The sequence below is a fragment of the Nicotiana tabacum genome, chromosome 5 (assembly GCF_000715075.1).
Source record: "Nicotiana tabacum cultivar K326 chromosome 5, ASM71507v2, whole genome shotgun sequence".
Classification (NCBI taxonomy): Eukaryota; Viridiplantae; Streptophyta; class Magnoliopsida; order Solanales; family Solanaceae; genus Nicotiana; species Nicotiana tabacum.
The window spans coordinates 74,486,064-74,558,152 of NC_134084.1; the positions used below are offsets into that span (position 1 = coordinate 74,486,064).

The 72,089-nt window shown below is 38.8% G+C and overlaps 1 protein-coding gene across 1 annotated transcript; it reads right to left on the bottom strand.

The window, feature by feature from the left end:
• Positions 1 to 26,068: 26,068 nt before the first annotated feature.
• LOC107815179 (T-complex protein 1 subunit epsilon) lies at positions 26,069 to 34,539 on the bottom strand. Its single transcript, XM_016640704.2, has 9 exons — positions 34,177 to 34,539; positions 32,242 to 32,560; positions 31,670 to 32,015; positions 30,611 to 30,743; positions 30,454 to 30,506; positions 29,957 to 30,059; positions 27,089 to 27,255; positions 26,886 to 26,999; positions 26,069 to 26,450 (listed from the first exon to the last, which is right to left on the bottom strand). Exons 1-9 carry the CDS (start codon positions 34,373 to 34,375, stop codon positions 26,280 to 26,282), a joined length of 1,605 nt encoding a protein of 534 aa, XP_016496190.2. The 5' UTR covers positions 34,376 to 34,539; the 3' UTR covers positions 26,069 to 26,279.
• Positions 34,540 to 72,089: the final 37,550 nt, after the last annotated feature.

A 72,089-nucleotide genomic window follows, 5' to 3' on the forward strand; every position in this document is an offset into this window, starting at 1 on the left:
AAGAGTGCACTTCAAGGGTCCAAAATAAGCTTCCTCAAAAGCTAAAAGACTCTGGCAGCTTTACTATCCCTGTAAGAATAGGCAATGTTGATGTAGGTCATGCACTTTGTGATTTGGGAGCAAGCATAAATTTGATGCCATTGTCTTTGTACAAACAATTGGGTTTGGGAGCTCCAAAACCCACCACTGTGATGTTGCAACTAGCAGACATGTCCATAGCTTACCCGGAGGGGGTGATAGAGGATGTACTACTGAAAATTGGGAAATTTATTTTCCCGGCTGATTTCATTATCTTGGATTTTCAGGCCGATGAAAAAGTTCCTATTATACTGAGAAGACCTCTCTTGGCTACATGTGATGCTATAATTAAAGTAAGAGAAGGAAAAATGATCATGAGAGTTGACAACGAGGAAGCTGTTTTCAATGTATATAAAGCAATTCAACTTTCGCGGCGGTATGAAGAATTATCTATGATATCTGTTATGGATATTGATGAACAACTTGTCACCTCAAGTGTATATTTGCAGGATTCTTTAGAAAAAGCAATTTTGTTGATTGAAAGTTTGGAGATTAATGATGAGGTTGAGGAGATGAAACATACTTTGCATGCAACATGTGAATATATAAAAGGTTTTAATCCCTTTGAACCTTTGAACAGGCCAGATGGTCCTCCTCTGAAGCACTCAGTTGAAGAAGCTCCCAAATTGGAATTAAAACCTTTACCTTCTCATCTTCATTATGCTTATTTGGGTAGTTCTGAAACGTTACCTGTTATTATTTCTGCTGACTTGTCTGAATTGCAGGAGGAGAAATTGTTAAGAGTACTTCGTGAGCATAAAAGAACAATTGGGTGGACAATGTCCGACATAAGAGGTATTAGTCCAGCTTTTTGCATGCATAAAATTTTTATGGAGGAAGGGCACAAGCCAAGCATAGAACAACAACGCCGCCTAAATCCGAACATAAAAGAGGTGGTTAGAAAAGAAGTGATCAAATGGCTTGATGCAGGTATTGTATTTCCAATATCTGATAGCAAATGGGTAAGTCCAGTCCAATGTGTTCCAAAAAAAGGAGGAATGATTGTAGTAACAAATGAAAATAATGATTTGATTACCATTAGAACTGTTACTGGGTGGAGGATTTGTATAGATTATAGAAAATTGAATAATGCCACCCGAAAAGACCATTTTCCCCTTCTATTCATTGACCAAATGCTCGATAGGTTAGCCGGGCAGGAATACTACTGTTTTTTAGATGGATACTCTAGATATAACCAAATTGTTATAGCCTCAGAAGATCAAGAAAAGACCACCTTTACATGTCCCTATGGGACATATGCATTTAAAATAATGCCATTTGGTCTTTGCAATGCACCTCCGACTTTTCAAAGGTGTATGATGGCTATTTTCACTGATATGGTTGAAGGATTTGTGGAAGTATTCATGGATGATTTTTCTGTATTTGGATGTTCTTTTGATGAATGTTTAATGAATCTTGATAAAGTCCTTGCTAGGTGCGAAGAAACAAATTTGGTACTAAATTGGGAAAAATATCATTTCATGGTACGAGAAGGCATAGTCTTAGGGCATAAAGTGTCCAAGAATGGATTGCAGGTGGATAAAGCAAAGGTGGAAGCAATTGAAAAATTACCTCCACCAACATCAGTTAGAGGCATTCGCAGTTTCTTAGGCCATGCGGGTTTTTACCGTCGTTTCATCAAGGATTTTTCAAAAATCTCTTCTCCTTTGTGTAGGCTTCTTGAGAAAGATACATCTTTTAAGTTTGATGATGCTTGTCTGAAAGCATTTGATGAGCTGAAACGACGATTGGTTACTGCACCGATTATCATTTCTCCAGATTGGAAACTTCCATTTGAATTGATGTGTGACGCAAGTGATACATCCATTGGAGTTGTTCTGGGGCAGCAGAAAGAGAAAATATTTTGCTTGATTCACTATGCGAGTAGAACTCTTAATTCATCTCAAATGAATTACACTGTTACTGAAAAAGAGTTGCTCGCAGTAGTATGGGCATTTGATAAGTTTAGATCCTATCTAGTGGGGACAAAAGTCATAGTTTACACATATCACTCCGCTATAAGGTATTTATTTGCAAAGAAAGATGCCAAGCCAAGGTTAATTCGATGGGTTCTTCTTTTGCAGGAATTTGACTTGGAGATTCGAGATCGAAAGGGAACAGAGAATCAGGTTGCAGATCATTTATCCAGGCTGGAAAATAGAGGTCATGTCACTGAAGGAGAATTAATCAAAGAAACATTCCCTGACGAACATTTGCTAGCCATCACTTCGAATGAAGCCCCGTGGTATGCTGATTATGTGAATTTCATTGCAAGCGGAGTGACTCCACCAGAATTCACAGCTGACCATAGAAGAAGGTTCTTACATGATGTGGGACGAGCCTTTTCTATACAAGCAATGTGCAGATCAATTGGTAAGAAGGTGTGTCCCTGAGGAGGAGATGAATGCAATATTGCATGACTGTCATTCTTCTCTTTATGGAGGTCATCATGGGGGAGACAGAACTGCACAAAAGGTTTTGCAATCAGGTTTTTACTGGCCAAAATTATTTAAAGATGCACATGCTTTTGTTAAAAATTGTGACAGGTGCCAAAGAACCGGAACAATCACGAAGAAGCATGAGATGCCTTTACAAAATATTTTCGCAGTAGAACTCTTTGACGTCTGGGGAATAGATTTCATGGGACCATTTCCATATTCTAATGGGCACAAATATATTTTGGTTTCAGTTGATTATGTGTCTAAGTGGGTTGAGGCCATTGCTCTTCCTACTAATGATGCGAAGGTAGTGGTGAGTTTCGTAAAGAAGCACATTTTCACACGCTTTGGAACTCCAAGAGTGTTGATAAGTGATGGAGGAACACACTTTTGCAACAAATTGTTGAAAAATGTCCTAGCAAAATATGGTGTGAGACACAAGGTTGCTACTGCATATCATCCTCAAACGAGTGGTCAAGTTGAAGTGTCAAACAAGGAGATAAAACAGATTTTGGAGAAAACTGTGAGCGCAAATAGGAAGGACTGGTCCGGTAAGTTAGAAGATCCATTGTGGGCTTACCGAACTACATACAAGACTCCAATAGGTACTTTTCCATACAGGTTGGTTTATGGAAAGGCATGTCATTTGCCTGTTAAGCTAGAACACAAAGCTTATTGGGCAATCAAAAAGCTAAATATGGATATGGATTTAGCTGGTGAAAAAAGACTGCTACAACTCAATGAACTTGATGAGTTTCGGTTGCATGCTTATGAAAATGTCAAGTTATATAAAGAAAGAACCAAGAGGTGGCATGATAAGCACATCCAACATCGTGAGTTTGTGCCGGGTCAAGAAGTTTTTCTGTTTAATTCAAGGTTAAAGCTTTTTCCAGGAAAGCTCAAGTCTCGTTGGGCAGGCCCTTTCGTTGTAGTAAGCGTGACTCCTCATGGAACAGTTGAATTACGAGACACAAATTCAAGTGGTACTTTCTTGGTAAATGGGCAACGAATTAAACATTATTGGGGTGGTGACATTCAACGTCACAAAACCTCAGTAGATTTAATTGATGTATAATGCAATATGACGTCGTGCCGCGACGTAAAACAGGGCGCTGGTTGGGAGGCAACCCAACGATTGTGGTATTTGTGAATATATAATTTTTTTTATGTACTAATAAATGCAGGTGAACAAGGGCAGATGCTATGGGTTAAAAAAACGGGGGTAACTGAAACGCGCGAAGTATCGCGCGAACTATATAGTTCGCGCGATAGTTCGTGCACCATTCTGCCTGAGAGCGCTAAAACGCGCGAAACTTCGCGCGCCTGGACGATATTATAAGACTTGAACTTTCAGGTGTTTTATTTTCTGTTTTGTGTTTGTTTTATTTTGTTGTTTCTTTTATTTTAGTGAGATAAATAGATAATACCCCTTCCCCTTCCATTAAAACCAAACCCAAAACCCCCAAAACACAATCATCTCTTCAAGCACTCATCTCATATCTCAAAATACTTAGGGTTTCTTCACTAAAATCATTAGCAGCTTCACCCCACCTCACGAATTCTAACAAGGTATGAACACTAGTTTTAGTTTCTTTAGTTTTATGATTTCCTTTGGCTATTTTCAGATTTTAAGTTTCTTGTTGAATGTTAAGCTATTAATATAGTTGTATCTTGTTATTTGGGTTTCAAACTTGGTAAAATATATTGTGGGGTTAGTTTGTTGTAAATGTGGGGTGCGTAGTACTTGAATTGGGTGATGAAGGAACTTTTGTGGGAAGCCATTGTTGCAAGACCATTAGAAAAAAAGCTGTGAGAACCTACTGCCCACAAGGTGTTTGTGGAAAAGCCTCAATGAACATGATTATGTAGTTAAGACCAATTTTGCGTGTGAAGTCTGAGTAACCGCAGCAAGTCATAATTGTTTTGTTGGGCTGAGTTAATATGTCCACATTTTGCAGGTATTATGGCACCAACGAAAAAGCGCCAAGCCACAGGTCCATCATCAAGCCGCCAAAGGGCTGCTCCAGCGTGCTCTTATGACAGCACCAAATTTGTCTCCCTTGAGGCTCATAACCGTTTTATAGCAAAGGCAGTTAAGAAGGCAATTGCTAAAAGTGGCATCAACATCAAAAAGTTCAAGGAACGATGCCCCCACATGTTCAATGAGTTGATGGAGCGGGGGTTACAAGCTTTCATTGACGAGCCAGGGAAGGCTAATGAAATGGTGGTACGAGAATTCTATGCCAATCTACCCAAGCACGTCCACCAGGCGGTCACAGTGCGCCAGAAGGAGGTAGATGCCTCCATTGAGGCGATACGTGCAGCTTATCAACTGCCCGGACCTTTGCCTGAGAACTCGGACTTCTATGAATATGGGCGTCATCCAACCGATGCCAAGTGGGAGCGCTTCTTTGATGAAATTTGTGAACCAGGGAAAACGGTAGAATGGCTAGAATTTGGAGAGAAGTTCCATTCAGCCGTCTTAACTCAAGAGGCGAAGTGCTGGTTGTATGTGATCAACAATCGACTTATTCCCTCCACAAATACTACAGAGGTGAATGAACCCCGGGCTGCATTGATTTGGTGTTTCATCAAGGGCCTTCCCTTCGACATGGCCAAAGTGATACTTGACGAGATGTTCATCAGATGTCCCCAATGCCAGTATGGTTTCTTTTTCCCTTCTTTGGTGACTAGACTTTGCAGGAATGTGCAGGTGCCTGAAAACATTCGTGTGTGGATGGGCTGGTAAGAAAAAGCCACAAGATAAGACCTGGCCCGAACACCATAGAGGCAGCTCCAGCAGCAGAGATAAGTAGAGAGAATGAAAGTGGTTCGAACGCTTCGGAGGAGGAAGAGCATATGGATGTGGAGGGAGAAGTACTGGCTCAAGCACCCAGAAGATCAGCTGCAGCACTATCACGTGCAGCATCCTCTTCAAGAAGTGCCAGAGTATCCCGATCCACCACATTGGAACAAGAGGTGGCTGATATACGCACTTCTATGCATGATTTGACTACTCGTGTGGACAAAATAGTTGACCGACAAGTCAAGTCGGAAAAGAAGTTCATGGGTTGGCTGCGAGCTTTGGGGCGTGCATGCAACGTGAATCCCGAAACTGTGTCTGATCAAGAGTGACTCCTCAGGGAAGTACTTCTGTTTCATCTCTTGTTTATAACGAAAGACATGGGGACATGTCTCGCTTTAAGTGTGGGGTGGAAAGGATGGTAGTAATTATTAGTAATAATTACTATTTTTTTTTAAGTTGTTTAAATTGTTTTGGATTATTGGAATGTTTTGGTGGTGTGGTACAATATATAATATTTTGGGATTGCGTGATTATTTCACTTTTCTTTGAAAAATGTTTTGGTGATTTAGTATTGTTAGTAATTGTAGTATTGTTGGAGTAATTGTTCTTAAACATATAAAAAAATTTAGAAAAAAAAAATTAGACTTTTCCCTACGACGGATCTTTTAGACGAATTTTCTTGAGGGAACTGAGTCTAAAGAAAATGACAAAATCATTTTTTTTTATTATTATTTTTAGGTAAGTATAACAAATCCTCCTTGGTTTTTCTTTAAGCAGCGGTTCTTTTCCAAGGGTTTATATTGAACCGGGCATATGTAGTTTTAAATTTCTGTTTTTATTTTTTTTATAGGTAGACTAAAATAAGGAGTTATAAGCTATAGAAAAGTGAACCCATAACATTGACACACCTGAACACAATAGACCCTAGAGTGTAACGCGCTTAGTCTTAACTGTTGAATCTCACTGAAAGTGCCTTAATTTGTATGTTTGTACTGAATTGAATGCTCGTAATGGAGTGTCTTGATGAGCTGATCTGGAATGAGTCATATGCCATGTGTGGTGAGTATTTGTGTAGTCCATGTATTGTACTTGTGTCTAGAACTTGCCCGGTATGTGAGTTGAAGCGAAATTTGAGGTGATGCTTGGTTTGAAAAATGATGTTAGGCTTTCTTTGACTTTTTTTTTTGAGCTTAATTGCTTATCACAAATAAAATTTGTCCCTAGTTAACCCTTTTGAGCCTTTAGACTGTTGTTTGGCAACCGTATTACAAGTCTATACCCTTTTGTTCTTAATTGACATTGTCTTGATCCTTTTACCTCTTAAAGCACGTTAATTATGAGAGGAGATCTAAAAGAAGTAAGAAGGAAATAAGTGTGGGGTGGCTTTTGAGTGGAACCAATAGAAGGATAAAAGGGGCACTTATGTTGTAAACGAATATACATCACTAGCAGAAATTGAGTGACAAGAAAAATTACATTGTGTTTTGCTCTAGCTAGTGGGAATGAATTAATAGAGTGCTTAAAGAAGAAGGGCGTATTTTTGGGATGATATTGTGTATAAATGAAAAGTGGGTTGAAGAATTTATGCTGAAAATTCCTCGTGTGATGTGTTAAAGTGCTTAGGGGTTGAATCACTATTCCTAAATACATCCTACCCGTCCCTTGGCCCACATTACAACCATGAAAAAGTCCTAATTGATTTTGGATCGAGCTAGCCTACATTAGTAGAGATTTACATTAAGGGCAAGCTTATGGTACCAACTGCATGCATGTGACTTCTTTTGTGAGATTGAGTGATTTCCTTGATATATGCGGGCATATGAATTGAATGTGATGGATTGAACTCAGTTTTTGTTGATATAATTGTGAGGGCATTTGATTCGTGACAGAAAAGCAAGTCTTGACTTCTATCTAGAGTACTTTAAGGAAGTGTGAATATTGCATGGCACTTGAGAGTCGACTTTGAGGCTAGGATTGTTCACTGCTAAGCGTAATACATGTACATTGTTCTAGGTGTAAGGCGTTAAGGGAAAGAGTTGAGTAAAGAATTCTCTAGTTGATTGCTCGAGGACTAGCAATGAATTAAGTGTGGGGTATTGATAATAGGCGAAATCTGGGTGATTTAGCTATTGTTTATGCTTCTGCTTGATTATATTCCAATGTCATATTATGGATAATTGATGGGAAAACAGGCTCTACTTAAAATATGTATACCTTGCAGGATGAGAAGCCTAATGATGCTTTCAAGAGGAGATTGGAATGATTTATGAGCAAGAATAACCCCTAGGAGTCGAGTGTGTTCAAGGACGAGACAGAAACAAATCACAAAAATAGAGCTACTGAAGCGTGAACTATCGCGCGAAGTTTGAAACTTCGCGCAATAGTTCGCGAAGGTTTCTGCCTGGAAGCTACTAAATCGCGCGAACTATCGCGCTAACTTTGAAACTTCGCGCGATAGTTCGTGCGGGTCTTATCCGGAGAAGACTTTGTTTAGGGGTAAAATCAGAATTCTTTCTTAAATCCCACTCAACTTACATAAAGCAAGAACTCAATTATGGACAAGATCAGATTTTGGAGGGGAGTAAGTGCAAAAATATTATTCATCCTTGAGAGAGAAAGTGAAGGAGGAGTTTCATCTTTGAGCTAAGGGAGGAGAAGAAGAACAACATCTTGGAGAAGGATTTAAAGAGTTCTTTCAAACTTTCTTCTTGTTGATTGTTAATATTATGTTTAAAACTTTTATAGTTGATTTTTGTATGATTATGAGTAGCTAAATACTCTAGTATTCTTGGGTCATGGATGTTAGATGATCTTGTTGTTTGAAGCTTAGATTGAAGATCTTGAATCTATCGCTATGGGTTGTTTATTTGATTCTGCTTTTAATTATTTTACTGCGTAGCTAACAGTGAAATATTATTTACGAATCTTGAGTTAAACTTGAAAAAGGAAATTCTTGATTGCATATAGAATCAAATAGAGCAAGATCCGGATCCTGGTCATCGGGTGAAAGATTCGCAATTAAGATAGAACTATACTTAATTGCCTTGCTTGGTTGAGAAATAGGATTTGTAAATGCATTTGAGTTAATATTAATACCATAGACATATAGGTATTAATTTAACTTGAATAGATGCATAAGAACTCGAAAGATTCTTATGAATATTATTAACCCTATAATCAATAACCCGGATAATTCAATAAATCAATCTTAAGCTAAAATAGTAGCATGATCTCTAGCAAGTCCATGACCCTGGAATATCTTTACCCAAATTGTTATCAAAATATTGCGTGAGTTGGTGTAGTAATTTTGTATTGAATTATTGTTTAATTACTAAGTAAATTGTAAATTGGTTCTTTATATATTTTGTGATAATTTAGCTTGAATTGATAATTGTTTGAGTCTTCATCAGTCGAGAAGTTGATCACAATTCCTCGTGGGAACGATACTCTACTTACTACTATATTACTTGTCGATCGCGTACACTTGCGTGAGTGTTTTGGTCGCAACAGTTGGTCTTCACATTCGCATAGAGGGGTCGCATTCACGGAGTGGAGGCTGTTTGGCTTTCGCAATCATGGAGGATCAAAATTGATCGCGTAGGGTATTTTTGGACAACAGCGGATTTGTGCTTCGTCATCGCAAAGATTTGGACTACGATCACGAAGGATATGTTTGGCCAGACGACTTACGTGACTTATTTCGGAATTTTACCCAATTTCTCATATTTTGAACTCTGGACTTCAAGAGGTGGAGATTTTGAAGAGCAATTTCACTATATCATTGGAGGTATGAACTTTTCACTTGAATTTGATTTTATATTTGATTTTTCATGAATTTCTACACCTAAAATATAAGTTTAAAAAGTAAAATTTGGGATTTTTGTGTACAACTTAAGAGGATGTATTTTGGGATCTAATCACATATTTGGACTCATGGGATTATGGATAGTTCAGATCTACCCCTTGACTTAGATTTTAACTGTGTGGACCCGAGTTGACTTTTGTTGACTCTTAGGGATTGATTAAAGATTCGAGCTTTATTGTTTGGAATAAATTTCTATGGCTTTGTTTGATATTTTTGGGTTATATTTGACTAGATTCGAGCAGTTTAGAGTTGAATTACGATGATTTGGCGATTTTGGGTTGATTTTTAACTACCCGGTGAAGTAAGTCTCTTGGCTAACCTTATTAAGATGGAAACCACCTAGGATTGACTTGATTGCGATGTGTTTGAAGTATTAGGGGTGGGGTATATGCGGGGTGGCAAGCGTATATACACGTACCAAGTTTATATCATGTTCGGAATAATTGAGATACTTTGTGCCTTGTTTTTATTATATGCTCATTGATCGGCTCCAACCCTACACCATTATATAATGGCAAGGAGTGGTCGATGCAGCTTTTACCTGAAAGATCCTGATCCATTTCCACAGGGAGTTAATATTGGTTGGGAGTTGAGTTTCTATCTACTCTAGCTATGCGTGTTCATTTTAATTGCACTTCTAACCATGTTTGGATTTATTACTATTCTACTTTTAATGCTATTGAATGCTAAAAATGAACTAAGTACAATATTTTTGTAAAGTTTTCTCAAGTGATAAAAAGCACTAGGGAAGTGACTTACATCTAGGCGAGTATCTAATGGGATCTAAAATTTAGGACAAGCTTGTTATATTTGGGGTTGTGATATAACCTTTACACATAGTTACTCACTCTATACCTCTCGGTAGTTTGAGTGACTTTGCCCTAATTGGCTTTCTCAAGCCCAATTGGATGTTCAAACAATGCAAGTAAAATTAGCTCAAGTCGGGTATTACTATCTCTAGGTTTAACCCTTTACTTGAGGCTATCAATCTCTTGAATGCACCCTAATTCCTTGTTAGCCTAATTTTCCTAGATTTAGTCCCTCTTTCTCAAGAAGAGTCTAAGTCATAAAGGCATGAATCAGTGTTTGCAACCACCAATTCTACAATTAAAGCATGAATCAAGCTAAATATCACTAACCCATAAACAGTTAAGCCCTAAAATAGAAGACCCATTAAATACCCACACGACCCAACCCTAGCTAATGGGTTTAGCTACTCATAATCAAGGCAGAAATCAAAGATGAAGATGAAATATAAGCCATAAAAATTGATTACAAGAATAAAATCTAAAAATATAAGCTAAAGCTACTCTAAAATTACTCAAAGTAGTAAAGTACGGCTGTTCACGAGCTCCTTAATACAAAAGATAACCTAAAAGGGTAAAAAAGATGTATTTATACACAACTGAAATTACTGGACAAAAATACCCCTATGGAGGTTCCGCTGTCAGCGGAATACTGGGCGCCTCAGCACATAAACTTTCGTGGCCGCGCAAAAGCAAGTGCGGACCGCGGTTCTTCTCTTTTGTGCTTGGTCTGGATTGGATTCCGTGGGGAGCATAAAAATGACCGCCTCAGCATTAGCATCAACAACGGCCGCGCAGTTTGGATGCGGACTGCGCTCCTCAGTTAGTCTCACTTTGCAGGGTCTCTAAATCTCTATTTCGCCCTCAGCATAATTTGCACCGCGGCCGCGTCAAGTATTTCACTGTCGCGCTATTTCACCGCGGTCAGCGGTATCTGTTGTACCCCAAAATGCCTTCTTTGAATCTCAATTCCGATGTCAGCGTAATTGTGGCCACCCCAGCGGTGGACCTTCCGCGACCGCTCTTTTCCTTCGCGGTCAGCGCTTTTATCTCTGCTTTGAACTTGTACAATTTTAACTCCTTTAGGAGTTGGTTATGGCTTTCTTGCCTCATTTTGACCAAACCCTGCAAATAAGCACAATAAGTCAGTTATCGGGAATACTTTTTACACATTTTTTATCCAAAACTTAAGCAAAAGAGAGCATAAGATAGGTTAGAATTCATAGTTATCAACTCCCCCAAACTTAAGTTTTTGCTTGTCTTCAAGCAAATAAAGTAATTCCCACCTGCACAAGATAAAAGAAAGGAGAATTCCAGTTGTTCTAAGGTGACTTCAGCAAGCATCAATTGGGACTAACAATTACTCTCAACACAAATGCATTATCAATAACACACAAACTTTTTAGCACCATGGCTCTAGTGCGACACAAGAGCATCAAGAGTTGACCTAACATCAAGGAAGCTCGCTCTACTACGTAGGTCGTTGTGGAACCCAAACTCTTTCTCCTCCACTCTCCATAAGCAAAATCTCACTTAAGAATTGAAGCACTCAAAACAAGGATTATGAAGAAGCACACTTGTCTCTCACAAGGGAATGTCACAAGTCCGGCTCTAAGTACCATAAGCTTGCCCCTTATGTGAATCACCACTCTCACTCAACCCGAAATCATATATGGATTTTGCAGAAATGTAATGAAGGCTTTTGGTTCAAGGTAGGATGTATTGGTCTATGAAGGTTTCATCTTTCCTTAAGCACTTCATTTTCTCATTTCGGCTCACACTTTCTTGACTCTTTGAGTCATTTTCTTCTTCCTTAGGGGGCTAGAGAGACACACTGTCACTCTTTCTTGTTCATGACAATCATATTTTTTCCTTTATAATCATTCCAAGCCTTTCATCATTGCTTTTATTGAATCCCTTCATTTTTCTATATTGTTCACTTTCTTTTTGACTTTTTTTTTGGATTTTCTTTCTTTTTCTTTTGCCTTTCCTTTTCTTTATTTTGTACATTTTATCACTTTTGCCTTCCTCATATCTTCCCCCCAAACTTATTTTTTTGCCAATTGTGCTAAGGAAAGATCGGGTGCCAAGAGAGGGTCATTTTAGAACGGATAAAGGCTTGTATCATGGTTATTGAAAGAACAAGGGCTTCGGCTCAACGGGGTTGACTAGGAATATCATATTTGGTGGGCTATGGATGCTTTCAAGTTTCAATTTGGATCAAGGAGAGCCTATAATTATTTCTCAAGTCAAGCTACACTTAGAATTTTGCCTAGACAAACATTCAGGGCAAGTTCTAGAATTATTGGCACGGGACTTGGACTTGCAAATCAATATCTCACCTCACAAGCTATTGAATTGCTAAAGAGAATAGAGTCTAAGGACCACAACAACCTTAGATAATATTGAGCAACATAAGTGGCTCCTAAAAACCACTCGATGATTGTTTAGTCAACACAAGAGTCTAAAGGTCACAACTAGCACCATTCTTTGCAAATCAATCTGTTTCTAACCATAAGGTCAAAGGTAAATGTGCTAGGACCTAGTGAAGCTTTGCCTGAGACACTTTTATTCATTACTACTATTTACACAAAAACATAAAGAAAATGGACTCAAACCCTTAAGAAGGTTGTCATGACATCCATCATCGGAAAAAGCCACCCGGTTCAAACCGTGGCATTAAGAAAACTAAAGGCTTATTGATCATGAAAACTTGTAAAAGTAAGAAGCTACAAATAAAATAAACTACTGAATGAAATAAGAAGCTATGCTATTAAGGAAAATTTCAAAAGAAGTTATAAAGTAAAATACGAAAAGTAAACTGAATATGTACAATAAGGGATTGAGACGAATATACATAAAAGGGGAATGAATATATACATGGAAAGGTAACTTTATATACATACCAAAATTGAATAGCGAAAAGTAAAAAATAAACGGTAAAGTTATATACATACCAAAAGTGAAAAATAACTATAAAGAAAAATAAGTATCATAATTACATTCCAGTCATCAAATCAAAATAGGACCCCCCAAATAAAAACTAGCATTGTCCTCAATGCTAAAAGCAAAAATAAGATCAAAGAGGGGTTAGAGAGTAAAGAAAACTCCCTATGTTTTCTCTGTCTGCATGGGGTCACTGGCTGGGTCCTGTGGCTGGCCTGAGGCACCTCCTCGGGGTCCTCCAGCTCAATCTCCAAGTCATCAGTCTGGGGAATCACCCCTCTCCTCATGGGCTCTCTGTCAGCATCCTGCTCTGGTGCCTGTGATGCCTGAGCTGTTGGAGCTGGCTTCTCCAATAGTAGGTCCAATGGAATGTCTCCAACTGATCTAATCTTTTCCACCTCCTTCCTCAGCAGCTTTACCGACTCCTTTGACGCCCGAGTCTTCTTCATTTTCTTTGTTTGTTTGCTCAGGTCCGTGATTGCTTTTCCTTGTGCTTCCAAAGTGGCCATGATCAGCTTCTGGTTATCCAGGAGCTTCTTCTGGTTGTCCAGAAGCTCCTTTAGTGATTCCTCCACTGAAGTAGGCACTTGAGGCTGTGCCAGAGCTGACTGAGTTGCCATTGTGCTGGATAGGACAGACAGCTTTGATGTAGTTGCCTGCATCCAGTTGTTGATACTGGAAAGTGTCTGGTTAACCCTCAGTGCAGTTAGAGGGTATGCTGATGAAGAAGGAACCGAAAAGGGCATTGAAGTAGATGGGTCGGAGGGAGGATGTGGTATGGTAGTGGGAGGCTCGGAACTAGTGGCCAGCGCCCCTGGCTCTTCAGACTGGCCAGTGTAAGTGGAGGCTTTGCCCTTGGACTTGGGGTTGTCTGAACCCTGAAGATTGTACTAGGAGAATGGCCTCTTTAGTTTCACCTTGGTGTCAAAGTCCCTTCCTTTGACTTCCTGATCCTCCAGGTACATGGTGAGGAAGTTCGGGAAAGGGTATGAGCTCTCATTCTTGTTAACCACTCTGGTTATCACCCTGGACATAATATTCCCTATGTTGATCGGGTACCCCGCCATGATAGCCCCCACAATAATAGCCCGGGAGACCGTCATATCACTATCATGTGTAGTGGGGTCCAACCGGCTGCACACAAACATTTCCCAACTCTTCGCCTCGAAGCCCAAAGTGTTCCTGTAGATTGGGATCCCAGGTGTCAGCCAAGCTGGAGTAGTCCCCGGAAGAGCAATCACTAATGCCAGCCACGGGTGGGCTAACTCATATATAGCCACCTTCTCTAGATACAAGGACTCATCCTCGTCATTGAACCCAGCATAATCATTTAAAGTCTTGCCATCAAACTTAATTTTCTTGTTTCGGACTTTGGTAAAAAATGTGCCATTTTTTATGTGGGTGACATTGGCGTAAAACTCCTTGACCAAGTGTTCATTGGCATCTGGTAAGTTGCTGGTGAAGAACTGCCACCCCACTCTCTCATTGAATTGCCTCTTGATATTAGGGTTGTGCGGTATTAGATCCCGCTCAATAAAGACCCTTTCATATGTGAGTTACCTCTGAGGCCACCATTCTCGAAACTTGTGGTAGGCTTTTTCACTCACAAATGTTTCTTTCCATACCACCGGGTTCCTTGTTCTCTCCAACCCTCCTATCTGGGTGTCATCACCCCTCCCGTCATTAGGGATCTCAGCATCTACATCAATAGGGTCATGTCTAGGTGGAGAAGCTGATGTTGAAGACTCACTACTTTCCTCTAAGCCATCAAACAACTCAGAAGAAGCAGGGGAAGCTGGGGGTGTAGGCTCGTCTCTCAATTAAAATCTCCCTTGAAAGTCTGTGGGAATGTGCGTTGGCACCGAGTCTTCTTCTGAAACTTCCCCGGAAGGGACATACTCACTACCCTCAGAATGGGATGCGGTTTTGTTCGCATCTTTGATTATTTTCCACAGCTTCCCTATCGATTTCTGGGCCGCTAATGGTAATTTGGTCCTTCCTTGTCCTCCTTTTCCTCTTCCTCTACCTCGGGAGGATTTAGCCCTCCTTTTTTGTGTAGCAGCATTGTAGTTGAAATTAAAATAGTGCACATGGAAATAAAGCATAGCAGAGGAATGGCATTACTGCCTCTCGGAATCAGGATCCACTGACCGCGAAAAAAGAGGCGCGCCCGCGTATAGGCAACTGCGGACCACGGAAAAAGCACCGCATCCGCGAAATGTTGGGAATCATACTACCCAATCTCTGAATCTGAGGTACCACTGAGAACGGAATTTTGGGCGCGACGGTGAAAGTTGCACCGCTGTCCACAAAAAAACAAACGCGGTTGCGGACCCCATTTTGCAATTCTCTGAACTTAGAATCCGTTGTCCACGGAAAAGGAGGTGTTGCCGCATAAAGCAGGCCGCTGTTAGTGGAATTTCTATGGCTTTCCATGGAAAACCAATCATTTTTAACTCAGGATTTCACATGAACGATGATCGCGGAAAAATGGTCGCGGCCGCGGAATTCATAAAAAATAAACGGGCACTGTAGGGTTCTTACTAGCTTACAAATTAGGCAATAAATTTCTAAAATGAACAACCCTACCCATCATTACGCCTTCACAATAAGTACCCACATGAATTTTTTTAATATCAATGCCTAGTTTATGGGGATTAATCAAACCCTAATTAAAAAGAAGAATCTAAAATTAAGAGAAAAGGGAAACAAAAATATAGAAGCAAGGCTATGATTTGAACATACCAGTTGTGTGATGAGTGTTGGAAATTCACTTCTAATTAGTGTTATGCAGATTAGGGCTCGGAGTAGGAAGATGAACAGTAGGCTCTTTCTTTTGAGAGTGAAAATTGCGAAAAGGGTAAAAGGATGAGGGCCCTCCTATTTATACTAAAAACCCTAGGGCCCACACCAACCTACCTGGCGTGGCTGCGGAATTCCACCGCAGTCCGCACTTTGGCTATTCTGAAGAGCTACAGAATCATCACTACGCTGAGAGCGGAAAAGTGGTCGCAGCCTCGAAATAAGGTCCCTTGACCGTGAAAAGGGCACTGCGGATGCGGTTGAAACTTCAGAGAGGTCACATTTTGGACTTTTCAAGTCCGCGTACGCTACCAAATCATGCCCCCGCAAAAAAGCTTCCGCTGACCGCGGAATTTTGAGCGCGATCAACGGTCCAAATGCATACTTAGCCAAATTTTCCAGTATTAGTCTTGCACTACATCAAAAAATTCCTACACAAATCTCACAACCAGTTAGTCCAAAACAAATCCTACACTAAGAAGAAAATGAAAAATACATGGGTTGCCTCCCAAGAAGCGCCTGATTTAACGTCACGGCACGACGCATGTTACCATCATCATTTGAAATTGATCAAGGCCACCACGTGGCTGTTATCAAATTTTCCCAGGTATTGTTTGAATTGGTGCCCATTAACTCGGAAAACTTCACCATTTTTATTCTTCAAATCAAAAGCACCAAATAGAGTCACATGTACCACTTCAAAAGGGCCACTCCATTTTGACTTGCGCTTTCCGGAAATAGTCGTAACCGAGAGTTGAATAAGAGAACCAAATTACCCTCCTTGAATTCCTTGCTCCGGGCATATTTGTCATGTAAGTACTTCATCTTGTCCTTATACAAGGACGAGCTGGAATAGCCATGAAACCTAAACTCATCAAGTTCATTGAGTTGCTCTACCCAGAAATTTACTACAGCATCTCACTCAAGATTTTAACCTCTTCAGCGCCCACGTGGCCTTGTGCTCTAACTCAACCGGAAGATGGCATGTTTTCCCAAATACCAACTGATACGAATACATACCAATTGGAGTTTTATAAGCAGTTCTATAAGCCCACAAAGCATCATCCAGTTTCCTTGACCAGTCAGTCCGATTTGCAATGACAGTTTTTGACAATATGCTCTTTATCTCCCTGTTGGAGACCTCAACTTATCCACTAGCCTGAGGATGATAAGGGGTTGATATCTTGTGATTGACACCATACTTTACAAGCAAAGTGTCAAATGCGCTATTGTAGAAATGAGAACCCCCATCACTGATGATTGCCCGAGGAGTGCCAAACCTTGTAAAAATATTTTTCTTGAGAAACTCCACCACACTCCGGGCTTTATTATTGGGCAAAGACACGGCCTCAACCCACTTGGAAACATAATCAACGGCCACCAAAATATAAGTGTTGCCACATGAACTCACAAAAGGCCCTATGAAGTCTATGCCCCATACGTCAAAATTGTCAACCTCAAGAATAGTGGTGAGAGGCATTTCATCCTTCTTGGAAATTCCACGAGCTCTCTAACACTCATCACATCTCTTGACAAGCTCACCAACATCTTTATACATAGTAGGCCAATAAAATCCACAGCTAAGAACTTTTGAAGCAGTTCTTGCCCCACCATGATGACCACCGTAGGGGGGAGGAATGGCAAGCATCAAGAATACTCATTTGCTCCTCTTCCGGAACACATCTCCGGATCGCACCATCATTACAAAACTTGAAAAGATAATGTTTGTCCCAGTAATAATCCAAGTTGTCTCGTTTAAGCGTCTTCCTTTAGTTAGAAGAGAGCTCACTTGGAACAACGCCGGTCACAAGAAAATTGTCCACATCGGCGAACTAAGGCATACTATTCAACGAAACTGAGAGGAGTTGTTCATCCGGGAATATATCATTAATTTCGAGACCATTTTTGGGTCTCCCCTCCTCCTCCAAGCGGGACAAGTGGTCCGCCACTTGATTTTCACTTCCTTTCCAATCAACAATCTCCAGGTCAAATTCTTGAAGCAACAAAACCCATATCATCAATCTAGCCTTAGAGTCCTTTTTGGTCATCAAGTAACGGAGTGCTGCGTGATCAGTATGAACACAATTGCTAGCAACTCCTCCGTCACCGTATAATTAACTTGGGAAACATTCATAGTTTTGCTTTCATAGTACACCGGATAAAATATCTTGTTCACTCTTTGCCCTAAGACCGCTCCCACTGCAACGTCACTAGCATCACACATGAGCTCAAATGGCAAGCTCCAATTGGGTGCGGTTATGATTGAAGTGGTAGTCAATATATACTTGAGAAGCTCAAAAGCTTTCATACACTCGTCATTAAACACAAACTTTGCATCCTTTTCCAATAATTTGCACAAGGGATTCACCACCTTGGAAAAGTCCTTGATGAACCTTCGGTAGAACCCTGCATGCCCAAGAAAGCTCCTCACTCCTTTGACGAAACTAGGAGGAGGAATTTTTGAAATCACTTTGATCTTCACTTTGTCCACTTCGATACTGTTCTTTGAGATCTTATGGCCGAGGACAATGCTTTCCCCGACCATAAAGTGGCATTTTTCCCAATTAAGCACTAGATTCATCTTTTCACATTGGGCCAACACTTTGTCAAGATTACCCAAACATTCTTCAAAAGAGTCACCCACAACACTGAAATCATCCATGAACACTTCCAAGAAGTCCTCCACCATGTTAGTAAATATAGCCATCATATACCGATGAAAGGTAGCCGGTGCATTACCCAAGCCAAATGGCATCTGGAAAAATACAAAGGTGTCATACGGACATGTGAAGGTGGTTTTCTCCTGGTCCCCTGGTGCAATCATAATCTGGTTGTAGCACGAGTACCCATCCAAAAAGAAATAGTAGGAATGCCCAGCAAGTCTATCCAGCATTTGGTCAAGAAAGGGCAATGGAAAATGATCTTTGCGGGTAACTTTGTTCATCTTCTGGTAGTCCATGCATACCCTCCATCTGGTGACAGTCCTAGTGGGGATCAACTCATTTTGCTCATTTGTGACCACAGTCATACCCCCTTTTTGGGCACACATTGTACCGATGAAGCCCATGAACTATCCGAGATGGCGTACACAACCCCTGCATCTAGCCACTTGATAACTTCCTTCTTGACGACCTCTTGCATAGCCTCGTTCAACCTCCTTTGATGTTTCACGGAGGGTTTGGCATCATCCTCAAGTATAATCTTGTGCATGCAAAAGGATGGGCTTATCTACCGAATATCAGCTAGAGTCCATCCAATTTTCCTCTTCCTTCTTTGAAGCACCTCAAGGGTGGCATCTACTTGCATGTTAGTAAGGTAAGAAGAAAGAATAACAGGTAAAGTTGAACAAGGGACCAAAAATTCATACATGAGGTGTGGAGGCAAAGGCTTCAACTCCAATACGGGAAGTTCCTCGATTGAGGGCTTTATTGGTGGAGTCTTTCTGTTCTCAAGATCCAAGGAAAATTTCCGGGGCTCATAGGAGTAAGAACCCATTCCTTGCAAGGCATTGACATACTCTACCAAGCCTTCATCCTCGGTTACATCATGGTTCAACAATACAGCTTCCAAAGGATCCTCCACATTGATCATGGCACCCGTGTCATCAACTATCATCTCCGTCACCAGATCCACAAAAGAACAAACCTCAGTACTATTCGTCTTCTTCATTGATTTGCACACATGGAAGACAACTTTTTCGTCACCCACCCGAAAGGTGAGCTCTCCTGCTTCCACCAACCAATGCCTTCCATGTTTCTAGTAAAGGCCTTCCCAATATTATCGGCACCTCATAGTCAATTTCGCAGTCGAGAATCACAAAATTCGCAGGCAAAATAAACTTGTCAACCTGGACAAGAACATCATTAATAATACCAAGCAGCATCTTCATTGTTCTATCGGCCATTTGCAATCTCATTGAAGTAGCTCTCGGTTGACCAATACCCAAAGCTTTAAATACGGAGTAAGGCATCAAATTTATACTTGCTCCCAAATCACACAAGGACTTTGCAAAATCCCCACTCCCAATGGTACATGGAATGTTAAATGCCCTGGGATCTTCAATATTTGGAGCCATCGAGTGCACAATGGCACTCACTTGATGAGTCATTTTTATGGTCTCACAATCCATAGATCTCTTTTTAGTTACCAAGTCTTTAATAAATTTGGCATATCCCGGCATTTGCTCAAGAGCCTCCACCAAGGGCACATTGATCGACAAAGTTTTCATCATCTCAATAAACTTCTTGAAATGGTTTTCATTCTTCTGCTTTGCAAGTCTTTGAGGGTAAGGTGGAGGAGGCCTAGGAAAGGGATCCTTTGCTTTAGGCATCACCGTTTCCGACATGTCTATCACGTGTTCCCTAGACAGGCTCACATTATTTTGAGTCACCTCCTCATTGTCATGAATATCAATTCTCACATCACTATCCAACTTCTCTTCACTCACTTGCTCAATAACTATAGGATCATATTCATTTTGCACTTCAACATCATCACTCACAACTTCCTTTTTGCTTGGAGGTACTTGTTTCACCGCCTCTACCGCTCCTTGTGGTCACCGCCATTGCATGGCTGGTATTGTTTCCACCCTTTGGGTTTACTACCGTGTCACTAGGTAGTGTCCCCTTAGGGCGAGTGTTCAAAGCTTGCGAAATCTGGCCAAGTTGAACCTCTAGGTTGCGGATGGAAGTATTATGGGATGACAATTGGGCATCGGAGTCGGCGTTCTATTTCATCATTTGCTCAAATATTGACTCAACCCATCCCATCTCATTGTTGGACGAGCTAGGACCTTGGGACAAAAATATAGGTGGATTATTTAGTTTTTGAAACATTGGAGGCCTTTGAAACCCCGGCCCCCGATTACCTTGATTACCGTTATTCCAACTTCCATGGTTGTTATTGCCACCCCAATTGTATTGTTACCCCAATTCTGGTTGTTGTTCCCCCAATTGTTGGAGTTGTTGTTGTTATTGTTCCAATTTCCATTGCCTTGGTTTCTCCAATTTGGATTATTCCCTTGCAATCTCCATTGTTTATTTGGAGCATTACCTCGTTGTCCTTGATAGTTGTTGGCATACAAAACCTCTTCACATTGCTCACAATACCCATCATCCTGGTTGTAACCACTACTACCTTGCTCATATTGATCTTGATTGCCTTGCACTTGTTGCCCATGTTGTCTCCTCTTGTTTACCAATAGATTAACGTCTTCCATTGCATTTACTTGCTTTGGTCTCTGAATTTGCTGAAGTTGTGCTTTGGCTAACTGGTTCATGGTTGTTGTCAACTCGGTTATGGCTTGTCCGTGGTTTTGAAGTTCCTTGTGAAGATTTATGACATGAGGATCCCCGTGAGGAACATTTGCTGACTCTGCCAAGCTGAGGAAGTGTCAGCCATCTCATCAAGAATCTCACAGGCCTCAGCATAAGGCAGCTTCATAAAATTACCCCTTGCTAGCTGGTTTACCACATATTGATTGGTCGTGGTTATACCCCGATAAAATGTCTGTTAGATCATTGCTTCAGTCATATCATTGTTGGGGCATTCTTGACCATGATTTTATATCTATCCCAGATTTCATGAAGGGGTTCATTTGGTTCCTATTTAAATGCTAAGATCTCATCCTTTAATGCAGCCATATGTCTCGGTAAGATAAACTTAGCTATAAACTTGTCGGCCAACTCATCCCACGTAGTGATGGAATGGTTAGGGAGTCTTTCGAGCCAGTCCAAATCCTTCCATCTAAGTGAAAAGGGGAACAATCTAAATCTCAATGCATCCTCCGACACATTTGTCCGTTTGCTTCCCCGGTAGGTATCCACAAAGCCCTTTAGATGTTTATATATATTCTGATGGGGAGCGCCTGTGAAGTACCCTATTTGCTCCAATAATGTCAACATGACATTTGTAATCTGGAAATTGCCCGTCTGAATCCGATGTGGGACAATTGCACTTGCGTACCCTTCACCCGATGATCTACTCGCGGAGGAGCTGGGGAGGGTCTGAAATATTTTCATTGGCCTGGCGGCCTCTTCTTTAAATTTGAGGTACTAGAGGCACCTCATCTTCACCATTATCATCTACACCCCCCCCCCCCGCCAGAGAAGATTTACAATAGGATCATTATTTGTTATTTTATACCTGAATCGATTAACTCACACAAGTTAGTAAAACAGAAAGAAAGAAAAACAAGACACAACAACTAGTCAGATAGATATGCAAAATCGTTTAACTCCCCAGCAGCGGCGCCAAAAAGTGATCGGCTCCAGCCCTACACCACTATATAATGGCAAGGAGTGGTCAATGCAACTTTTACCCGAAAGGTCGGGATAGATTTCCCCAGGGAGTTAATATTGGTTGGGAGTTGGGTTTCTATCTACTCTAGCTATGTGTGTTTCTTTTAAGTGCACTTCTAACGATGTTTGGATTTGTTACTATTCTACTTTTAATAATATTGAATCCTGAAAATGAACTAAGTATAATGTTTTCTCAAGTTATAAAAAGCACTAGTGAAGTGACTTACACCTAGGCGAGTATCTAATGGGATATAAAATTTAGGACAAGCTTGTTATATTTGGGGTCGGGATATAACCCTTACACAAAATTACTCACTCTATACCTCTTGGTAGTTTGAGTGACTTTGCCTTAATTGGCTTTCTCAAGCCCAATTGGGTGTTCAAATAATGCAAGTAAAATTGGCTCAAGTCGAGTATTACTATCTCTAGGTTTAATCCTTTAATTGGGACTATCAATCTCTTGAGTGCACCCCAATTTCTTGTTAGCCTAATTTTCCTAGACTTAGTCCATCTTTCTCAAGAAGAGTCTAAGTCATAAAGGCATGAATCAGTGGTTGCAACCAATAATTCTACAATTAAAGTATGAATCAAGCTAAATATTACTAACCCATAAATAATTAAGCCCTAAAATAGAAGACCCATTAAATATCCACACTAGAGTTGGGTCACAACCCTAGCTAATGGGTTTAGTTACTCATAATCAAAGTAGAAATCAAAGATCAAGATGAAATATAAGCCATAAAAGTTGATTACAAGAATAAAATCTAAGAATATAAATTAAAGCTACTTTAAAATTACTCAAAGTAGTAAAGTACGGCTGTTTACGAGCTCCCTGATACAAAAGATAACCTAAAAATGTGAAAAAGATCTATTTATACACAGCTAAAATTACTGGACAAAAATACCCTTACGGAGGTTTCGTTGTCAGCGAAATACTGGGCGCCTCAGTGCATGAACTTTCGAGGCCACGCAAAAGCAAGTGCGGACCGTGGTTCTTCTCTTTTGTGCTTGGTCTAGACTGGATCCCGTGGGGAGTGTAAAAATGACCGCCTCGGCGTTAGCATCAACCGCGGCCGCGCAGTTTGGACGCGGACCGCGCTCCTCAGTTAGGCTCACTTTGCAGGGTCTCTGAATCTCTATTTCGCCCTCAGCGTAATTTGCATTGCGGCCGCGTCAAGTATTCCATTGCCGTGCTATTTCACTGCGGTCAGCGGTATCTATTGTACCCCAAAATGCCTTCTCTAAATCTCAATTCTGCTGTCAGTATAATTGTGGCCGCCCTAGCGGTGGACCTCCCGCGGCCGCTCTTTTCCTTCGCGGTCAGCGCTTTTATATCAGCTTTGAACTTGTGCAACTTTAACTCCTTCAGGAGTTGGTTGTGGTTTTCTTGCCTCATTTTGACCAAACCCTGCAAACAAGCACAATAAGTCAATTATCGGGAATATTTTTACACATTTTTTTATCCAAAACCTAAGCAAAAGAGAGCATAAGATAGGCTAGAATCCATAGTTATCACTCATCTTGGTTTATGTTTTGATTGGCTATATGACTATATTTGCTCTCTTATTTATGTTAGAGATCATGCCTAGGTTTATGAATATTTATGAAGGCATGGGAGCTTATTCTTAATATGTTGAATTGCTTGAATTATCTGTGTCATATAGAAATTATATGAGCATATATCTGCATAATTATTATTAAGTCCTTATGCATCTTTTATCTATTAATTTTTGGGTATGTGCATACGTATCATATTTGGATACTTGATCTGGACTGATATTGTGGAATGAAAAGTAAGGTCAAGCGATTGAGATACAGTTATGTGCCTATTGCACACAGGACATTATGAGTGATATTTGATTATAAGTGAGCTATCAAGCTCCTTTTTGCGCTTGGATAAGGATTTGTCCCTCTAAAGTCAGGTGGTAACTCATGTTACTTTGGGCCCTATGAGTGTGGTCGACACATGGATTGTGTATCGGGTTTCAGTGATACATAGATTGTATATGGAGTTCAGTGATACATAAACTGTGTGTCGGGGTACATGGATCATATACCAGTTATGGTGAGTAATAGAGTTTGAGCATGCATAGACATTCCTGATTCATTTAGAAGCATTCATTTAAATGCTAACTATTGCATGCCACTTATATATATGAATGGGGAGCCTCGACCCATTGATTGAAGTATGCCATCTTTAAATGTTATCTGAGTAGCGTTATGATTATCTCTTGAATTGGAAAAGCATACTTTATACTTTTCAAATGTTTTACATCTTTAATAATTGTTGTTCATGAAATTATTTACAGTTTCAGTTCTGAGCTATGTTATTTATATCTGTGTTGTAAGTATCTGATGCCTATAGCCTCACATCAACTTCTATCTAGGTTAAACTTGATACTTACTAGGTTCCGATTGTGTTGTACTCATGCTACGTTTATGCACATCTTTTTGTGCAGATCCTCGTGAGTACTAGCGGGGCCTCTTGTTGGGCCTGGGAGTTTGCTCGGAGACTTAAGATGAGCTACACTCCATGGATTCATTCCGCAATGTCCGAGTCCCTATCTTTTATTATCCTCTGCCTACTTTCGTTATCTCGGTCAGTTTTGATCATGTATTCAAACTTGTACTTATTCAGTAGTTGCTCGTGTACTTGTGTCACCTAGTCCTTAGGGGTTATACCATTTTGATCATGTTCGGACCATATTATGACTGTATCAAATATTGTGTTGTTTTGAGATTATTCCTATATTTATTTATAATATGACTTTGTTAATTAAAGAAATATGGACTATGCTTATCAAATATGGCTAGGCGCCATCACGATCTAAGATGGAATTTTGGGTCGTGATACAACTCGTTCTAGATTACAAGTTGCATTTTTTCTTAAATATGAGACATACACTACCAAACGCATATATTGAACATTGTCATTCCGGCGACTACATTTTCAATGTAACACTGTTGCTCTCTAAGAAATCTATCATTTATCAAGATATATTGAAGATAATTGAATCAAATAGTGATGAATAATTTAAGTACTCAATTAAAAATCGATTATTTTTAACATGAAATAAATTCTTGTACTTAGCAAAAGAAAACTATCAATCAAACTAGATTGTAAAGGCAAAGAATAAAATTATTATAATAGCAAAGATCTAGACTAAAACTACAAATGACTAATATGTACTATAAAATTTTAAAAACTTTATATAAAAATATACATATATATAGATGTAATAATAAATTTAAATAGCTACTTTAATAGTCTGTTTGGTTCAATTTTTTCCGATTATTTTTTATTAAAACCAAAACCAAACCAAATTTGATCGATTTTTAAAATTCAAAACCAAAACCAAATCAAACCTAAAAAGTATCGGGTTTTTTGGTCGATTTGGTTTGGTTTGATTTTTCGGATTTTTATGAACACCCCTGCCCAGATGGATGAAACGTGAAATATATCATAATAATTCAATCTAGGTTGAAATCTTCTATAGTCATCATGATAACCTACTTCCAAACGTAGCCAATGTACCTGTTGTGTCGATTCATTAAACTATAGGAGCACAATTTATAAGGCATCTTACGATGTTACGGCGTAGGACACTGATTGAATATTTTCTATGTAACAAAATAACCAAAAGACATCGAAAATGAAAACCACAGAAAGCAAACCTTAGATCTGAACGTAGGATGACAAAGAAATGAACATGACTTTACTTTTTCATCAACTTTTTTAGCACTCAATGATCAATCATCATCACCACGATGCTCTTAGCCTGTTTGCTAAATTGTTGCTGGTTTCATACATCTCACGTTTCACATTTGCAGCTAAAGACATAGTTCAGTGCCATTTAAATGCCACAACGAGTTAATAGGAGATCATAGAATCCTCTAAGATGTTCATTACATAAGGAGCCACCAAATTCAGATGAGAGCACACACAAACTTCAGGTTTTAAGAGCATTCTAGCTAAGTGGCAAAATCTCTGAGACCAGCAAAAGATAAGCTTTTGATAGAGCATACCGTGACAGACACTGATCATCATCAATCAAATTGAAAACCATTGAATGAGTACAGTTCATCAACCAACAAGCTGTACTCAAATACACAACATAGAAACCAAAGATAAGATCATGAAAATTTCACCCAACAAAACTTATGGGTTGGCATAGTGAAAAAGGAAAACATTCACCTCCTCTTTAGTCAAAGAAAAATTTAGCATTCTCGTACTTAACATCAATACTCAGATGGAGAAATCACGTCATCAATCTTTAGAATCATCTTGACAACCTGAGTTGCAAGCAATATCTGTTGTTGCTTCCCAATTAAAGTCTCGAAGACATTTTGCTCCCGCATGTCATTTGTGCCAACATCATTGCAGTCTATTCCACAGCATGGATTGTTCTCCTGCGTAAAAGATTTGAAGTTAAGGTTACAACACAATGATTTGAAAACATCCGATACATACACGACAGAAATGGGAAGAACAGCTTCCGAAACTTTCTTTTCTAACACTCAACAGCCTGGGATATGTCACGATATGTCACAAGGTTATAACACAATTGTTCTGAAACATCAGATACATACATGACAGAAAATGGGAAGAACAGCTTCTGAAACTTTTTTCTTTTTCTAACACTCAACAGCCTGGGATATGTCATAAGGTCATAAAAAAGTGTTCTGAAAACATCGGATACATCGATGACAGAAAATGAGACAAACAGCTTCTGAAACTTTTTTCTTCTTTTTCTTACACTCAACAGCCTGGGATAAGTCATAGTACGACCCTTCAATATTGGACTAATTTTAATATTGATCCTAGGTACTAATAAGCTGGATTACCTTAATTTGCTGAGCCTTAACAGCAGATAGAGTTTCAATGGGCTGCAGACCACTGTTCTCAGCAAGTGCCATTGGGACAGAATCCAAAGCATCAGCAAATGCCCTGATTGCATACTGCAGAGAGAAGGATTGAGGCCTCAGCTAATGACAGTTAAATACAAAAGGCATATAAAGAAAAATTGGAAGAGAAAAAGTAAAGCTACCTGCTCAACTCCTGGATGTTTATCAGCAGCCGCTTCCACAGCAATTGAGCAAGAAATCTCTGCTGAACCACCACCATAAACAATTGAATTGTTGCGAATAAGATTTCTAGCAACGCATAAAGCATCATGGATACTACGTTTCGTCTCCTCTATCATCATCTTGTTGCCTGTACATTGATCAAATAACAGCTCAGGCATCCAAATTCATGACGGTTCTTGCAGTATGTAATGTCATTCACATAGTGCACCATAATCTTTAGAACAAGAACCTCAAATTTGCATAGGTTAAAACACACTGCACCATGAATTCCACCCAGAACAAATGGCACCAACCTTGATGACAGCAAACTATGCATACTTTTAGCTTAATTCCCATCTACCAGGTTAGATACACTTAGACCGGGTTGGGGGAGGGGGGATATTTTAATAAACCAATCTATCTTCTAGAAATTGTACTGTTCGTTTTGGTTTTGAAAAATAGAAAGACCATAGAGTTTCATTTTTATTTTGTTTGTCAATATAAACCGTAGAAAACCAAATTGATCTATGTTTCTATTGCTTATCCTAAACAGTGTTTTAAAAGGCGTTTTCGGGGCAAGCCTTGGAGCGAGGAGCACCAAAAACGCCCCGAGGCGATGGTGTGGGGCGAAAGTCTCAAGAGGCGTACGCCCAGCAATTCAGAGCATACGCCCGGGCGTTTGAGACGTGTTTTTTAGTGAGGCGTAAGCCCCGGAGACTTTCGATTAAAACAAAATTTGGTGAATAAGCCCTTCATATAATACCCAAATTCTCAAAAATCAGCTTGGTAATTACTCACAAATTTTAAAAGGAACTGAAATGTATTAAATTTAAAAATGAAGACCTTTTATTATTGATTGAAGCCCTAATTCATGGTATTTTCCAATTCTTTATCTTGTCCGCTAGTATGTTAATATTCTCAAAGCAACGAATATTCAAATTTTTTTTACAAATACAAAGAGAACTCTATTCTCCTTCATAGCAGCAAGTTTAAAGTTCAAATTGCAGATTAGTCATCATTTTTGTTCCTCCATAGAGATAACTTTATTCTTGTAGACTCAAGTTACTTGTGCTCATAAATAGCGTATAATAGATTGTTTTGACTAGTTTTTGCGGGGATGGAGCACGCGCGCGCGCACACACACACACACACATATATATATATATAGTTTTCTTCAATTTTTATGCAATTTTACCTATTTATAAATATTTACTATACTTATATTATTTTATAAATTAAATACCTATGGGGCTTACGCCTCGCTGAGGCATATATAAAACGCCTCGCCTTATGCCCACGTCTTTTAAAACACTGATCCTAAATAAGCACTTTTTGAGGAAATGCTATTCACTGAGCATTTAAAATGTGCTTTACTTTTTTGTTAAGACTTTTTTGTGGTCATGGATTTGTTTAGTAGGTATATTTTAAATGTCATATCCAAGTTGACAAGTAATTACAAAAGCATGTTTGATTTTAACGAATGATTTTTCACTTTCACACAATGCAATGTTAGGGGAAACATATTTTTTAAACGTTAAACCAGATCAAATCAAACCAATGACATTGCATACAGCAAGAACCATCGGATTTAAATATTACTCCCTCTGTCCCAATTTATATAGCACTCTTTCCTTTTTATAGCCTATTTACCCAAGCTTCTTTTTGGCCAAAAATGATTTTTTTAAAAGCGCTTTTTTCCCAAATTGGGGTTTTGGCCAAGCTTTTAGAAGGACAAAATGTGTTTGACTAAAAGCAGAAGCAGTTTTTGAGAGGCAAAAAAAATAGATTCTCCCTAAAACACTTTTTTTGAAAAGAACTTTTGAGAAAAATGCACTTAGAAACACTTCCTAAAAACTTGGCCAAACACTAATTGTTGCTCTAAAGCTATGTTGCTCCGACTCTCCAAAAGTGTTGTTGGCACCCGTGTCGGATCCTCCAAAAATGCACTAAATTTGGAGGATCCGACACGCACCCAACAACATTTTTGAAGAGTCCGAGAAACATAACTCAAAAGTGCTTTTCAAGTTAGCTTCTCACCAAATGTTTGAAAAGCACTTTTGAGAAAAGTACTTTTCCAAATAAGCTGATTTTACACGCTTGTCAAAACAGGCTATAAGTTTGTCCCAAAAAGAATGTCACTTTTCTGAATTTAGAAATATTTTATTTTAAAATTTTTGATTTACTCTCAATGAGATAATTTCTAGTCACACAAATCTCAACGGCTTATTTTAGACCACAAGTTTCAAAAATCTTCTTTTTTTTTTCTTAAGCTTCGCACCTTGTCAAATGGTGCCACATAAATTGGGATACGAAGGGAGTATTTGATTGATTTGGCTTTTATTTCTCATAGTAGTTTGGTTTTTCCTGTTTGGGTAAAGTGTGGACCATCTGAACCACGCAAACACTTAAATAGACCGACAGACCAAACTATTTCAACTCAGCACAAATTGGAGCTGTCCTCAAACTCTTAGGGGAAAAAATGCTTCAAAAGAGAATTAATGCTTGATTACCAAGGTCATGACATTATGTACTGTCATCTAGATCCAAGGAGCATCAATATGTAGAGTTCAATAGTAAATGGTTAACTGTCACAATTTAATGAACATGCACAGACAGGGCAAGGGCAAAGTACAGAAGATCCAAATACACGTTAATTATTGTGAATACTGATTAACAGCTTAAAAACTAACAAAAAGCACATGTGATTTCCATTGGCAGCAGAATGAACTAATAAGGCATTTCAGAAGCAACATTGATTAACAACTAAAAAAAATCAAAATCCAACAAATGCAAATTTCCATCAACAGTAAAATGTACTAACAAGGCATTCCAGCAGGCAACCAACTTACCACCACGGATGAATATAGTTACTGCCCTTGAATTTGCACAATGTTCAATGTATATCATTCTGTCCTTTGTAGTACCAAAAGACTTCTCCCGAACTATACCAGCCTGAACTTATAAAACATCATATTTAGCCAGTAGAGAGAAGTACAGATCCATAAGCACATGGAGTAACATTAGTAAATATAGAAAGATTAATGAAATGAAAAGGCTCTCACAGAATATTTAGCAAGCTACGAATGTCTGTTGTTCCTAGGTACTACTGAACGAGAAAGACTTTCACAACATATTTGTGCGCTTCATTAACAATATATATATGCAAAAGATGTATAACCTATCCATAAACTTTAAGATAAGCCGGTTATTTGCTTTGAGAAAACTAACCAATCTTCTTTTAACAACTTCCACACAAAACTTAGACCATACATGTCCACGATGTTTCATAGATACATAATATACGTCCACAATTAGAGCAGAAAGAAAGGTGTCTAAAGGGGTGTACCTTGCCAAGTTTTTCAGGTGTCAACTCTTGAAACCTTGGTACTATTCTCCCACCTAATCAGATGCACAAATACCAAGAACATGCAATTAAAGTATCAGATCCAACAGAAACACAGGAAGATGAAGGCATCATATCAATAAGAAAAGTAGACACAAACCTGTGGCAATTGCTATCAGCTCCAATTCCACACCACCTACCCATCTAACAGCAGGCAAATTTCTATGCATTAATAAGTGATTTGCTTCATCATCAAAACCCCACTGGCAGATAACTAATGTGGCACCAACATCCTGTTAGGTATTGGCACAGTTGTTAGACAAATGAAGCTCCATAGAAGAATTTAAGGAAATAAAGATCCTGATAAGATCAACTGCATGTAAAACCACATACTGCAACAACAGGCCCTAAAACCTCACATCATAGATCTCGCATCACCAAATGAAGGTCTTTTATATATGAGTCAATGATAATTGTGAGCTAAACATTAGCATCGACTGCCTCTACTTGTTTATGCTAATAGCAGACCACACAGTAGGCAAGAAGGGAGAACAGATATCTCTGCATTGCATTCTTAATTTAGTTTTGCATATGCAAAAAATAACTGGAAACAACAAATTCCTTTGCTTAAAGAAATAAATGTGTGTGAGAGAGAACTGCGAAGGGAATAGGTTTTGCAACATTATCACCTGAAAATTCAGGGGAAAAACTACAGTTTCAGCTGATCATAGATCTCACATCACCAAATGAAGGTCTTTTATATATGAGTCAATGATAATTGTGAGCTAAACATTGGCATCGACTGCCTCTACTTGTTTATGCTAATAGCAGACCACACAGTAGGCAAGAAGGGAGAACAGATATCTCTGCATTGCATTCTTAATTTAGTTTTGCATATGCAAAAAATATCTGGAAACAACAAATTCCTTTGCTTAAAGAAATAAATGTGTGTGAGAGAGAACTGCGAAGGGAATAGGTTTTGCAACATTATCACCTGAAAATTCAGGGGAAAAACTAGTTTCAGCTGATCATAGACTTTACATTACTCCAATACATCTACAAGGGCTAAGACACATCCATTAAGCTTTTATTGCCCCAACCCTCCCATTTTCATTGCCTTATTGGAACAAAAAGAATAGGTTCAACTCCTTCTTCTTATTTTCCTGTAGAAAAGGTTTCTCAACCATCTATAACTCACATACAAATGCTGCAGTTTTACCTTGCATTTCTGAACCATGTCATCAAAATACTTCTGCTCTTGTTGGCGTAAAGTTTGAAACTTTTCCACAGAATCAATGTCAACCTTATGTTTGGTCTTTGGCTTTGGAGGCTCAAAAGGACATGTCAGAATCGCAATTTTGGCATCCTCAATTTGCTTTGGCATCTGTGGATGACTCATATCATCTGTTGTGCTCGCATAAATTAGCTCTGTGTCCTCTAACTTTCCACCAACTTTTCCTTCGACTTTAATTAAGTCCAGGTTTACATCCTTCCTCTCCAAATCAGCAACTGCTAGAACTGCTTTAACAGCAATTTCCGCCATACTACGCTTGCATCTATTCACACTGCAGTAAATCATTCATATCAAAACAAGTAAAATTTTGCTGCAGGCTAGTCAGCATTGTAATCAGTACTAGAAGTAGCAAATAGAATCCATGATGCATTCCTGAATAAATTACACGCCTGTCCGCAACGTGATAAAGTACAATTACACAACGTATGAAATCCTTTTTTAATAAGGTCACAACATATGAAATCCTAACCAGACACTGAAATTGACTTGTCACTTACATCTTGGATGACAAAGTAGTCATGCAGGTTTGAATCAAAGGCTCAACATCATTCAGACCGAATTCAAACTTGTTTGCTACGCACTCCAAATGCTCAACTGCAATCCTTGAAGCCATTTCATACCCTTCTGCAACCCGTATAGGATGAATACCACGTTCTAACAACTTCTCAGCTTGTTCTAGAAGTGCCCCAGCCATGACAACAACTCCAGTGGTTCCATCACCAATTTCGTAATCTTGACTTCGTGACAACTCAACCATCAACTTCGCAATCTGATTGTCAACATCCATCTGCTCCAAAATGGTTGCACCATCATTTGCTGACAATACAAATCTCCAATATTAGTAAACTCTAAACAAGTGATGAGATTTGTATACATAGGTTGGATGAAGAAAGAGAAGAGCGCAACGTAGTGTCAACTATGCGTTCAAAATATTACTGCTCTGGCCAAACATAAGTAGATTATAACTACTGTATAGAATAAAGGCACGTCTGAAAGAAAGAAAGAAAAAAAAAACATGACCTCATCAAAAAGCTTAAAGAAAGGCCTCAAATGGCTTGCCTTTTGAATAAGGCAAAGCTCCAAGGAAAAATTACTGTGTGATGCCCTATGGTCCATCACAAAAACTACATTTCCAAAAACATTGATTAGAAAATCATAAGAAGCAGGATCATTTTGCATTCTTATAGGGAAGGCATGCATGAGGCTAATCACATTAAAGCCACACACGCCCGTTTCCCCCACCCCAAACCCAACCGCACCCCACTCCAAGGAAAACAAAACAGACCCTCTTAATGGGGAACACAGGCAATAAACTATAATAGAAACTGCTCTAACAATAGTCTCCAAAAGCAATAAATGGTATTGTTACTTCTCAAACATTATAATGTATCTTTCACATTTGAACCTTGCAAGGAAATGAACAAGAATAGACATAAAGTAAAGATTTCCTCCCTTGACTGTTCACAATTCCCACATCAGAAATACTACTAATCTGTACAAACTAAAATCACATCCTAAAACAAACCTAACAAAGCCAACTCCCACGAATAAAATGTACCAAGGGTAAGCACTATTCGCTTTGAATTCCTCTGAAAACCACAAGTAATAGCAGACACTCATACTGATATACATCACATCAAACAGATTAAATGAAACAGACATAACTTAAACAAACAATGGAGGTCCAAACTGCAGGAGCACAACTAACTAGATGCTAGAACTCTATCCAGTCACAGTCAATATTCTACTAAGTCTAACAACTGAAAAAGAACTCATAAGCTCACTCATTGCAACCTCTGACGAAATTTCTCAGGATCAGTTATGCATCTACAACAAAATGAGATACACCTAACAGAACCAGATCTACTGATCTCACAGTTTCTCACATGTTATTCAGAATCTCAAGATTACAACTAGCAAAGCAGAATCCGCTTACTTAAAAATAAAACGTGTCAAGTATGTTCTATCAAGATGTCATTTTTGGTGTTTGATTACCAATGAATATTTTCCCAGGGCACATTTTCCACCAAGATGTGGAAACTGACCTCCCTCCCTCATGCTCATTCCTTTATGCATCCCAGCTCATACTCCATATCACTTGTGGCAACCATTGCTTAAACAATACAATGAATCTTTGAAGCTCAAAATTTTCTTTAAAACACTATCCAATTCTTATCAATCCTTAACAAATATTTTCCCCTGAAAATATTTTCTGCCCACCGACCAAACTTCCCTGGAGAGCACTTTGCACGAAAGCATTAATCTACGGAAACATTCACCTTCCTACCGAACACACCAAATAACAAGTTCTAAAAAATCAAATCAAAACCAAAAAGGACACCTTTTTTTAAACCGTAAATCTCAAAAGTAGTAATACGGAGCTAGAATAAGGTAAATCAAACGTGAATGAATAGTATGGAATAAGAATATACTGATGGTGACATCGCCGTCGGGGCTCTGAAGCATCTTATCCATGCCTTTAGGACCCAATGAGGTACGCAGGATACGCGCAACAGCTTTTCCGGCGGAAATGTTGGCCTTTTGAGCATCGAGGCCTCTTAATCTGGTTTTCTGTTCTTGCTCCCTTAGTATTATGAACGGCCTTCCGAATTCATCGAAAGCTAAAGCCATTGTTTCCGGTGACCTGCTATCCGGTCAGATCGGATACTGAAAATCTCCGGCGACGACGACAGAAAGAGGGTTTCGCGATGAATCTAGAAGGGTTTCAGAACCCTAGCTGCGATAAACCCTAAACATGAAAATGCTCCCGCTTTTATACACATGCCCCGTTTCTCAAATATAGAGTCGGGTCGGGTGAGCTTAGTATATTTTAAAAAAAAACGAAAAATGTGAATTTTGAAATAGTCTCTCAAATATATTAGTACTGATTTTAAATATTTGGTAAGTGTGAGCATTTTTAGTCGCCGTCAAATATTTAATGAATTTCAAGTGTTAATTGATTTTAACAACAAATAAAAAAGTAAAAAAAGTAAAAAAATTAAACGAAAATTCACATTTAAAGGTAGAGTTTTTGCATTTTATGTTATGTTGATATATTTTCTGGCGACTATTGTAGCTTTTGCGGTGTAGTTACTGTAATTTTTATAATTTTTATTGTATTGGTAAAAATCGATCTCACCACGTGACATGACAAAATAATCGCACGTGACGGGAGCGGTTCAAGATCCATAAGCACGAAGGCCAAAATCGCAATAACAGTAGAATCGTAGCCAGGATTGTCCATCTAAATTAGGAGCAGGAGCAATCGGAAGAGCTTGTACCCGAAACAGACTATCACCTTCATTGTCGAACTCTACTGCGCTCGAAATCTTCCGAAGATCATGGTCCCCGTCTGCTATGCTATCACGATTACCGCTAGCGAGGATTTCGCCTTCCCACTAACCACTTACACAACATAGGGCTAGAAATTCAGAATGTCATATCTCACATAGGCTATAAATACCTTACCTTACTCACTTTCGGAATGTCACATCCCACTTAGGCTATAAATACTTTACCTTACTTATAACATACACCTGATGACACACAACACATTACTCACTATTTATTCTACATAGCCTTCTACGAAGCTATCATCTTGATTTTTTCTTTCAAGGATTCTTGTACACTCTAACATAGCCATATTAGAGGCCAACGCTCAATAAGAATTCTTTTATCTCAATCTCCATTTTGTTTATTCATCATTATTGTTCGTTATTTTATTATATTTATTTTGGATTATTCCGTTTGCTAGTGGCCTTAGCATAATTATTTATTTTAAAATTAATTTTTGGGTTAAACAGTTTTGTACACACCGTGGGGCTAGCAATTGAGCATCTGATCCAAAATCATAATGATTTTTTTTAATGTTTCTACTATTTTCACTTGTTCGTTACCTATTCAAGGAAAACACCAGGTATGGAGTCAATAACTAGCATGTGAACCCGATGGTCCAACTAACAGAACAAACTAGAGGATCACGAACCCCAAATGATTAATCTTTCGGAATATCGCCATCCTATTCAAGGAAGAATTTTCCAGCAATATCCACTAGGAGGGGTGATGACGATGCAGGTTAGAGGTGACAGTGAAAGATTTTATGACGCAAAAAACAACAATTGAATTCTCAAATCATAGAGGCGTTAAGGGTTCTTACAAGTGGCGCTACAGTAGCAATACCAACCCCGCCTCCAATGGTGCATGTCGACATAGAAACACCCAATTTCAAACTAAGGAATATGGGAATGGGGATACTTTCGAATAACACTGAAGGCGTAGACTCAGGTACGACCGAAAAATCTGAATTACAAAATTTAATTCTACCTTACAACAACAGGTCAAGGAGCAGAACGAGCAGATCAAATAAATCCTAGGAGTTTCACCTGTCACCAAAGGAATTGACATAAATAAATACCCTCAATAACCATAGAAGTCGAGTGCCCTCCTTTACCCATCCCAAAGAAGTTTAAAATGCCGGATATCTCCAAATATGATGAAACTTCGGATCCACATAACCATACAATGGCCTATACAACCGGATCAAATGGATTGATCTCACGAAAGAAGAAATCGAGTATGTACTCATCAAGATATCCGAAGAGACCTAAACTAAAGGATCCCTAACTTGGTACTCCCATCTACCTAAAAATTCTATTGGTTCCTTTGTTGAACTTACATATACTTTAGAAAAGCACACTCCGAAGCACAACATGTAGAAAGACGGATGAAGGATATTTTTAAAATTCAACAAGGAGACACAGAACTGCTCCGAGACTTTGTAGAGTGATACCAAAGGGAAATGATACTGCTCTCTATTGTGTCAGACAACTAGGCAAGCATGACCTTCACAAGAAACCTGAATGAGAAAAGTTTGGAAGCTACTATGAGGCCAAAAGATAATCTTTAGGAATTCCCACCCAAGACATGGAACAATGTGTACCACAAATATAGCACTAAGCTTCAAATAGAGGATGATATCTCAACGCTATCCAGATTCAAGAAAAAAAAAGATACAAGGGGATACAACCCTCGTCTAAAAGCGGTCCATAAATGAGAAGATGCTAGATACCGAGACTCCAAGGTCCGGTATGAACCTTATTCCGAGTCCTTACGTTGAAAAAATTGACCAGAGGCCAAGACTGATTCGGGATAATAGAAACTCTAGGCGAAGGAATAATGTAATACCACATCGAGCAGGGAAACACTACAACAAAAAGGGTGTTTAGCGGCAATACAAAACGGCTTAGCGACAATAATAATAGCTGTTATATCTTTTACCAGCCATTGGCATTTAGCCGCTGATGTTGGGGTCGGCAAAGCTTTTAGCGGCCTTTATGACAAAAGCTGGTAAAATATATGATCTATTGCCGCTAAAAACAAGCAACTTTAACGACAATTATTTGCGGCAATTATGATGGCTGCTAAACCCAATCTAAAAATGGCTAACTATGCTCATTTAGCTTCTTTTTATATAGTCGCTAAATTAAAATAATTGCCACTAAAAGTTGTATCTTTAATGGCAATTATTTTGTGGCAATTAGAATTGCAATAGTATCCCTTCTGAAAATGTCTTAGTTTGCCCTTTTAGCATCCATTTCAATGACTGAAATATTCAATTAAATTGTTGCTAAAAGTCAATATCTTTAACAACAATTATTTTTAGTGCTAAAATTCACAAGTTGTAACTAAAATAATTTAGGCACCATTAATAATAGTTACTACATTCATCCAGAATATGTTCCAAACAACAAAATTTATTAATACTAATTCAAAAATATGATATATCTTATTAAATCTTAACAAACAAAAGGAAGTACTAATAAAAAAAACCAATGTCACATTAACTTAAAAATAAACTTATATTGTTCGAATTGAATAGCTAATGCTATTATATAACTAATCCTGATGAATGATAATCTTCAAATAATTTCCGCAACTTTTCATCATATTAAAATCTTCCACCCGCTAAATTATTGAACATTAGAGTGTGACCTGAAATTATAAAAAAAACTGTGTCAAATGATAAAATATAATGTGAAAAAATATATTGAAGAGTCTATCATTGTCAGTCTGTCATATTCTTTTTCAGCCAACTCCCTCACCTAACATTTATTAGCAAAAACAACTAGATGGATTAATAGGCGAGTAAAATGTATGTGCAAATAATGCAAATAATACCAGGTCGTATGGTGTGTCCAGACAAGTTTAAACCAACATGGACGATTCTTGATTAACCAGCAAGTTCCACTGGCAGGACACTGATTCTGTAGCCATGTCATTTATAGATTATAGATCCAAATCAATCTGCACAATAGAAGTTGCAGAAATTTAGTGCATCTGCTCATGAAAAGGGATTACTTATCTATAGTTGAAATATAGACTATGAAGGCAAAATGAACCTTGATTCTTTTCAAGTTCTCACTCCTAGCTCTTTGTTCATTTAGGGTCACATGTATCGATGCTAGTTCCTATTAAGTAAGTAAGAACACATGTTCAGACAAGAAAATTTTGATTTGGTTTTTAAAATATACAAGGTAATCATCAAAACTGTTGGAAACCGATCATCTTCAAAGAAATTCAACTGGCATTTTTAAGAGAAAAAATTTCTTTGCTAGAACTACAATTTCTTCTCGGAAATAATTTTTATTAGTAGATTCTTCTCACAATCTATAACTTAGTGCCAATTCAGCACAAGGAAATAACAAAAGATTGATTATATTTTCCATATAATCTTTTTATTAGATTTTACTGATTTTATAATAAAAAGATAGAAACATATGAAAAACTCGATGAAAGCTTATATCATCACAGAAAGAACAAAAAGGTGTGCAGTTATCAAATAAAAGTTCAAGCATTGTAGTTAATTCAGGTCACAACTCATAAGTTTTGCCACATTCATCTAGTGATTTTACTAGCACCTCAAGATTCACCTTAATGTGTCTAGAATGGTTCTATAAAAGAGAAACTTCTGATTTAGAAAAGTCAACTTATCTCTATTAACTTGATTAGTAAAATAATATAGCAACCTAGATACCATCAGTCTTACCATCTTAATCCATTTTAACAATTTTCTTGTGTAGCTCCAGTTTTTTCTCTTATAAAAGGTTAAACAACATAATAATAGTTAAATTACAAGCTCGGCCAATTTCACATTATTTTTAAAAAAGAAGCATACCTAGAAGAACGGCAAAAACGATGTGCACTAAGTCTACTTCAAGTCAATTATGGACAATTTGATATCAAGATATATTAAAAAAACACTCATAGTAGTTAAAAAGATAGTTGTTGAAGAGCTGCCATAGAGAATGAAAGCAAACTCTCCATGGAAATCTCTACTAACTTGATTTGTATGATAAGGACCTTTATCCATCAAAGTTATACATGCCTCTACAACAACGATTACTTTATTCATTATATTTTTTAACCATATTATTACTTTAGATATTATACATTCTCAATGTGGCGTTAAACAAGCAGAATATACCATCCACAACTGCAAATAACCTAGCAGCAACAAAATATTGATAATAAAAATGGCCTATCATATAATTACTTATTTATAAGGAAAGATATTCAAACAATTATTTATATATGACATGCAAGAACAAAGAATAAATAAAGAGTTATCAATGTGTGCTAATCCACAGAAAGTTCTAATTTTTTTGCCTCTCCCTCTCCCTAAAAAATTAACAATAAAGAAGAATGTTCATTGACTAGGAACGTTCCCCATTTGGGATCAAGTTAACAAGATAATGTTAACTAGAATGATCTTCCATTCAAATCCTCACCCGCAGTATATAACTAATCTCTGCCTGGACTTTCACATTATATCTTTAAAATTCAATCCTACGCCCACAAATAATGAATTAAAATCAATAACTTAAACTGTCAATTGATTAATAAGTTAAACAACATATAATTGGAGATATGGTTTCTTAGGTTTAGAAAAGTTTTTACTCTCTTTAGTAAGCAGCAGTTCATTGAGTGATCTCATTTACTCTATTGTTGCATAGGCTTATGTATAGAATCTGGTAAAAGAAACAACTGACACATGCAAATGTATTTCTCCTCATTTAGTCTATTATTGCATCTGTTTACGCTTTACTTATCCTCTCTTGGAGCTCTTATGTTTAAAACTTTTCAATTGATATTGATCTAACCGAGGGTCACATAAATTAAAAATTCACAACATATGAATGTCTAAAAAATGATGTCTTGATTTTCAAAGATTCATAGAAATACTAGTAAAACACCATACACATTAGTCATTGTTATTCAAGCAAACATACTTCTGTGTAACATTTTATCGAACACTGAATAGGTTTCTTAAATTTGTCCTCTAGAAGCAACACCTAAAGTAATATAGAATACTCAAATAATTCAGAATCAAATCTCATCACAAGCAATATAGTAAAAGGCAAATAAAATAAAATAAACCCAGTTTCAATTATTACAAAATCAAAATCCAACAAACGCAAAGCTAAAAACAAAAAAAAATGAGAACAGTTAATTCCTATCAAAATGGAATACATAGAATATTCTATATATATAAGGATGTAGATCGAAAATGACAAATACAAGTAAAAAAATATGCAAAAGTATCAAATAGGTAACTGACAGTGATGGAGATGCCGACGATAGTAAAAAAGCAGAGGTTTTCGATCAATAACTGGTTAATCGGGCTTTGACAATAGTGTAATATCTGTGTTCATGCTTTTTCTTCCTTTTTGGTTGCTGGATTGCTGCTATTATCTTCAATATTCAATGAAAGCATAAAAACTCTTAGATGATCTAAATGGAAAAAAAATAAGAGAAACACTATAGAAGAAAAGCCAGAGGCGGGAGGAGTAATATAGAGGAAAATGAAAAATATAGGGTTTGCTTTTGGAGATTAAAAAGTTAAAGTTTGTTATTTTACTGGCCATTTCATTTAATTGCCAGTAAATATGTAGCTTTTTCCGTCTAATTTATATTAGCCACTAACAGTTTGACATAAGGAATTAATTACCGGCGGTTATCTTATTGCCACTAAATAATTGCCGCTAAAAATACATTTTGTTGTAGTGAAAGAACCAAAAGCATCAAAAGTCAACGATTGTCACCTCTAGCCAAAGCTTGTTTATTACAACTTCAACATTAATATATCCGAGTTAATGGCAGTGCTCAAAGTATGGGAAGCAAAGTAAGATGGCCAAAAGATATGAGAATGGATCCAAGAAAGCGGACTAAGAAATCCTAGTGTGAGTTCCGCAATAAGACCATTGACTTTAGAGTCCTTCAAAACAAAACAAATCATCTTCTCAAACAAGGATATTCCACTAAACTCTTCAGCGAGAAAGGGAAGCAATCCTACATGAAGAACAGAGGAGGAGCCACCTCGGGTCCCGACGCCAAAATGAATAGTCAAAGTCATATTTCGAGGAGAAGAAGTGAAAAAGTTGACTTTCACAGAATCAAAGAAGTTTGCAAAAGTGTCTGTCTCGCATGAAAAGCGTACTCGACAAACATTATGTCGAAAAGTATAATTTTCGACGATGAGAATATGGATGACCTGACCATGCCCCACAATGATGCCATGGTAGTAACTCTACGCATTTTAGATACTTACATTAATTGCATTTTGATTGATCTAGGCAGCTCGATGGATATCATCCAGTTACATGTAATCGAGTTTCTCACGGGCCAAATCGTCCCTAAAGCGCGACTACTTTTCGGGTTCTACAACTCCAATGAGATGACCAGAGGTGAACTCAATAGCCTCAAATTCAACTCCCGGCCAAACCCATGAACCTTCCAAACCTTCAATTTGCACCTTTTGCCAATAGAGCCAAATTAACCTAGGAACCTCCAAATCAAAATCCGGACATATGCCTAAGTCTAAAATCACCATACGAACCTATTGAAACCATCAAAACACCATTCTAAGGTCATTCATAAAAGTCAAACCCCGGTTAACTCTTACAACTTAAGCCTACAACCTCAGAATTAAGTGTTCCAATTCACTCCAAAACCTTTCTGAAACTATCCCCGCAAGTCACATAATAATAAGTACAAATACGGGAAGCATCAAATAGGGGAACGAGGTTAAAATATACAAAACGACCGGTTAGGTCATTACATTCTCCCCTCTTAAACAAATTTTTATCCTCGAATGGGTTTAGAGTCATACCTGAAATGCCGAAAAGGTGAGGATATCTGCTTCGCATATCTTGCTCGGTCTCCAAGTCGCCTTCTCGACCGCTTGACCCCTCCACTGAACCTTCAGTGATGCAATATCTTTCAATCTCAGCTTTCAAACTTTCCCATCCAAAATGGTCATCGTCTCCTTGTCATAAGTCAAATCCTTATCTAACTGCATCGACTAAAATCTAACACATGAGACGGATATCATAATACTTCTGAAGCATGAAAACATAGAACACCGGATGAACTTCTGATAAGCTGGGTGGCCAGGCAAGTATGTAAGCCACCTCGTCAACACTATCCAAGACCCCAAATGGACCAATAAATTAAGGACTCAACTTTTCCTTCTTCTCGAACCTCATCACGCCCTTCATAGGCAAAACTCTAACTAGAACCCTCTCACTCACCATGAATGCCATATCACGAGCCTTCCAATTGGCATAACTTTTCTGTCTGAACTATGCAGTGCAAAGTCTGTCCTAAATCAACTTCACTTTTTCCAATATGCAACCAGATCTATGCCCAATAATCTAGCCTTCCCAGGCTCAAACCAACCAATCACAGAAAGACATCGTCTCCCATATAAGGCCTCATACGAAGCCATCTCGGTACTAGACTAGTAGTTGTTGTTATACGTAAACTCCTCTAACGGTAGAAACTGATCCCACTGGCCTCCGAAGTCAATAATGTAGACCCTCAACATATCCTCCAAGATTTGATGGTTTGCTGGGACTGCCCATCCATTTGAGGATGAAATGTCATACTCAACTCAACTTGCATGCTCAACTCACGCTGCACAACTCTAAAAAAATGCGAGTTAAACTAAGTACCATAAACCGAGATGATAGAAACAGGTACACCGTGCAAGCGAACAATCTCCTGGATGTAGATTTGAGCCAACCTCTCTTATGTATAGGAAGTCATGACCGGAATGAAATAAGCCAATTTGGTTAATCGATCTACAATGACCCAAAGCATCGAACTTTCTCAAGGTCCGTGGCAATCCCACTACGAAGTCCATAGTAATATGCTCCCACTTCCATTTCGGTATATCTATCTTCTAAAGCAATCCATCCGGTCTCTGTTGCTCGTACTTAACTTGCCGACAATTCAAATACCATGCAACATGCCTAACTATGTCCTTCTTTATCTTTCCCCATCAATAATGCTACTTCAAATCACGATACATCTTCGTAGGGCCTAGATGAATAAAATACCGTGAATTGTGAGCCTCCTCCAGAATCAACTCCTTCAAGCTATCAACATTAGGAACACAGATCTGACCCTAAAGCCTCAACACCCTATCATCACCAATAGTCACCTTCTTAGCATCACCATATTGCACCATGTCCTTAAGGATAAGCAAGTGGGGATTATCATACTGACGTGCCTTAAAACGCCCGAACAAAGATGATTGAGATACAACATAAGCTAAAACCCTACTCAGCTCTGAAATATCCAATGTCACCAACCTATTTTCTAATGCCTGAACATCTATGGCTAAAGGCATCTCTACAATTGGAATGAAAGCTAAGCTCCTCATACTCTCTGCCTTTATCCTTAAGGCATCTGCAACTACATTAGCCTTCTCTAGATGATAAAAAATGGCGATATCATAATCCTTCAATAGCTCCAACCATATCCGCTGCCTCAAATTCAAATCTCTCTATTTAAACAGATTATGGAGACTCCGGTGATCCATATACACCTTATAAGACATGCCATAAAGATAATGCCTCCAAATCTTAAGCGCGTGCATAATAACTGTCAACTCCAAGTCATGGACCGAATAGTTCTTCTCATGGGGCTTTTACTAGTGGAACGCATAGGCTTTTACCGTCCTGTATCAACACACACCCAAGACCAACTCGTGAAGAATCATAATAAACTGTATATAATCTTGATCCCGAAGGCAAAACTAACAACGGGATGTAGTCAAGGCTTCCTTGAGCTTCTGAAAGTTCTCCTCACACTTATCAGACCACTTGAATGGAGCACCATTCTAGGTCAATTTTGTCAATGGGGTTGCTGTGGATAAAACCCCCTCTACAAAACGGCAATAATACCTAGCCAACCCTAGGAAGCTCCAGATCTCTATAGCTGTAGAAGGACTAGGCCAACTCTAAACTACCTCAATCTTCTTCGGGTCCACCTTGACTTCCTCACTAGATACCACATGACCCATGAATGCTACTGAATCTAACCAAAAATCACACTAGGAGAACTTGGAATATAAATTCTTCTCCCTCAAAATTTGAAGCATAGTCCTCAAATGTTGTTCATGCTCCTCCCTACCACAGGAATACACTAATATATCATCAATGAACATAATTATGAAGAAATCCAAATACGGCTGAAACAAGATATTCATCAAATGCTTGAAGGCTGCTGGGGAATTTGCCAAGCCAAATGACATCACCAAGAACTCATAATTCCCATAACGGATCCTGTAAGTAGTTGTAGGATTTTCTGAAGCACTAATCTTTAACAAATGATACCCTGATCTCAAATCAATCTTAGAGAATACCGTATCACCTTGAAGATGGTCAAATAAGTCATCAATACGCGTCAATGGATACTTGTTCTTGATGGTAACCTTGTTTAACTACCTGTAGTCAATGCACATCCTCATGGAACCATATTTTTTTCTTCACAAATAGTACCAACACACCCTAAGGTGAATCATCATCCTAATGAAACGTTTATCAAGCAATTCTTGTAGTTGTTCCTTTAGTGTCTTCAACTCTATCAGTGCCATGTGATATGGTGGAATAGAGATGGTCTGAGTGCCCCAAACCAAATCAATATCCTTATCAGGTGGCATGCCTGGCAGGTTTGCAGGAACCACATTTGGGAACTCCCTCAGTACTGAAACTGGCTCAACAGTAGGAGTATCAGCACTAACATCTCTCACGAAGTCCAAATATGCCAAAAACCCATTCTTAATCATCTGTTGACCTTAAAAAATAAAATCAATCTACTAGAAGTGTGACCAAGAAAATTTCTCCACTCCAACCTTGGCAACCCGACATCACCAATGTCATGGTCTTAGCATGATAATCAAGAATAACATAGTACATAGATAGACAATCCATGCCCAAAATTACCTCAAAATCAACCATATTGAGCAATAAAAAATCAACCCTGGTCTCATAACACCTAGTAGTAACCACACAAGACCGATACACGATCTACCATAATAAATCACCAACAGGTGTAGACACATGCATAAGAATATCAAGAGAACCACGAGGCATATCCAAATAATGAGCAAAATATGATGACACATAAGAATAAATGGAACCAGGGTCAAATAATACTGAAGCATCCTTGTAGCACACTGAAACAATACTTGTGATCACGATATCAGAAGCAACTTTCTCTGGCTTAATTGAAAATGCAAAGCAACGAGCATGTCCATCACCTGACTCATCTCCCCCTCTATGGTGACCTCGAACAGGCTGAACCCCACCCCTAGCTGGCTATGTAGGTGGTGTAGCTACTGGAATTGGAACCATAGACTACGTGCCCTAGTATGGTACACTACTCAGAAGCCTAGGGTAATCCCTCTTGAGATGGATGAAGTCCCCACACTCGAAACTATCCCTCATCTAACAAGGTTGTTGACCCTGCAATTGATCTTGATAACTTGAATATTCGCTTGAGGAACCCTGAGCAGATGGAGAGTGGTAAGAACTCTGTGCCGGCAACACACTAAATGATGACTGACCTAGGCAAGCACTGTATGTACCTTGGTTAACTGACAAACTATGAGGAGTCTTATGAGTTGTTTGAGTGGGCCTAAAAGGACGACCTCTACAGTGATGTGATTGGCCTCCAAATGAGGCATCACCAAAACTACCCAAACCATGGGCCTCTTCGTATCTCGCTCCTTTTGCTCAAGCCTGCGAACATCCTCTAAGCAATTGGCAATCTCAACCACCTGGAGGAAACTAGCATCAGTCTCGGCCTCTCGAGCCATACCATATCGAATACCATTGTTGAGGCTATCAATGAACCTCCTGACTCTCTCTCTTAGTAGGGACAAAAAATAATTCATGACATTCTAACTCTGTGAATCTCATCTCATATTAGGTCACAGTCAAGTCCTCCTAGCACCAACAAGAGCATAAGAAGTAAACAACTCCTTGTTAGCACAAATATAACGAGTGGACCCAGAATCAATCCACCATTTTCTAGGATTTCCGGCTAGGTTGCATTAAGAAAGCATGCCACACAAGTCATCTATTTCGTCATTCTTCTCAATCATGTTTGCTTGGCTTTTCTTCTTGTCCTTCTTTGGTGTACGAGAGTCAACATCATTGTTTCCAACCTTTCCACAGTTGTGGCAATTACCTTTGAACTTCTTTTTGCTTGGGTTTCTTTGGTCCAGACGACTTTTTTCTCTTTTTGCTCGTCGAAGCTTCCTCAACAAAATTTGCCCCCATTATTGTTGAATTTCCACGAGACTTCTTTTCTGCAACCTTGTTGTCCTCTTCAATCCTTATGCGAACAATAAGGTCTTCCAACGTCATCTCCTTGCACTTACGTTTTAATTAGTTTTTAAAGTCCTTCCACATTGGAGGCAACTTTTCAATAAATGTTGCAACTTGAAATGCTTCATGTATGACCACACCTACAATCATAAATTTAGAATTAATAATATAATCAATATCTTTAATAAAAATATTGATTCAATTTATACCTTTGACAAGGAGGTCATTTCGAAATATTTTTAATATTAATAAAAATATTTAATCGAATCAGATAATGCTGAATTCTTTGAGAATATTTATCTGTATAAAAAGGAATGTGAGTCGTCTAGTGAAATATCTAAGCGACCTCGGGAAGAAGCAAATGACATTATACCTAAAGAGGTGAATCTAAGAAGTAGTAAACGTCAAAGGACAACTACTTCCATTGGATCAGATTTTTTGACATTCTTGTTGGAAAATGAGCTTCAAACTTTGAAAGAAATTATGTTTTCCTCGGAAAAGAGCGGTCGATAGTGAGATAAAATCCATATTAAATAACCATACTTGGGAGTTAGTTGATCTTACTCTAGGGAACGAACCATGGGGTTCCAAATGGATTTTCAAGAGGAAAATAAAAGATGATGGCATTATTGACATGTATAAGGCAAGACTTATTGTCAAAGGGTATAGACAACGAGAAAACCTTGACTATTTTAACACATACTCGTCGGTTATGAGTATTACGTAAATATGGATATTAGTAGCATTGGTTGCAGTGTATGGTCATGAAATCCATCAAATGAATGTGAAAACATCATTCTTAAATGAAGATTTGGAGGAAGAAATTTATATGGAGCAACCTAAAGGGTTTGCGGTTCCAGGAAAAGAAAAGAATGTGTGCAGATTTGTTAGTCTATTTTTGTACTAGAACAAGCACCCAAATAATAGCATATGAAATTTGATCACACAATAGTATCAAATGGTTTTAAAGATTAATGAATAATAGAAAAAGGCACATGAAATGTTTGAAATGGGGGGCGTTTAGCTTATGCATGACAAAAGCGAATGTTAGACATAATGTCTAAATGATATAATTTTTGAACCCACCAATCCTTAGTGGATATTGATATGATAGTTGGTGAATTCATTACTTTTTCAGTACTAGTGATGACTAGTGATGAAACTACAAATTCGAAAGTTGTTTATGTTCCTTTCTAGAAATGATTTGTTCTTTCTTGAACATTTATAATATTTAGCTCTTTTATGAAAGGGTGTCACCTGAAGGATGTGACTTTTCATGAAATGTGCATTCATATATTTTGTATAAATATGACCGTTCATGAATGAATATATTAATATGTTGGTCTATAATGAGGTGAACCAACCGATGAACATGACCAAAATCCATTGCAAGTTAGATTTGTTTCATGAATGAAGGTGCTATAATTTGCATATCATATAGACGTATGAATAAATAGCATACAAATGGTTGAAAATGGCAGAGGGATTGCGAAATATGTTATATATTAAAAGGTTGTGGCCACAACTGATGCCAATCATTCTAGTTGTTGTTATAATATACTATTGCTACATTAGGTGTAGTCAATAATTTGATATTGTCACGACCTAAAACTCAACCTGTCGTGATGGCGCCTGTAGACGTGTGATTTTTGACCCTCCCCAAGATTTTTCATATTTTAGCACGTAAATATTTAATTTAGCCCTAATATAGCTATTTCAACTAATTTTTACTCTCTTACTTTACTTTACTACAAGAAAACAAAATTACAAAAAATAGTTTCATTAATGTTTTGTAATCATTTTAATCTTGAAAAAATACCCAAAAATAGTTTTTGTTTTAATTTTCAGTCTCATTTTAATAGTTATTTTGCTTACGTAGGATTAATTAAATAAGATCGTGTTTTATTCTCGGTTGCGGGGAAAGAATAACACTTGAGTTCAAACGACCCATTTTTAGGCCCAAAATTCGGATAACCCAATACCCAAGCCCAATACCCTAAACCTAGACCTAGACTCTACAAAAAGGGGGGGAAAAGACCTAAAGGGGGGAGACACTTCAGCCGATTTTGGGCATTTGAAAAGGGACCACTACTTCATCTTCTTCTTCCTAAAGAAAAAAAGAAGAACCCTAAGAGCAAAACCCTAGTACCCTTGTTTCTTCTTCTTCACGATAACAACCACACATGACCTCCCTCACCTCCAAACGACCCCTTCCATCGACCACCCTTCACCAGTCGTCGAACCTCCATAGCCACCGGACAGAGAAGCAACGAACACCATAGCCATCCGTTCGTTGCTTCTGCTTCGTCAACCACAAACAGCCACATCAACAACCTTCACCCCCGTTTCCTGTCATCAATACCACCCCAAACGACGACCATGACTGCCTGAAACCGGCGACCACCAGCAGTCCGCCACTCCAGCCACAGTCGTCTTCTCCACGAGCGACAGTCACACGCAGCAAACGACCACTCCTTCTCCTCCAATCTCCATCGCAACCAGTCGTAAAACCAGCTCCAACTACACGAAAAATGGTAGCTCAAACCCCGTCGTGCTTCGTCTTCCTCACGTGAACCAGTCCGGCGACCCTCCATTAAATCCGGCGACCTTCATTTTGTCTCGAAACAGCCCATCCTTGTCCTTATCAAACCTGTTCGAGGTTCGTTGCAGTTGAATCTGAGGTGTCGAGGTTCGTCTACGGTTCATCGCGTTTCGAGTATAACGCTGCCTTGCGGTTAGTTTTTCAGATTTGTTTGAGGCGTTGTTTGGCGTTTTTTTTTCATTTGTTTCAGCAGATTTTTAGTTGTTCCCTGCTCATATGTATGTGGTTATTCACTTGTTTTTTATATGAGCATATGAGTGAGATTCTGGCAAAAGATGCATAATCATGCCTAGTTTTCTTTTTTTGTTTGTTTAAATTTTGTTTCTAGTGCTTGTACTATTAAGGAACATTGAAGTTAGGTTTGGATATATCTTTTTTTACGTGATTTTGCTCAACAGATGTAGTCTAGTGCAATTCTCTTAGTAGTTGTGTAAATATGGGCTTAAACCGTTGGTAGAAGTAATCCTTTGAAATTAGAATCTGAGGCGTGTCATTTAGCAAATTCTATGGCTATCGCAAAGTGCAAACGTATAGTTGTTTTAGGCGCATGTTTCATAAATATTACTTTCCTAAATTCGGGTGCGCATTTATGTGACCCAAATCCAAATCTCAACGGAGTCGAAATGTGTCTCTAATCACGGGTACATTGATTGTGATGTGGTCCGAGATGCATGTCCATGACGTTGCAAATTCCTTTTAAAAAATAAGAATGAGATGAGCCTCGCCGAATAAAAATACAAAATTGCGGGGCCCTCGGTAAATATTTGCTTTAAAATTGCTTAGACTTCGGGATGGACCGTTTAGCAAAATTTCACGGCCCTACCCAAAGTAAATGACACGCTAGTCGCTTTAGGCGCGCCTTTAATAATTTAATTTTCTTAAAACTCGGGTGCACATTTATGTGACCCAAATCCAAATCTCAACAGAGTTGAAATGTGCCAATAACCACGGGTGCATTGATGTGACGTGGTTGGAGATGTACTTCCATGATGTTGCAATGCTTGATAAAAAAAATATATAATAATAATGACAAAAGCGGTTAAAAGTTAAAACTTGCACATGAGCTCATAATTGTATAAAATTAGATAAACAAGCCGAATATGACAGTTGAGCGACCGTGCTAGAACCACAGAACTCGGGAATGCCTAATAACTTCTCCCGGGTTAACAAAATTCCTTATCCGGATTTCTGGTTCGCGGACTATAATACAAAGTCATTCTTTTCTTCGATTCGGGATTAAATTGGTGACTTGGGACACCCTAAATCTCCCAAGTGGCGACTCTGAAATAAATAAACAAATCCCGTTTCGATTGTCCTTTAATTGGAAAAACTCATTCACCCCTTGCGGGGACGAAAAAAGGAGGTGTGACAGCTCTGGCGACTCTGCTGGGGATAAAACCAAGAACCACTGGTTCAAGGTTAAGAATTCGAGCTTAGAATAATTGTTATTATTTGGCTTTATTTATTATCTGATTTTTATTATATGATTGGGCTTAAATGTGCAAAGTGATGTTTTTTACCGCTTTGATATTATTTGAACTGTATATATAAACTGTGCTGAAACCTTCTCTTCTCTCTCTTGAGGAGTGCACGCTGGTCGTGACTTCTTTCTGTTAGTGTCATATCCCAAAATAGAACGAGGATTCGAAGGAGTTGCAAAACCGGATGGCCTTTTGGTTACAAGTACGCAGCTCCCATCCTCGGCTCGAGTTGTCCGCTCGTGTAAGCCAGGTCTAGAACAATAAACCCAAGTTTTGAACCTAGAATAACTTGACTTCATGTCGGATCCCTAGTAGGAACGCTTATTTGCATTATGTGCATTCGACTTAGAGGACTCAACACAATGGCTGGGTCCGTCTAGGACAAGCGACCTGAAAATAATAGACCATCTTGATGCATCCTATATGCTACATGCTGCATTTATTCAAGGGTAAAAGGGTCATTTGGCGGACCAATGATAGTTAAGGGCAAATGGCACGCCTGGTCATGCCGATCACGTTAAATAAGAGGGCTGCACGGTTTTTTTAGCTTCATTTGTGGTATTATTTTAATCAAAAGCATGGGGAACAATTGTGGAATCCAAGAAGTCTTGGAATTCCCTATGTCCCCCATGCTACGTTTTGGGACAAGTACACATGGGGAGCAATTGTGGAATCCAAGAAGTCTTGGAATTGCCTATGTCGCCCATGCTACATTTTGGGACAAGTACACATGGGGAGCAATTGTGGAATCCAATAAGTCTTGGAATTGCCTATGTCCCCCATGCTACATTTTGGGACAAGTACACATGGGGAGCAATTGTGGAATCCAAGAAGTCTCGGAATTGCCTATATCCCCCATGCTCCATTTTATGGACAAGTACACACGGGGGACAATTGCGGAATCCAAGAAGTCTTGGAATTATCATATGTCACCCATGCTACATTTTCAAAAATCAACAAAAAGGGGAAAAAGAAAATTCAAAAAAGATTTTGTATGTTTCATCATTTTCAAGAAAAAGCAAAAAAAAAATATATGTTTCTCTAAATTAGTTGTTTTTTTAATTCTCGCCCGTATCCAATCAGGCGAACTACGCCAGTTTGATTCTCACCGGATGTGAGATACGTAGGCAACCCTCATCAGGTCCAATCTCCCCTTTTTGCTAAAAAAAAAATAAATCGGGTGATGTCCAACCTCCCCTTTTGCTAAAATAGCCAAAAATATGTCAAATTTTAATTTCATCATAAAGAAGTCGAGTGACGCTGCTTTGTCAAAACATAGCCGAATGTTCCCGAAAGGGACGCCGGAAGGCTGACTTTGTATAAACAGCCACCTTTGGGTCATTTTTTAGATTTGGTCCATTTGACCCACACAGCCTTAAAAATCTTCGTCCCCGAGGCGCTGAAAGGCCGTGTTTGCAATACTGGGTCTTTTATTCTAATTTGAAAAAAAACAAGAAAAGAGTCATAAATAAGTTGGGTCATGCCGTTTTGTCAAAATAGCCGAATGTTCTAAAAAGGGACGCCGGAAGGCTCCCGCACAACTTAAAATCTTCGTCTTCGAAGTGCTGAAAGGTCATGTTTGCAAAACCAGGTCTTTTTTTATTTGGAAAACAAGAAAATAGTCAGTGGTCAAGTGAATACCGTTTGGTTTTTAGTTAAAATAAGCCGACCCAACTTCGGTAATGTCTTAAACTGTTCTTACCGAGATAGCCTTAGAGTATCTTTCAGTTGTCGAAGGGCTATTTTCGTAAAAGAACAAACAAGTTTGCGAAAGGTCGTAAAATAGTCCTTCTCGGCCTTAAAATTCATGTGAAATTGAGAAGAGGCCACGTCTGAAAAAAAACCATTTGGTTAAAATTGGCATATAGGGGAAGGAATCTGGCTGTTTGTTTTTGAGTTTGTAATTCTTTGATTAGAGTATGCGAGTTATTTGATTTTCGAGTTCGTTTGTTGTCTTTTGTCAAAGTCTGTTAGTATGGTCAATTTTTTAAACTTTTATAATCAAGCTTGTTTTATTAGGAAAATTGAAAAAAATAATAAAATATTTTATTATTATTTATCTTTTATTGGTCCGAACTACGCAAGGTCTGATTCATGCGGGGACATGATACGTAGGCAATCTACATAAGGTTCGACCACCGCTAAAAAAGAAAAAAAAAGTGAATAAAAGAAAAGAAAAAAGAGAGAGAGAGAGGAAAAGAAAAAAAAAAGAGAAGAAGAAAAGAGAGGTCCCTGAAAACACTTGAAAAAGGCACAAATAAAACAAGCCGGGAGGATGCATGCGGTAGGAGCAAAAACATGTTAGAAATGGTTAACTGCCTAAGAACATTGCATCCCCCAACGTGCAATTGCAATATCTGTTAAAACTCTAACGCTAACAGGTTTGTTGTTTGTCCAATTCCAAACAGTTAGTTGTTAAAGCGTACTGGCACCATACCATTATCAAACAAGATCAAAAGGGCCTATACCAGAAAGCATGACTGGCTCAGAAAATAGTGTTGAGTCGGAAAGGACGGCACATCAGATGCTGAAGGAGGCGATGACCAATATAGAAAAAATGAGATTGGAAATGCATGAAATGCAGCTAGCCATGGCTAAGGTGCAAAAGGGGCCCGAACCACTCGTCACTCCTATTTCCCCACCGGGACACATACCGAAATACCCTTCATCTGGCCCTTCAACAAGCTTCCCCATGGCCCAATACTACCAAGGGGAAACTTCCTATAATTCCCAAGCTCCACCACCCAAACAAAACCCTCCTCCGCCAATCGTCCCCGTCTTCGGGGCACCTCCACCAGCCACACTGCAAAGATCCTCCAGCGAGCCGTTGTTTCAGGCTCATGATAACCAGTATTATCCTCCTGAACCAACCTTTAAAGCACCCGAACCATACACTTACACCCCTCACCTCCAACTCCCGGCAGAAACTGAGAGGCCGACTAAGAACTCGGAGCAGGATGAAGTTCTTCGTAAAATGAAAAGCCTAGAGCAATCTTTCCGGAGTATGCATGGATTGGGCAACCAAGTTAGTGTGGCCTACAAAGATATGTGTCCTTTCCCTGATGTGCAATTGCCAGCAGGTTTTAAGATGCCCAAATTTGATCTATACGAGGGGCATGGTGATCTCATGGCACATCTGCGAGGTTTCTGTAGTAAGATGAGAGGAACAGGTGGAAAGGATGAGCTTCTGATAGCTTATTTCGGTCAAAGTTTAAGCGGGTCCGCACTCGAATGGTACACGGGGTAGGATCCTAGCAGGTGGTATACCTGGGACGATCTAGCACAAGCATTTGCGGGTCACTTCCAGTATAACCTTGAGATCGTCCCGGACCGTCTCACACTGTTAAAACTTGAGAAAAATCCTGGAGAGAGCTTCAGGGAATTTGGATTCCGTTGGAGGGAACAAGCAGCAAGAGTCGATCCACCAATGAGGGAAGATGAAATGGTGGACTACTTCTTACAAACTTTGGAGCCAACTTACTTTGGTCACCTGGTGACGTCAGTTGGTAAATCTTTCAATGAAGTAGTAAAAATGGGCGGTATGATCGAAGAGGGACTCATATCCAACAAAATCCTGAGCTATTCGGCGATTAAAGCAACCACTCAGGCCATCCAGAGCGGCGTGGGAGGTGCGCTCGGAAAGAAGAGAGAGGAGGTCGCAACGGTCGAAGTAGGTACTTGGTCCAAATCCAGAGGTCCTTCCCCTCACTACCAGCCCAGACCCCATCACCCAAATTATCCACACACTCCATACAACCTTCCACAACCCTACTACCCACCATCAGAGCCACTCTTTTCCGCCCATCATGCTCAAACCTGCCCCCGAGCTCCACATAATCCACCTCAGTATTATCCTCCGAATAATGTCCGGTCACATGTCCAACCATCAGGTCACCCCCTATGGCAAGCGCCAGAACCACATAATGCATTCTTGCCTTCACAACGTTTTCGAGCACCCAACGACCCTAGAAAACAGGGGCAGGGAGGAGAACAAAGGCAAAGAAATAGTTTCACGCCGATTGGGGAGTCCTACACAAGCTTGTTTGAAAAGTTAAAGCATTCCGGCCTGATTGAGCTACTCATCGGCTATACTCCAGACCCATATGCGAAAGGCTTTGATCCTGTACGTTGCATGTACCACTCTAATGTCCAAGGACATAGCATTGAAGATTGTCGTTCTCTGAAAAGGGAAGTAGAAAGAATGATTCAAGAAGGGGTAATTGTGATCAATGACAGTGACAAGGAGCATGTGAATCCTCTTGGGAATTTGCGGACTGAAGTTAACCATATTAAAGACGTTAATGGTTTTGGCAATATCGATGGGGAACCTAGTGGTTAAGATGTCGTGCTTGGTAATCGGAAAGACGCTTCATCTCGTGGTTAGCTGGAGAGGAGTCTTGGTGGTTTATTTTGTTGTCATTTCTGTTGTCCGAGTTATTTGCAGGGTTGTAATCCGGACATTGTCTTGTGTCAAACCCTCTTATCCTTCCATTTTCATCATAGTGGTTTGTTTAGTGTTGTCTAGGATTTGTTTTAGGTTTGGTCCAAAGTTGTACCCCAGTTGTTTTGTTTGTTTTGTTATTCAAACCATTTCACCATTAGTCTAATGCAAAATCCGGTCTTTTATTATTTCCAGTCATCTTTTTGTTTAGTTCTTTTATCATTTTGTTCAGCGCCGATTCTAGTGACATGACATGCGCACACAGTTTGGTCCTAATCTTAAAAGGTAATCATAAAACCATTGAGAGGTGATCAGAACATTTAAAAGAAATAAGGACGGTTTGAGATTATTCGGAGCTCGAGTCATGTGGAACTGGGGCAAGTAAGACATAAAGAAAACTATTAAAGGCAGGATTCGCCAAATTGATATGAGGGTCGAGAGTGAGAGTGTTGCCTAACAGTGTTTTAGAGGTGACAAATGAAAAAGCAAATGTGTGAATATAATTGTCAAGTCCAGCATCCTCAGAAGAGGCTACAAATCTTTTGTGTTGTTTACACTTGACATGTTTTGAAGACTGGAATGACGAAGGCATTTTGTTCTGCTACCTAAACACTTTATCCTTCGTTACCCCTTTTGCGCCTTATTTATTTTCTTTCATACCCCTCGTTCGGAATCAGTAGTGAAGGTTGGAAACACAAACGTGGAAAAAAAAAGAAAAAAAAAGAGGAAAAGAAAAAAAAGAGGAAAAGAAAGCAACAAAAACAAAAAAAAAACAACAAAAGAGAAAAAAAGAAGAAAAAAAGAAGAAGAAAAAAAGTGATAACAAAAACAAAAGAAAGTCAGAAGAAAAAAAAGGAGTTGTGAACTACGTTCGACCTGATTCCTCAAAGGGGATATGTAGGCGCCTCACGGCTCGGTCATAGTGTAACAAAAAATTAAAAAATCCCCAAGCAAGAAACTGGGGCAAGGGTTGTGCTTGTTGTAAACAAATATGGTTCCAAAGGTTGTAATTTTAAACCCCAAATTGATTTGTTTTTGAGCCTTTAAACCCCTTTCTTTCTAGCATATCCAAAAACCCACATTACGGTCCAAAGAAAGACCTTCTGATCAGTCTTCAAAAGATGCCAAGTCAGACAAATGAGAGTCTTACCGGTGAACATAACACTCTTATCCACAGCAGAAAGGACTCTAATCCCCAGCAGAAAGAGTCATATCGGCAACACTCCAAATCCCTAGCTGGAAAGTGATACAAATGAGAGTCTTATCGGTGAAAATCTTCACGGGCACCATAAGGCGATGAAAGCTGAGAGAAAAACCAAAATGAGAGAGGCTTGATAGTGAAAACCCTTCGGGCACTACAAGTCGAATAAGATTGAGAATCAGATGGGGAATCGCCAAATGAGGATCTTGAAAGACGATTGACGACGAAGGATAGGCCACATGTGCATGTCATGACCATTAGAGTCGTTATCTGCGTTTGATAGGTTTTTATTTATAGTTTATTTTGTTAAGGAGTCATCTTTTTCCTTTGTCTTTTATTCTGTTCCTTTTTATCTTTCTCCTTTCATAGAAAATTCCCCAGTAGAGTCTGTTTGGTCAGAACAAGTGAGAAATGACTTCAAAATATGCCCTCAGCTTTCCAATTATGCAAGATAAGATCTGACTAGTACATCCAAGTGGTATAGTCAGCAAGGAACAAGCGCGAGGCCAGTGTCAAGAAAGATATCCCCAGCAAAAGGGAATTGACAAAAGGATTGACGAATGTCAAGAGGGATATCCTTGCCGAAATCAAAGGTTGTAAACCTCAAGGCCAAGGCCCGTGGACAAATCAAGGAGAGCAATGAGCATGATTTGGGAAATTCATACGAGACTAAAAGTCGAGGAAATGCCAGTTTCCGAGCTATGCCACAAAAGAAGAGGGATATCCCCAGCAGAAAGGGATCATCCCCAACAGGAATATCATCCTCAGCAAATAATATGGAAAAGTCATCCCAGTAGGAGTATCACAACCAACCACCGCATTTTAAACTAACAAATTTTGTTTGATTTGAAACAGGTAAAGGAAATGGCATTGATGACGGAAATGCATGCCACAAGGGAGATTATCAAACTAGGGCTCTGGAAGTCAGGTACCCATTTGGGGAAGAATAAAGATAGCACCAGTCTCAAGGGAAGTGGTCTTTGAACCAGTGTTACCCCCAGTATAATAAGTTTTAATGAAGGAAGTTGTTCCCCAGCGGACAGAACAAAAGGATGAAACTTGTGCTCGGAAAAAGCAATAGGCCAGTGTCATTCCCAGCAGCCTTCCGAAGAGTGAAGCACTAGTTTTGAAGGAATCAAAATCCCCCAGCAGTGTTATCCTCGACAACGTTATCCCCGGCTGATAACATTTTATCCCCCAACAGGTAAGTAAATAATTCCCCCAGCAGTGTTATCCCCATCAATTTCGAGGGAAGACAACACAAGTTTTTAAGGAAAGCAGTTCTGTAAGAAGGTAATTCAGGAAGAAGGAAATGGTTCACGCATAGGAGACGCACTTCCTAAATTAAGATTTCATTAATAGGAGACGTACTTCCTAAGTTTATTTTTACCCCTAGGAGACGCACTTCCTAAGTTTAATTTCATGCATAGGAGACGCACTTCCTAAATTAAGATTTCATGCATAGGAGACACACTTCCTAAATTAAGATTTCATTAATAGGAGACACACTTCCTAGTTTAAAATCAGTAAAGTTTTACCCATAGGAGACACACTTCCTAAGTTTATTTTACCCATAGGAGACGCACTTCATAGTCTGGGTCGTTCAGGTTATATTTTTGCTTTAGGAGACGCACTTCCTAGTCTGGTTCATTTAAGATTTCATTCGTAGGAGACGCACTTCCTAGTCTGAGTCATTGAAATTTTACTCATAGGAGACGCACTTCCTAAAATTGATAGTTCATTTATAGGAGACACACTTCCTAAATTTAAATTCATCCCTAGGAGACGCACTTCCTAGTTTAGGTCATTCTAGTTCAACCATAAGAGACACCCTTCCTAGTCTGGCTCATCGAAGTTTACCTGTAGGAGACGCACTTCCTAAATTGATAGTTCATTCATAGGAGACGCACTTCCTAGTTTGAGTCATTGAGATTTTACCCATAGGAGGCACACTTCCTAAATTGATAGTTCATTCATAGGAGACGCACTTCCTAGTTTGAGTCATTGGGATTTTACCCATAGGAGGCACACTTCCTAAAATTGATAGTTCATTTATAGGAGACACACTTCCTAGTTTAGTTCATTCCAGTTCAACCATAGGAGACACACTTCCTAGTCTGGATCACAAAGTTTTACCTATATGAGACGCACTTCCTAAATTGAAAGTTCACCCGTAGGAGACACACTTCCTAAATTGATAGTTCATTCATAGGAGACGCACTTCCTAGTTTGAGTCATTGAGATTTTAGCCATAGGAGGCACACTTCCTAAATTGATAGTTCATTCATAGGAGACGCACTTCCTAGTTTGAGTCATTGAGATTTTACCCATAGGAGGCACACTTCCTAAAATTGATAGTTCATTTATAGGAGACACACTTCCTAGTTTAGTTCATTCCAGTTCAACCATAGGAGACACACTTCCTAGTCTGGCTCACGAAGTTTTACCCATAGGAGACACACTTCCTAAATTGAAAGTTCACCCGTAGGAGACACACTTCCTAAATTGATAGTTCATTCATAGGAGACGCACTTCCTAGTTTGAGTCATTGAGATTTTACCCATAGGAGGCACACTTCCTAAATTGATAGTTCATTCATAGGAGACGCACTTCCTAGTTTGAGTCATTGAGATTTTACCCATAGGAGGCATTGGCTTTTTCAGGTTATATTTTATTTTAGGAGACGCACTTTCGAAATTGAGATTTCACCCTTAGGAGATGCACTTCCTAGTTTGATTCATTTTAAGTTCGACCATAGGAGACGCACTTCCTAGTCTAGTTTATTGAAGTTTTAACTGTAGGAGACGCACTTCCTAATCAAGGTCTTTCAAGTTTTTCTTTTAGGAAACGCACTTCTTAAATTGAGATTTTATTCATAGGAGACGCACTTCCTAGTTTTAGTCACTGAAGTTTTCACCCCTAGGAGACGCACTTCCCAGTCTTGGTCATTTAAATTCACTCCTAGGAGACGCACTTCCTAGATTGGTTCATTCAGATTTTATTTTAGCAGAAGAATTTGCTAGTCAATTCTTGGTTTTACTCATAGGAGACGCACATCTTAGTCTAGTCTTTGGTTTACTCTCATTGCATCAGTGGTATAAGTGGTTTACAATTTTGCTAACAACTCACAAGTCTTCCTAGTGCAAACTGGGGCAGAAAATTTTGTTTGTTTTGTTTGTTTTGGTTGCAGGATCCCACTTGGAAAACAAGGGAACACAAAAGGTCTCGGCAATCAGGCTCCCACCCGGAGAACAAGGGAAGACAGTACAATAACCAATGGAAAGCAATTCAAGTTTCAAAGGAAGATAGCATAGATTTCAAGGGAAAACAGTTCAAGCTTCGAGGAAAAACAGTGCAAGTATTAGCAATCAGGCGCCTACTTGGAGAATAAGAGAATTCACTTCAGAACACAATTCAAATTAGCAAAAAAAGGAACTCGCGCAAGAATGCAAGTCAGCAGTCCAAGGTGATCAACAGAAGTTAGTTCCAATAAAAGAAAAAGAAAAAAGAGAGAGGAGAAAGACAAGAAGTCAATCCAAAATGCAGAAGTTGATATGGGCTGCTCAAGACATGGCCAAGGTCACAAGCACTCCACGCCTGGTCCTGATCCGGAAAACCGAAGAAGGATGAACTAGCACCTACAACTAGCAAGCATCAAGGTTCAAATCTAAAGTCTGTATGAAGAACCATTCAAGACTCAAGATCAAGCTTCAGAAGACTTATAGATAAGAATCTTGTAACTCATAATTGATAGGCCTAGTTAGTCATTTTTATGTTTTGATTTTTGATGTAACAACAGGACCGCGGATCGGAACCTCGGCGGAATGGCACCTCGACCGGCTCTTCACCTCGGTATACTCCATTATCTCACTCACCTCTGAACTACACGTGACCTGATTCATTTATAGCCAAGGATACGTAGACAACTCAAATACCAGGGCTCGGTCACATTCCCCTTTTCTCTTAGTTTTAGTCTCTCCAAATAAGAGTCGGGTCAAAATACCCGTCTAGTCGTTCTTTATCTGAAAACTCTTCATGTTTCCCGTCAAAAAGGGGCAGCTGTAGACGTGTGATTTTTGACCCTCCCCAAGATTTTTCATATTTTAGCACGTAAATATTTAATTTAGCCCTAATATAGCTATTTCAACTAATTTTTACTCTCTTACTTTACTTTACTACAAGAAAACAAAATTACAAAAAATAGTTTCATTAATGTTTTGTAATCATTTTAATCTTGAAAAAATACCCAAAAATAGTTTTTGGTTTAATTGTCAGTCTCATTTTAATAGTTATTTTGCTTACGTAGGATTAATTAAATAAGATCATGTTTTATTCTCGGTTTCGGGGAAAGAATAACATTTGAGTTCAAACGACCCATTTTTAGGCCCAAAATTCGGATAACCCAATACCCAAGCCCAATACCCAAGCCCACTATCCTAAACCTAGACCTAGACTCTACAAAAAAGGGGGAAAAAGACCTAAAAGGGGGGAGACACTTCAGCCGATTTTGGGCATTTGAAAAGGGACCACTACTTCATCTTCTTCTTTCTAAAGAAAAAAAGAAGAACCCTAAGAGCAAAACCCTAGTCCCCTTGTTTCTTCTACTTCACGATAACAGCCACACACGACCTCCCTCACCTCCAAACGACCCCTTCCATCGACCACCCTTCACCAGTCGTCGAACCTCCATAGCCACCGGACAGAGAAGCAACGAACACCATAGCCATCCGTTCGTTGCTTCTGCTTCTGCTTCGTCAACCACGAACAGCCACAACAACAGCCTTCACCTCCGTTTCCCATCGTCAATACCACCCCAAACGACGACCATGACTGCCTGAAACCGGCGACCACCAACAGTCGGCCACTTCAGCAACAGTCGTCTTCTCCACGAGCGACAGTCACACGCAGCAAACGACCACTCCTTCTCCTCCAATCTCCATCGCAACCAGTCGTAAAACCAGCTCCAGCTACACGAAAAATGGTAGCTCAAACCCCGTTGTGCTTCGTCTTCCTCACGTGAACCAGTCCAGTGACCCTCCATTAAATCCGGCGACCTTCATTTTGTCTCGAAACAGCCCGTACTTGTCCTTATCAAACCTGTTCGAGGTTCATTGCAGTTGAATCTGAGGTGTCGAGGTTCGTCTACGGTTCATCGCATTTCGAGTATAACGCTGCCTTGCAGTTATTTTTTCAGATTTGTTTGAGGCGTTATTTGGCGTTTTTCTTCGTTTGTTTCAACAGATTTTTAGTTGTTCCCTGCTCATATGTATGTGGTTATTCACTTGTTTTTTTTATATGAGCATATGAGATAGATTCTGGCAAAAGATGCATAATCATGCCTAATTTTCTTTTTTTTTTGTTTAAATTTTGTTTCTAGTGCTTGTACTATTAAGGAACATTGAAGTTAGGTTATAGATTTATCTTTTTTATGTGATTTTGCTCAACAGATGTAGTCTAGTGCAATTCTCTTAGTAGTTGTGTAAATATGGGCTTAAACCGTTGGTAGAAGTAATCCTTTGAAATTAGAATCCGAGGCGTGTCATTTAGCAAATTCTATGGCCATCGCAAAGTGCAAACGTATAGTTGTTTTAGGCGTATGTTTCATAAATATTACTTTCCTAAATTCTGGTGCGCATTTATGTGACCCAAATCCAAATCTCAACGGAGTCGAAATGTGTCTCTAATCACGGGTACATTGATTGTGATGTGGTCCGAGATGCATGTCCATGACGTTGCAAATTCCTTTTACAAAAATAAGAATGAGATGAGCCTCGCCGAATAAAAATACAAAATTGCGGGGCCCTCGGTAAATATTTGCTTTAAAATTGCTTAGACTTCGGGATGGACCGTTTAGCAAAATTTCACGGTCCTACCCCAAGTAAATGACACACTAGTCGCTTTAGGCGCGCCTTTAATAATTTAATTTTCTTAAAACTCGGGTGCACATTTATGTGACCCAAATCCAAATCTCAACAGAGTTGAAGCCAACAACCACGGGTGCATTGATGTGACGTGGTTGGAGATGTACTTCCATGATGTTGCAATTCTTGATAAAAAAAAAATAATAATGACAAAAGCGGTTAAAAGTTAAAACTTGCACATGAGCTCATAATTGTATAAAATCAGATAAACAAGTCGAATATGACGGTTGAGCGACTGTGCTAGAACCATGGAACTCGGGAATGCCTAATACCTTCTCCCGGGTTAACATAATTCCTTATCCGGATTTCTGGTTCGCGGACTGTAATACATAGTCATTCTTTTCTTCGATTCGGGATTAAATTGGTGACTTGGGACACCCTAAATCTCCCAAGTGGCGACTCTGAAATAAATAAACAAATCACGTTTCGATTGTCCTTTAATTGGAAAAACTTCTTCACCCCTTGCGGGGACGAAAAAAGGAGGTGTGACAGCGCCTATCATGATACTAGGAAAACCGACAATTCATACATACTGACACTCCCAAATTCAAAATATACTAAAAAAGGTTCAAATAAGTGAAAATCTCATAAAACTGGCTAAAATCGTCACAACTCGATATAGAAGTTTTTTCCAAAACCAAGGTGTCACTGAGTACATGAGCATCTATACAAATACAAGGTCTGATACACTGTCTAAAAAAGCAGAAACTAAGTAAGTAAAACAAAGAGATAGGGGAGGAAAGTCAAGGTCTACGAACACCAGACAGCTACCTCGATAATTTCCGAATGGCTGAAAAACTCTGAGAATTTCCAGAAATACCTGGATCTACACACGAAGTGCAGGGTATATCATGAGTACAACCAACTCAATAAGTAACAAGTCTAACCTACGAGCTCGAGCATTACAGCCCACATACAGGATTAACAGTACCGAAATTTTAAGGAAAGTATGACAGTAATATCTCAGAAATTCATAATCTGTAGGTAACGGTACAAGAATTCAGACATGCTTCCAGATTTAGCAATTAAACTCATAATTGATAAAATATGTCAAGTCTGAATGATATGAGAAATATGGCATCTATGTATTTACATGCCAATATGCATATCGTATGTGATGCAACACAATGGAAGCCTCACATACTCACACTCTCGGAGTACTCAACCTAACTGTCTCAATTCTCGCTCATCACAATCAATCACTCAGCACTGTACAGGGCAGATCCAACCTAAATGCAAATAAATCCAGGGCAGATCCAGCCCAATGAAAATAAATCCAGGGCAAATCTAGTCCAATACAAATAAATCAATATCAATTGCGCTCACTGTGGGTGTGCAGACTCTAGAGGGGCAGATCTAGCCCAAGCGCTATAATAAGCCAAATCTTGGCATGAATCAATAAAAGTTGTTGCGGCGTGCAGCCTGATCCCATAAATATCACTCAGAACAGGCCCTCAGCCTTAGTCAGTCATCAATCTCTCTAGTTTCTCGGGCTCACAACACTCATGCTAAGCAACCCAAATCAATGATACGAGACGTGACAATATACGATAACAGAGACTAAGACATGATATATAATGATGAATGCGACTGAGTACATAACTGCAATTAAGCAAATAACTCAACAACAAAGATCGACCACTGTGGATCCCAATAGTACCAGCATATAGCCTAAACATGTTTTCTAGCATGAATCACAACTCAAGTGCTCTAACACTTGGAGTACAGTAATAATGTTCAGATAAGATAGCTACACAGTTCTATAGAATCGACTAAATCACAATTACTACGGTGCACACCCACATGCCCGTCACCTAGCATGCGTGTCACCTTAATATCAATCACATAACATGAAATTTGGGGGTTTCATACCCTCAGAACCAAGTTTAGAAGTGTTACTTACCTTAAATCGTGTAAATCTTTACTCCAACAAGACCTTGCCTCGCGAAACAGCCTCCGAATGCCTCGAATCCCAATCACTCCCTTGAAATTCTCTCCAAGAATTGCCTCAATCCGAGCTCCCAAAATCAAATTATGCAAAATGGCTCAAACCCTCATTTTTGAAAATTTTAAGTATGCCCAGAGGTCCTTAATCGCGATCGAGTAAAATGCTTTGTGATCGCGAAGCATAACTATGCTGCCCCACGAATTAACCTTACACGAACGCGAAAACCTCCACGCGAAGCGATGCACCAGCCCTCAAAATTATGCAATCACGAACGATCTCATGCGTTCGTGATGAACAAATGCGCGTGACCCAGCTTCTGCCTCATTTACTCTACGCGAACGTGACCTTAACTATGTGTTCATGATTCACTGCTTCACACAACTACGCGATCACATCCCTCAACTCGCGAACGCATAGAACAAAAAACCTCAGCTACCCAATTAAGCCTACGCGATCATGGGCTTTTCCACGCGATTGCGTATAAGGAAACGAGACTTGTGCACCAGAAAAACTTCAGCAATCTCCCAAGTCCAAAATTTGATTCGTCAACTATCCGAAACCTACTCGAGGCCCCCGGGACCTAATCCAAACATACCAACAAGTCCTAAAATACGATACGAACTTAGTCGAGGCCTCAAATCACATCAAAAAACAATAAAAACACAAATCGCACCTCAATTCAAGCCTAACAAAAACTTAAAAAATTCCAACTTCTGCAATCGATGCCGAAACCTATCAAAATTGACCTCAACTTTTGCAAAAGAGTCATAAATGACACAACGGACTAATCTAACTCTCGGAACCAAAATCCGAGCCTGGTAACCACAAAGTCAACTCTCGGTCAAACTTCTGAATTTCCAAAACTTCTAATTTTCCAACTTTCGCCATTTCAAGCCTAATCAACTACAGTCCTCGAAATCACTTTTCGGACACACTCTTAAGTTCAAAATTATCCAACGGAGCTATGTGAACCATCAAAACACCATTCCGAAGTCGTTTACACATAAGTCAACACCCGGTCAACCTTTTCAACTTAAGTTTCCAACCTTGAGACTAAGTGTCTCAACTCATTCCAAAACATCACCGGAACTGAACCAACTACCCCAACAAGTCACATAACAATAATTTAGCATATAATAAGCAGTAAATAGGGGAAACGTGGCTATAACACTCAAAACAACCGACCAGATGGTTACATATATGCAATAGAAAGCTAAGACGTATTAGTCTACGACATAAGGAAGTTCACATTGAACTGTCATGGCAATAAAATGAGTTTTGGAATATTTGAAATGTATCCATGACTATGAATTGCATTATAATAGGTAACCTGCAGTTAGTGAGGGGTATAAAGATGCAAATTAGATTAACGGATCAACCTAATATAAATCTGCCAATGGATATATTTTTACAATCAGTGGAGGAGCAGTGCATTGAAAATCATCTAAAAAAACATGCATTGCCCGCTCTATAATGTAGGCTAAGTTTATAGCCTTAGACAAGGCCGGTGAAGAAGTTGAATGGCTCCTAAATTTTCTTGAAGATATTTCATTTTGGCCTAAATCAGTGGCACATATATGCATATATTGTGATAGTCAAGCGACAATAGGAAGGGATAGGAGCATTATGTATAATGGGAAATCTCATCATATATGACTAAGGCATAAGACCGTTAAACAACTATTTTCTAGAGGAATTATCATAATTGATTGCGTGAAGTTAAGCGATAATGTGTTGGATCCACTTACAAAAGGCCTAACTAGAGAGGTAGTTGAAAGATCATCGAGGAAAATGAGACCATGGCCGATGACAAGTCATTGTGGTGGTAACTCTACCTAGAAGACTGGATATCCCACGATCTAGGTTCAAGGACATCAAACAAAGTCATTAATGACGTTTCAACATTATAAAATAAATTTTGGTCAATTCTAGTGATAAGACAATGTTCAGTACCAAGGATAAAGCGTTAAGGCTTTTTAATGGTTTCTAATTTTGATACAGGATATATCAAATAGTGTATCTATGGGATAATATGTTTAGGAATTACCTATGTAAGTGTGAAGCGTAAGCTACTTCAAGGAGAATTCTGTAAGGCCAGTTCTCTATGCACTTATGAAACTAAGCAGTGTTCGTAGCTGAAACGAACATAAGAATGAGAACCAAAAACGGTTAAGGGTTGATTGTGTGACTTATGTTTGTCTAGGTATACACCAAAGCTCGACGGTTCAAAAATATTAAATCTACTGATTGACCAAGTATATCCGACATATGTACACTACGGAAAGTTCAAAGGGAAACAAAGTCATTAATGATGTTTCAACATTGTCAAATAAAATTTTGGTCAATTCTAGTGATAAGACAATGTTTAGTACCAAAGATAAAGTGTTAAGGCTTTTTAATGGTTTCTAAGTTTGATACAGGGTATATTAAATAGTGTATCTATAGGATAACATGTTTAGGAATCACCTATGTAAGTGTGAAGTGTAATTTGCTTCAAGGAGAATTCTGTAAGGCCAATTCTCTATGCACTTATGAAATCAGGTGGTGTTCGTGGCTGAAACAAACATAACAATGAGAACCAAAAACGGTTAATGGTTGATTGTGTGACTTGTGTTTGTCTAGGTATATACCAAAGCTCGACGTTTCAAAAACATTAAATCTACCGATTGACCAAGTATATCCGACATATGTCCACTACGAAAAGTTCAAAGGGAAACCTACTTATCCATGTGATTAATCCTTACTTGTGAATCACACAATTTTTATGCATTATACATATGGCCATTCCCCATTCATGCTGGGGACTATTAGATTTCGTGAATGGGTGTGAATGAAAAATGGAAGAGGCACCTTTTGAATGCACCACTTCACCTCACCCTTTCACTGCCTATAAATTTAGAGGCTTAGCCTCATTTTTCATACATGAAAAATCTGAAAATTTCTCCTTTCTTCCCTACGTTGTTGCATTGTTTTTCTAAATAAACAAACTGTCAAGTTTGATTTGCTCCGTTTGTTGAATTCGCCAAAGTTCTGTAATTTTGATTGCTAGTATCACAGAATAGTTTTTTTGTTCTATCCTTGGAGGAAGTAATCCATAACTTTGGGCAATAGTAAGTGGATTAAATTTCTTAAGGACATACAAGTCATTGCGGGCGCGAAAATTATTTTATGTTTTGTTTTATTGAACTAAAATTTCTTTACTTCTCTGATTTTCTAGTTTTTGAACAAAGTGATACTAACAAAAGTGACTAAATTCTGGAACAATTTAAATAACACATCAGTTGTTAGAGCTCGAATCAGATCCTATATGATCTCGAAACTCACATTTGATAAACCCAACATAATCCTTGTGAGATTACAACTAAGATAGCCTTTTAAATCACCCAATTTAGCCTAAAAATAAGAGAGATATGATGTTTTAAAGTTTTAAAGGAAGTTTACAAATTTAAGGGATAAAAACAACATTGTCGTAATCATTTTACACCAAAAAATCAGCAACAAACAAACTTTATAGTTTGTTTTAGCATCCAAAACTCATTTGGAACCTCCCGGACACAAACCATATTTGTATTTCAATCATAAATACGCTACGAACCTGCTCGCACACTCAAAACACCAAAAATATGTCATCTTGACCCGATATTGACCATGGTCAAACTCCAAATCCTTAACTTAACTAGTTTCTCAACCAATGATGCAAAAAACACCCGAGACCCTCGGGACCCCATCCAATCATACTAACAAGTATAAATTCATTACCCAAACTTATCCAGATCCTCACAATATCCACATGAACATCACAACAAAGATTCGAGGCTCAAATGAAATAGAATTTTTCTTAAGTTATTAAATACTCATTCTTTCAAAAGAGTGTATGAATCACTCTTAAACACTTTATATTACTTTCAAATTTTGCACACAAGTTCAATTCAACTATATAGACCTATTCAAAATTTTGGAACACCAATTAGAATCCAATAATATCAAAGTCAACTCTTGGTCAAATTTATGAATTCTTAAGTTCTTCAAATTGCCAACTTTCAACAAATAGTGTCAAATTCTTCTAGGAACCTCCAAAATCGAATCCGAACATATGCATAAAAATCATCATATGTACCTATCGAAACTACAAAACTCGATTCTGAATCCGTTTACCCAAAAGTCGTCTTGGTCAAATTTTCCAACTTAAAGCTTCCAAATCGATAGTCATTCTTCCAAATCAATCCAGAATCAGAAAAAAATAGGGCGGGTCAAATATATGGGGCAGGTCAAACAAATGGGATGTGTATATTATACCCATATGTATGAAGTGAAACTAGGAGCCACGTTGTTATGCCCCGAGCCTGGGGGCGAGACCGACACCTCTTGCCTCATCTATCCTTGCGTACCAACTTGCGACTAAGAGACTCTGAACATGTAATGTCATATTTTGGCCATGGGCCACATTACAAGATAATGTGCGATGCAAAATATAAAATTGGATAGAGACTGACGCTGACTAAATGTCAACATAAAGCTGGGCCGACAAGGCCGTCATAATTACTACAACTGACAAGCCAACAAAATATACGTACAGGTCCTGCAAGCCCAACATACTGCACTAACTGACAGGATACGTCTACAAGCCTCTACTGATAGATATATTGTTATCGGAACAGGGCCCCGACCTGCCCATAACTTATCTATATATATGAACATGATGTACACCAAACTGCTAGACCCGGCAATTTCGAAAGACGGGGAGCTTACTGATAAAGCTTAACTTGGGCAACACTTACTAAGGAAGTCTATCCGTTTGTCTATCTAAACCTGCACGCATGAAATGCAGCGCCCCAGAAGGGGACGTCAATACGAAATAATATAACGAGTATGTAAGGCAATATATAGAAAGCTGAAAATGAACTGATAATCTGAACATATGCTTACCTACTGATACTGACTCAACTCTCTCAATATAGTAAGTAAAATAGCTGTCCGGCCTTATAAGGCTCGGTATATATATAACTGTAGCTGCTCTGCCGTAGTAGGCTCGCTCATAGGCGCTCGACAATACTAGGCTCTGTATCTTGATCAATTAGGCTCGCTCATAGGCGCTCGGCCATAGTAGGCTCAGTATATAACTTATCATCTGATCAGAGGTTGCCCAATAGGGGCTTGCCCATCGATTATAGCTCAATGGTAATGAAAATACTTTAATATTGTATATATAAACTCTCTGCTCTCTTGACTGGAAGAAGAAGATACTCAAATGAATATGAAGTCCCGATAAAGAGAATATTGTAACTTGTGAGACTAGCAAAATATACGTAAATTTCGGGATATGAATTTTTCTTTATGCCTCATTATCGAACTTGTATAATGACAAGATCATGCAAAATGAAATAAGGGCTTAGCCTTAACATACATGGAGTAGAGAAAATTTGTATGATGTTCTTGAAAAAGGTTGCACCATACTCCTTTAGAATCACAAAATTTTACGTTGCTACAGTTTCCAAAAATTTTCGTTAGACTGTTGAAGATTTACGTTGCTAATATGAATGAATAATGCTACTTATTGAAAGGTTACTTAATGAAAAGTTGAGGATCTAATTTCATTCTCTTTGAGAATGAAACTTGAATGGGTTAATATGAATGGATAACGTTCCCCCCTCCCCCACCTTTGATTAAAATATTGAAACTTGAAAATTGTTAAAGATGAAATGCTTTGTTGTTAGCATATTAGGTGGCCACTTAAAAAGAATGGCTAAGAGTCATTCCTTTAGAACGTATCTTGCTTCCACGTGGGGATAGGGGTGGGAAATTTAATCTTTATCCACTTATTAAATAATTAGGTAATATCCCGTTACCCGGTAATTAACCAATTATCCGCATAATTAAGGATTGTCTTAAATTACTTAAAATTCTGCTAATTTTAATATACTTTATACATCATACTATCACGGTCATATGGTACCTTATATGATACTAGTCCATAAGTGTTGAGTATTATAGCTCGGACCGTATTTTATCCAAATTCGACAATCTTTAACGAAACTCATTTTCTTTAATTCGTGTACCCTTTCCTTCATGGCACTTACTTATTGCTTGGTATAAATAGCATAAATATGCTAACCTCAAGATAATATCATCCCCAAGTTTATGTCAATTAACTGAAGATGAAACTTTAAGTACGAAAAATGCGAGATCTAACATCCTCCCCTTTAGAAACATTCGTCCTCAAATGTCTACTCTTAGATACTTTGGGAAATTTTTTACCGGAGTCTCTTCCGTACACTAGACTAAAACCACCCTGCACGCAGCCAGAAAACATACTATATGTGCCACACTTGGCCCCACACAGCTGTCTATTATAAATTCGAAAAGTCAACAATAAGAGCTTACCGGAGAACCTGATGGCTTGAATAGGGATGTACTGCGGTATCCTATCTCGAGCCATATTTCCAGTTTGAAATAATAGGGGGTATTTATACTTCATTTCTTCCTCCTCTTCCCACGCCATCTCTTTCTCATTTTTGCTTCTCCATAAAACCTTTACGGAGGCTACCTCCTTATTCTGTAGCTTGCTGGTTTGTCGGTCTAGGATGGCAATCAGAATTTCCTCGTATGATAAGTCCTCTGTAATCTGTACATCATCTGTGGGCACTATTCGGGTAGGATCGCCAATGCACTTCCGTAGCATAGATACGTGAAAAACCAGATGGACATACTCTAATTCCGAGGGCAATTCTAACTCATAAGATACTTGGCCCACTCTCCGAATGATACTATAAGGACCAATATACCGTGGGCTAAGATTGCCTTTCTTGCCAAACCTCATCACACCCTTCATAGGTGACACCTTTAAGAATACCCAGTCATTAACCCAGAACTCTAAATCTTGTTGCCGCACATCAGAATATGACTTTTGACGACTCTAAGTTGTCAACAGTCACTCCCGGATAAGCTTTACTTTTTTTATGGCCTGCTGAACCAGGTTTGGCCCATGGAACCCATGTTCTCCAACATCAAACTACCCTATAAGAGATCTGCACTTACGCCCATACAAAGCCTCGTATGGAGCAATTTGGATATTGGAGTGGTAACCGTTATTATATGCAAACTCGATAAGAGGTAGATGTTCATTCCAACTTCTTTTAAAATCCAGCACATATGCTCGTAACATATCCTCGAGCACCTAAATTGTGTGCTCGGCCTGTCCATCAGTTTGTGGATGAAAAACTGTGCTGAGATTCACCTGAGTCCCTAGACCTTTCTGAAATGACCTCCAAAAATGTGCTGTAAAATGGGCCCCACGGTCAGATATAATATATATTGGCACTCCGTGTAGTCGTACTATCTCTTTAATATATAACTTTGCATAACCTTCTGTTGTATATGTAGATCTGACCGGTAGGAAATGAGATGATTTTGTGAGCCTATCAACTATCACCCATATGGAATCGAACTTACAATGAGAACGAGGTAAACCCATGATAAAGTTCTTGTTTATCGCCTCCCATTTCGATGTCGGGATCTCTATAGTCTACATTAGCCCTCCGGGCTTCTGGTGTTCTATCTTCACTTGCTGGCAACTAGGACACTGAGCGACATACTCAGCAATGTTCTTCTTCATATCGTTCAACCAATACACATCCTTAATATCATGATACATCTTTATCGACCCAGGGTGAATGGAGTACCACGAATAATGTGCCTCTGACATAATCCTATCTCGTAGCCCTGCTACATCTAGAACACACATACGACCCCGTATCTGAGAACCCCATCTCTCTTGAGTTCTAACAACGGCTTCTTCTGTTGCGGAACTCGCTCTCTCAACTCGACCAACTCTGGGTCCTCGTACTGCCTCTCCTTTACTTCAGCTATGAGAGATGATTTTTCAGTATTTTGGAGTACAACTCCTCCATTGCGAGAGTCTACTAACCGAACCCCCAAACAAGCCATTGATGAGTCTCTCTGGTTTTATTGTCTGTTTTTGGCCTCTACATGTGCTAAGCTACCCATAGATCGGTGACTTAAGGCATCTACTACAACATTAGCTTTCCTTGGATGGTAGAGAATGTTAACATCGTA

Excerpts from the sequence above, each read along its gene's own strand:
- LOC107815179 (XM_016640704.2), bottom strand. The coding sequence starts at position 34,375 with ATGGCTTTAGCTTTCGATGAATTCGGAAGGCCGTTCATAATACTAAGG. Across the intron at positions 30,744-31,669 it reads ACATGGTTCAGAAATGCAAG|GATGTTGGTGCCACATTAGT; the intron begins GTAAAACTGCAG and ends AATACCTAACAG. Across the intron at positions 30,507-30,610 it reads GCTGATAGCAATTGCCACAG|GTGGGAGAATAGTACCAAGG; the intron begins GTTTGTGTCTAC and ends GCATCTGATTAG.